At 39.3% G+C, this 72,089-nt stretch overlaps 1 long non-coding RNA gene across 1 annotated transcript; it reads left to right on the forward strand.

The window, feature by feature from the left end:
- The first annotated feature begins 7,303 nt into the window (after positions 1-7,303).
- On the forward strand, positions 7,304-14,066 carry LOC145063257 (uncharacterized). The gene is made up of 4 exons (XR_013687891.1): positions 7,304-7,641; positions 13,315-13,403; positions 13,581-13,670; positions 13,759-14,066. It is a non-coding gene; the product is annotated as an uncharacterized LOC145063257 (long non-coding RNA).
- Positions 14,067-72,089: the final 58,023 nt, after the last annotated feature.

The raw sequence follows: 72,089 nt of genomic DNA on the forward strand, positions 1-72,089 counted from the left end.
GCAGAAATATTGACGAAGTGACGGTGAATATATTCCAAAGATTGCATACAGCAGAAATGCTAAACAGCTCACGGAAAGTATGTAAAACTTGGCTGAAAATTTGCAAGTATCCAGCGATGTGGAAGGTCATTAATATGATCCAGCCACCTGTTTATGTTTGGGATTTGGATTTCAATACTCTAGAGGTGTTGACTAAGGAGGCTGTCGATCTCAGCTGTTGGGAGCTGATCGATATCAGTATAAGGGAATTTTGCACCGATGATCATCTTTATCACATTGTCCTATGGTAGCTTTCTTCCCACTTTTCCATTGCTATTCTAGTTACGCATATCAGTTATGAAAAATAAGGTTTTCTTTTTCATTTCTAAGCGAACATGCAGGTTGAGGAGTACACATTTGGGGATGATTTATCATCTACATAATTTGGCTTGTGTTATTTGTTGTATAGAACTGAACAAGTGGTCATTTACTTTTCATAGCATTGATCTGCTGTTTATGTTTGTTGATAAATAGTTTATTTGGTGTTGGTAGTTTTAAATTACTGAATCTTTTCATAGCCACTGCTATTTATTTTTTGAGCTTTTTTATGTTGTTATGTTTGGCAAGCCAAAAACTAGCTTATAAACTAGCTTTTTTTAAAAGCTAATTAGACTAGCTTTTCAGAAGCTTTTTTAAAACTTTCCAAATATATCACTTAATTAATTATAGAAACACATTCTTTTAAGTATTTATGTCAGTTTATATCTTTCAGCTAGCTTTTCAGCTAGTTTACCAAACGATATTTTTCATCAGTTAGTTTTTCAACTATCAGCTAGCTTTTTATTTAATAGCTAGCTTTTCAGCTAATACGCAAACCATAGCCTAAAACTCTTTGAATGATGATTTGTGAACATGAGAACATCTCAAGTAAGCTGAAACGTATTTGTCTTGTGAACTACATTTGTATCATGGGCAGTGCATTAAGTCTAGCAGTCAGAACTTCACCTTCTGAAACCAATATTGAAGCACAAGATCTTGAAATTATTGGACAGACTTACCCTTAGCGCAAGTCCTTCAAGATTAGCAATGTGTTCAGCTAGAGATTTGACAATAATGCCCTTGCCATCGCGAATAACATGCCTGAGTTATGCCATTTGGATGTGTCTGATATTGAGATTACAAATAATGGAATCGAGGCCATTCTTAACGGCTGCCCCCACCTTCAATCCCTAAATGAATGAAGGTGTTACGACTATTCTTAATGGGAATTTATGAAAACTACGCATGAAACGGATCAAAGATTTTAAGAACGACTTATAACAAAACTGTGGGTTGTATTTTCATATTTATAATGTGGAAGATTTTTCTGTAGGTGACATGTATGATGTCTTTTCTGAAAGCGCCTTCTAGGAAAACTGAATCTTATGAAGGTGGCTTTTGTGAAGACTCTAGAATCGTACACAATTTACTTTACCGATGCGTTCGATCGTTGTTTCAGTTTTTTGGTATCATTTTGTAGATATTATCTCTTTCCTTTTACATTTTGTTTAATGTGGGTATGTTTTTTGTTTCTACCTGTAACACATACTAGCTAGTTTTCCAGACCCGTATTGACAAATCTAGAATGATTTATGACTTTATTAGCATCATTTTATTTTCCAAAATGGGTCACCTTCATCTACATTTTGTCAAAACCCCAAGAGTGTATTTGGTTTGCAGATTCTGGTAGAATTTGATTGCATAGAAATTCGACATTCCATTTCCTGGTGTGTTTGTGATACAGTCTAGGTCCGATCTAGCATACAATGGAAAGGAATCAATGAAATTAGGAACTTGTAACTAAATGATTACACATGATTCTACCTTTCGAGAGGGTAGTCTCTCCCAAAACTGAGTTCTAACTCAACAAAACAATAGCTAATGACTAATTACACATGACCTCTTATTTATATTGAGCTAATAGTTGACCTAACTGAGAAATGACCAGAATACTCCCAGCTAATTAAGACATTTATTACAAAACACTTAGGAAGGTTAACTAAGAAGTCAAACACATGTATGGTCAATAGTCAACTCCTTCTCAACTACTAAGAAGACGAAATTTGATTTGGCTAAAATCATTTAAATTCTATATTTGATGGATTTTACTTTTCTTAAGTGTAGGTGAAAGGAATTAAATTTAGTTATTTCTATTACTTGTCAAAAGACCAATATTCCTTTAGGGAAAATGACACATTAGCCCTACGATGTTTTGCACATTTGTCCATTCACTCACTTAAGTATTTTTCGTGCTTTATGAGAGAAAAAATAGTTATTGACATGTTCATTTGATCACCTAACCTAATACAACCTGTTGAATATGACACATAACCATTTGTTTCGTTGACCTGCCTAGTCAACACTTGATGCAATGAATTTTTTAATAAAAAAATTAAAAAAAATCAAAATAAACCCATTCCACTGCTTCTTCTCCAACCTGCTCGTGCTTTTCTCCACCCAGCTTCTTCTTTTCTATATCTATGCCAACTTCTAATCGAGACTTCTGGAGGAAGCATGTATGCTTTGTTTGTTGATTTTAGTGTCACCATGTCAGTTTATGTAACTGGAATTAGCATGTGAGCTAAGGGGCTTCTTAATTTGTTTTCTAATATGTGTATGAGTTAGTGTGGAGTGCACGCATGTACAAGATCAAATTAGTAGTCGGGGGGTTCGGGGGCAACACCCCTGGGTCCGGGGTTTCCAAAGAGGCAGTGCCCCTTTGGCGGGGTCAAGGGGCAGTGCCCCTAGCGGGGTCCAAGGGGCAGAGCCCCTAGATGGGGTCCCGTCATAGTGGGTTATTCCAATTCTTGAGGGTGATTATGGTAAAACTAACGAAAGTCGTTAGTTTTGGTAACCCTAAATTCTCATTAAGATCCAGATTACCCTGACTTGTTTCCAAAGGGGTTTCCAAAGGGGCAATGCCCCAAACTAATGAAACCCTAATATCATTTATTATATAAATGACTCTTCTTTTCAGAAGAGAGGCACGATCTTAAGCTGTCGTTTTTCATCACAGTTTCACAGAAACCTCTAGCATATTGGCTTACGATTTATGTGCCTAGAATCATAAGTGTCCATTTGGATTATCCTAGGCTGAATATCTTGTAACCCAGGCATAAGGTAGAAATATCAGTTCGGAAAGTGATATCACGATCCAAGTTGGTATCCAGATCTCCACCACAAACCCTAAATATCCCTACATGCTTGATTCCCAACTAATTTTAGGTTAGGGTTTAAGGATTAAAAAATAGGGATGAAAGTGGGTCCAATCCCGGACCGGATGGACCCGGACCCGGAAAACCCGGAGCCGGATAACAAGATTTTATAGAACCGGAAACCGGACCGGTATATAGGAACCGGTTCCGGTTCGGTTCCGGGTAAAGTGAGTCTAGAACCGAAAAATCTGGAAACATCAAAGTGGGTAGGTTGGAACCGGATAAAGTGGGTTTAGAACCGGAAAAACCAGATTTTTTTGGTAATTACTTACTACTTAGTGGGTTAAACTTTGAGAAATTTCAAATTAATATACCGACTTTGGGAGACTGTAACTCATTGAATATGAATCCAAAATTAAGAAAATTATAGTCTAAAATCATTTACAAACTCTAAAATACACTCTAAAAAAACCACATGTTAATCCGGCTTTAAACGAATGAGATATGCATGTGTTAAACTTTTCACATAATACAAATTACAAAAAACAAGTAGGTGAAAAATTGAAAATTTTCAGTTTTGATATCCCGAATTAAGAGGACTGTAAATCATTGAATGTTAATCCAAAAATGACAAAATTATAGTGTAAACTCATGTACAAACTGTAAACTACAAGTTGGAAAAAACCACATGTCAATCCGATTTCAAACGAATTAGATATGCATGTTTTAAAACTTTCACCGAATACAAAAAAATTGAAAAACTAAAAACTTTCAACTTTGATATCTCGATTTTGGAGGACTTTAAGTCAATGAATATAAAACTAAAAATGTCAAATTTATAGTCTAAAATCATGTACAAACTCTAAACTACATGTTGGAAAAAACCGCATGTCAATCGGAGTTGAAACGAATGGTATATGCATCTTTTAAACGTGTCACAAAAACCGGTTCCAGTCCTAAAAGTGGTTCCGGTTCCAAACATTGGTTCCGGTTTACCTGGACCTGATGGACCCAAACCCAGATTACCCGGAACCCGGATAAAGTCAATTTTTAAACCCTGAACCAGAATCGGTTCTATATATTTCGGTTCTAACGGTTCCGGTTCCGGTCCGATTTTCCGGTTCTAAATCTCATCCCTATTAAAAAACCAAAGGGGGGAATAGAAACAAAAACACCATGCCTAACAAGTGGAAATAGAAACATCACCACACAACTGATCAACACAGCCCTGGAAGCACAAAATTCTGGATCGAACCGTCGCCTCCTCACAACAAACACCGTAAGGTACGTATTGTTTACTACCTCACTCGTAATGGCCACCTTGAACATCCTTATTTCATTGAGCTTCCTATCTCCTCCTTTGAAGGTGTTTATCTTCGAGGTAAACTTTAATTTTTCAACACATTGAACAATATGTATTCTATTTATTGAATTTTGTTTTGAAATTTTAGATGAAATCGATTTGTTCTCTTCATGGAAAAGAATGGATGTGTTGTACTCATAGTCTTCTAAAAGGTTAGTAATAGTTTTGATTTCAAATTGTAATCACTATCAAGATACATGAACCTCATATTGAATTGATTTAATTGTTGTGGTGTAGGAGTTAAAAAAACGGATTCGTCTGGCACGATTTGCTAGAGAATGATTTTATTTACCCGACAGTGATGCTCAACTCCAAATCCGATGAAAATGTTTCATCCATCTTGAAAAGATCATCGTCTTCCGGGACATTAAAATCCATCGACGAGTTTCTTTTCCGAGTCGGTAATTGGTTTTGACGGTCAAAGAAAGAAAAGTCAAATTGATTTGCATATTTTGGTAGTCAGTAAATATTTAGGGAAGAAGACAATAGTGTGAGAAAGAAATGAGAGAGGAGGAGGAGATTTTTGACTTTTTTCAAACTCAATGTAATGGGTCAATGTCTATGTGGCAAAGGGGTAACCGGGTTACCCCTTCATTTTGCCAAAAGTGACCAAATTGACCCGACAAAAACAACTTTAATGATCTAGAAAGCACGGAAAATACTTAAGTGACTGAATGGGCAAATGTGCAAAACGTCGTAGGGCTAATGTATCATTTTCCCTATACCTTTATTATATGTATGTTTATGTGTGCCTATGTGCACTTAAATTACAGAAACCCATACATATGCACAATTTATGTTATAAATTATCATAATTAAGTGATAGAACTCCAACGTTAAATTCGGAAGGGCCTGATATATCGAGAGCATAGTTTGTGACCCCTAGAATTTATATTGACACCATAATGAAACAAAATGACAGATCTAAATAATCTGATTTTGAGATGATAATGAGCCATGTATTGATGGGGAGTCTATGTTTATCTTATGGTGTATATGCATAATGCTTTGGAAATAATTGAGTTCTTGACAAAAGATGGAATACTATAATTTCTTTTGATGCTTTGTTCATCATATAGGCATTTATATGGACACTATGGTAAACATAACAACTTGTGAAATATTATCAATCATTTCACACAACTACAATGCATTCTTTTGATGCTTTGTTATTTTTTTTATATCAAAAACACTATAAAACCATAGTCCATATCAAACATTTCACACAACTACAATGCATTCTATCGCATAAACTACAACCCTTTCCACTCCAAACAATGAATCCAAACAACTCTCCTACTAATCTTACACCAATATCCGGATGAAGCAAATCATATGTTAATGGTTCAAGAAGACATATTACAATATTTTGTCCTTTGGATCAATTAGTATACCAACCACAACTTGATCCCTCTAAGATTTCCTCCAGGCCCCAAGAAGTACCACAACCCCAACAATTTCACTGACAACAAATATGTCTTTTTAAATACTAAAATAATTATTAAATTATATTTAAGTAAAGAAAAAAGAAAGTGTGGTGGCTGTGGTACCCTTTCCTATTAGTTTTGTAGGATAATGAGTAAATGAAGTAGCACTAACATGACAGACTAAAATTGTGATAGGTTGTAGTATCACACACACACACATATCTAAGAAGAAAGATAAGTTGAACATTATAGAGAACAATGCAAAGTTCTCGATTTTATGAGTTTTTCAAGATGTGTTTTCTGTAAATTGGGGGTAAGTTGTTTATTAAATTATTAGTAAAGATATATAATTAATTTGAAGACACTTACTTGAAAGGTTTTTTTTGAGGTCTTGTACAGGTAGGTAACAACCTGTCGAAAAAACCTGAAACCCGTTCTACCCACCCAACTCGTTCCGAATTCGGGTAGAATGGGTCGAGTAGAACAGGTAACGGGTATGAACATTCGGGTAATAGGTTAACCCGATAATAATATAGGTCGGGTTTTAGGTATGAATATTTATTTTCGGGTATACCCGAATTCGTTTTTTAAATAATATCAAATATACAATGCAGTCACGTACGCACACTTCAAATAAAACAAAACACTTCATTTTCTTCTTATGAACGACAGCTCGACAGTCGACGCAAACTTGCAAAGGGAATACAACGTTGAAGCTGAAGTCCTGAATCGTCATCACAATTGAACCATCATTACAATTCTCAGTTTCTCACTATCGCACGGAATGAAATTAAAAAAGTACATAACATATTATAATGATTTGTATTGTTATTATATATGTAGTTGTTAATTGTATGGAATATTTCCTACCCGATTCTTTATTAAACCAACCAACATGTAAAAATAAAAAAATAAAGAAAAAAAATTATCAATAAGTGTCATTTAAGAAATTTTCGGGTATACCCGATAATTAACCGACCCGACCTCAAACCCGAATACCCGAAACCCAAAAACCCGAATACCTGAAACCCAAAAACCCGAATTACAATATATGTCGGGTATCGGATATTATTTTTTTAAGGAAATACCCGTTCTACCCGACTCGTTCTACCCGAAACCCGAAAATTTTACCTGTTCGACACCCGTATCAGTATTCTAACTATTTATTGTGTGGATGTAATGATGATTTTGGACCAATCATTTCAAAAATCTGATAATGGGCATAACAGTAATCTTGACTACATTTAGTTATGGTAAATATTTAAAACATTTAATATGGGAATTGGTTTCTCAACCCTACAAAACCATCGATTCCTCATCACTATAAACATACGCCGGAATACTGCAAACCCACATCGACTGGAAGCAAATCATCATAGAGTCATTGTCGATGGAAAATTCACCAACAAATCCTCCCTATCCTCTGACTCCTCTCTCTATCTCTGTCTCCTTTCTCTCATCTTTCTCTCCCACACAACACACACAAACATACATCAATTTCAATATCTATTCCTTCTGAATCAAAATTGTTTTCCATTATGTTGCCGACATCCATTTATTTTGATAACAATGGAAGCATGAAATTGGATCTCCAACGATATCAGCTTCCATCATTTAAAATGTTGACCGTGAATTCCAGGATGAACAACTCACTCATTGCTTGGAGGATGCAAAAAAGGTAAACTTCAGTTTTTGTTCTTTTATCTGATTCTTCCTGAATCTATTAAATTCATTTATGAATTTCATAAATCGGTATCAGATTCTATGTTTTTTTTTTCAAGTCTATTTTGCTTATGTGATTTGCGGGTTAGTGTTTCTTGGTTGTTATAATGGTTGATTTTTTTTTTTTTTTTTTTTTATTATCGAAATGAATTGAAGTCGATTAAGTTGAATTATGTATGTATGTGGTGTTTAGTGTTGGCTATTCACAAGCCTGCAATCTGTGATTAGCAACAGAACAGTAACAGGGGCAAAGAAGGAAAGAAAAATACTGCACAATGCTTCTGGGATGGAAGGCTTTTATTCACTGAATTGAAAGTGAAAGAGATACAAAATAACGTTACAATGCCTGAGGTTATAAAGGAAAACAAAGCGTGAAAACAGGAAACTAATTCCACTACTCTTGAGACTCGGACTAACAATGACCAAGTCTCACTTATTCAAATGCAGAAAATTAAACGTGCTAATAATTCTAAATTACTACTACATTCTCCCCTGTAATTTAGAATTTTCATACCTTCTCCACGCCAATTGAACTTCTCATCTCTTCAAACATCAGTCTTCCTAATGCTTTTGTCAAAATGTCAGCTTTCTGTGCCCTGCTGCATACATGTTTGACTGTGATCTCACCATTTTCAATGCACTCACGAATGAAATGAAAACGGATGTCTATATGTTTGCTTCTCCCATGAAAAACAGGGTTCTTCATCAATTCGAGTGAAGACCTGTTATCAACCTTCATCTCTACTGGGGGTACTTGTTGTCCTGTGATTTCACTCACCAATCTTCTTAGCCAAATCCCTTGGCAAGCTGCCATGGTAGCTGCCATAAACTCTGCTTCACAGGAAGAGAGTGCAACACATCTTTGCTTTTGAGATGCCCAAGTTATCAAATTTCCATTGATGTAGTATGCCATGCCACCTGTACTCTTCCTATCATTAACATCTTTTGCCAAATCACTATCTGTGTAACCAGTTAAGCTGACCCTTTTATCTCCTCTTGAATACTTCAGACCATGGCTCAGAGTACCCTTCACATACCTCAGTATACCCTTTACAGCTTGGAGATGTTTGACATTTGGCTTTTCCATGAATCTACTTACAATACCCACAACAAATGTAATGTCAGGACGGGTATGGGTCAAGTACCTTAGGCCACCAACAAGACTTCTGTACTCTGTGGGATTTACCAGCTCACATCCATCTTCTTCTTTGAGCAATTTTAGCTTGTGCTCCATTGGTGTTTTTGCAGGATTGCAGTCTTGCATACCCGTTTTGGCTAACAGAGTCTTGGCATAAGACTCTTGCTTCAATGTGATCCCTTCACCTTTCTGGTTCACCTCTATTCCCAGATAGTAGGTCAAAAACCCCAAATCGCTCATCTCAAATTGGTCACTCATATCCTTTTTGAATCTCTGAATATCTTCATGATTGCTCCCCGTTACTAGCAGATCGTCTACATACACTCCTATAATCAGAGTGTCTCCCTTCATCTTCTTTGTGTAGACAGAGTATTCATGGGCACACCTGGTAAAACCTAGTTTCTTCAAGTGATGATCCAGACACGAGTTCCATGCCCTCGGGGCTTGTTTGAGTCCGTAAAGGGCTTTGGAGAGTTTGTAAACCTTTTGAGGTTCACCCTTCTTCTGATAGCCCTCTGGTTGAGAGACGTATACTTCCTCTTTTAACTCTCCATTCAAAAATGCCGATTTTACGTCTAGATGGTGTACCTTCCACCCATTTGAGCCGGCAAGTGCTAGAATTAACCGAATTATATCGATTCTTGCCACTGGTGCGTATACTTCGCTGTAATCGATTCCATGTTGTTGAACATATCCTTTCGCGACAATTCTAGCTTTGTGTTTGACTATATTGCCTTCTGGATCCCGTTTGAGCTTGAACACCCACTTTAAGCCAATCGCCTTTCGATTTTTCGGTAAATCAACTAACTTCCACGTATTGTTTTTCTCAATCGAGCTTAACTCAGTGTTCATAGCCTCTCGCCACTCCAATTTCTTGCTAGCTTCGTTGTAAGAGGTGGGTTCCTCATTACTTTGCATCATGAGAAGTTCTTCGACTGGGATGTGTACTTCTTCTGTGTTCTCGTATAAATCAGACAGCAATCTATATCTTTTAGGAGCGCCACCACCGATAGAAGATGAGGTTGTACTCCCGATCGATGAATTTGGTGAAGTGTTTGTCGAATTTGGGGAATTTGGGATAACTGGTGAGTTTATAGGGGTATTCATCGGGCTTAAATTTGGGTGACCCGACGAACTTGTCTCTTCACTGCTAGACCCGTTTTGTGGTGACCCGTATTCAAATTCACCCAAATTCGGATCCCAATTTTCTTCATCCTCTTGAAATTCTTCGGTGAGATCAAATCCATCAACTGTGAAGCTGATACCGGAATGTGCTCTTTCTCTTCCTCCTTCGTTCCAATTCCATCCACGATCCTCTTCGAACACCACATCACGACTTATATAGATTTTCCCGGTTTCCGGATTCAATAATCTGTACGCCTTTGATCCTTTTTCAACTCCAAGATGGACAAGTCGCATGCTTCTGTCTTCCAACTTTTTTAAATGGTTCTTTGCAATCTTCATATGAGCCAAGCAACCAAACACTCTGAGATGATCAATGTTTGGTTTTCTTCCTGTCCACATTTCGAATGGAGTTGAATCCTTTAACGCCTTGGTGTGTGCTCTGTTTAATACATAAACAGAGTGTGAAACTGCTTCACCCCATAACTCGTCTGGCATCTTCAATGTCTTCAAGTTGCATCTCACCATTTCAAGAACATTTCGATTTCTTCTTTCTACCACCCCGTTTTGCTGGGGTGAGTACGGAGTCGTGTAGTGCCTTGTTAAACCAGTTTCTTTGCAATACCTAGTGAATTCGTTTGACAAGAACTCACCACCCCGATCCGTTCTGAAAACTTTGATTTTCTCCCCTGTTTCAGTTTCCACCATGTTTCTAAACACCTTGAACATCTCTAGGGCCTCGTCCTTCGTCTTCATGAGATAGACCCACATCACCCTGCTGAAGTCATCTACAATCAGCATAAAGTATCTATTTCCTGATGGTGTGGGTGGAGACACTGGCCCACATAGATCTCCATGAATGAGTTCAAGTCTTTTCTTTGCTCTAAATGACGCATTAGTGGAAACGGGTTCCTTGTCTGTTTTCCCAGTAAGCAACCTTCGCATGGTTGGGAGGGAATGTTGATTTTTGGGAGCCCAACGATCAGATTTTTCTCTTCCATTTGCTTCATTGAATTGAAGTTGATGTGGCCCAACCGTTTGTGCCATAGCCATAACAGGTCATCAACTTCTACAGAGAGACACACACCAGCAAACTCTTCAAGCTCGATCTTATAGAGTCTATTTGCTGATCGTTGAACCTTCATTAACAGTTTCTCAAATGAATCATAGACCCATAGAAACGAGCCCTTCATTTTGATTTCATCTCCACCTTCTGCTAATTGCCCTAAACTGATGATGTTACTACATAAATCTGGAATGTAGTAGACCTCATCAAGTTTACGTTGACTGCCATCCTTACATTTGAACACAATTGAGCCTTTACCCTCAATTCTGACTCGTGATTCATTACCAAACTTCACATAACCACGAATTGATTCATCTAAATTCCTAAATTTTGACTTATCGCCTGTCATGTGATTGCTAGCACCTGTATCTAAATACCAAATACGAGAGGGTCTTCGAGTATTACCATTTGATTGCAGTTGTGGGCTCAGATTTTCTTCATTCAGAAATACTCTTTTTTCTTCTCCGAACTCCATTAGTAATAGGGCTGGCTCATCATCGTGTTGTTCTTGAATCAGGTTGATTTCATGATTCTGTTCCTTTCGAGGATTCTTACACTCTGCTGCGTAGTGACCGTACTCCTGACAATTGTAACATTGTATGTCACTCTTGTCGCGACTGCTTGAGGCATTTGAATTACCTTCCTTCTGTTGATTTGAGCCGCCTTTGCCTCGACCACCCCGGCCACCGCCGTTTCTTCCTCTACCTCTACCGCGACCCCCACGCGACCCATTCGAGCCACCTCGATTCCACTTTTGTTGTTTCGAGTCTCCCTCGGCCTTTTTCTTGTATTTCTCAGTCCACTCTTTGTGGGTTAACAACAACTTTCGATCGTCACCATCCCCGCGACCTTTCATTCTTTCTTCATATGCCTTAAGCCTACCAACTACTTCCTCGACGGACATAGATTCCAAATCTCCAAATTGCTCAAGTGTTGAGGCAATCTGGACGAATTTGGATGATACAGCTCTAAGTAATTTCTTCACTACCTGAGCTTCTTCAATCTTATCTCCCAGGGTGCGTAGAGTACTCACAGTGTTGATCACTTTCCCAGTGAAATCATCAACGCATTCCGTCTCTTTCATGCTTAGCGCTTCAAGTTCAGCCTTCAACGTCTGAATTCTGGCCACCTTCACTCTATCGGCCCCTACAAACATAACTTTGAGAGCATCCCAAGCTTCCTTGGCAGTCTTCTTCTCCGCCAATGTCATGAGCAGGTCCTCCGGTATTCCCTGATAAATGGCAGCCAATGCCATGTTATCCTTCTTTGTTTCAACGAGGGTGTTGGCTGTTCTGGGTTCTACAGCATCCCAAACACCTTGGGCCAACATGAAGACCCTCATCTTAATTGCCCATGCACTGTAATTGCTTCTAGTCAACATCGGATAGTGTAGGTTGATTTGCCCATCTTTGTCACCACTCCCATTGCTGCCAATGCCTGCCATTTCTTCTGTTCTAGGCTGATATTTGGGCATGTACCAGGTTAGCTCTGATACCAAATGTTGGCTATTCACAAGCCTGCAATCTGTGATTAGCAACAAAACAGTAACAGGGGCAAAGAAGGAAAGAAAAATACTGCATAATGCTTCTGGGATGGAAGGCTTTTATTCACTGAATTGAAAGTGAAAGAGATACAAAATAACGTTACAATGCCTGAGGTTATAAAGGAAAACAAAGCGTGAAAACAGGAAACTAATTCCACTACTCTTGAGACTCGGACTAACAATGACCAAGTCTCACTTATTCAAATGCAGAAAATTAAACGTGCTAATAATTCTAAATTACTACTACATTTAGTACTTTTTGTTAAATTTATTTGTTTAATCATAAAAGTGGAATAAGTCAAATTTATCACTTCAATTTTCATCATAGATGGAACTTTGATGATAAAGATATTAGTTTCATTTGGGAGGTTTTAGGCGACTGCTAAGAGATAAAGAAATCAATAAACTAGCATTTGATTACTTATAGATTTTATTATTCTTTTTATATAATTAATTAGCAGAATAAACAAAAAGCTTTTTCGTCATGTAATTAATCTATAAATAGAACTTAAATCCATTAGCTCACCACGACATGACAAAATGTTTTCTAATGGTGTTATAGAATGTGAATTACAAACCCATGGATTAAGGAAAAAAGAACATATTCCTTCAAGAATCAATTTATTGTGCCCTTTTATTTTTGTATATTTAATTATTGAATTGTCTATTACTTACTTTTGTGTGCTTGTTTTGTGATGTATTATGCTATCGAATGTGCTATGGTTGGTTATGCTTTCTAATGGTCATTTGCAACTTGCAGGCGTGTTCCTTGTTGATACATTTCATCTATGAGGAAAAATTATATATGTGGAAGGCCTAGTCGGACATTTGTTATGAGATTTTTTGTTGGTATGGATATTGTAATTCCTTTTTTTATAGTGAGTTTTTTTAAAAGCTAATTTAGTATTTTGACCATTTTGTCATTTCATAATGAGTTTCATTCTTTGGTTTGTTTCATTTTAGAGTAATGGAATTTATTTGATTTACCTCATGAATGTTATTTGAAACCTTCAAATATTCTTGCAGAATGACGAAGACTTTAGAACGTGGAAGACCAATATTCTTTCAGAATAAGGAAAATGGCAATATTCTTTGCTTCTCATACAAAATTCTTTGGTAATGACCATGTGTTATACATTATGTCTCACTAAAGTTTAAGGATATTTATTATAGGATTTTGATAACGTATATTTTTTTTTGGCAGAAACATGAGCATTGCATATATTAGATGTTGGAGATAAATATGGTCTAACAGAATGATATTCTTACAGAATATAGTTCTTGCCCGATGTTAGTCTCACAAAATGTCATTCTCGTAAGGATAATTAAAATCAAGTTGAATGTGGACCATTAAAGAAGATCAAGCACATTTCTTAAAGAACTATTTATTTAAGAAGGCTATGATTTTTAAGAATTTATTTCATTTTTATGACAATCTGTTAGAATATGTATAATTTTATTAAAATGTATAAAACTATTATTCTGTAAGAATATATATGAATCTATATTCAAATATCCATGAATATACAGAGATCTTGATAATTTTCTACTAATGATTCAACTTGTTGTATTTCTTCAAAAAATTCATTTAATCAAAATGTGTATTCCTTTAAAAATATGTATCCTGACATTCTTATAGAATATCATTCTAAAAAAATGTCATTCTAACAAATTAAAATCTGGTGTAATTAAAAATTACGTTAGAATTAAACCTGAATTAATTAAAAAAATCAGAATTTTTAAATCAAGAGAATTAATCATCCCAAAAAATCTCGATTTTTTTTCCTTTTTTAAATTTATTTCAATTGACAAAAATACCCTTATAGTGAAATTAGATGGTGTTTTTTCTATTCTCTTTAATTTAATAATAATACTAATTAATGACTTTATTAAAATAACTAAAATAAGTTGTCTGCAATTAATTTAACATCTACATAGCATCCACGTTATAACCTAGCATAGGTCTTATAAGTTTAAATTGGATGGTGGAGTAGAGACTGTCAATAAGAAACATTTGTAAAAATATGAAGTTGAGGGATTAGTTTTGTTCAACTGAGGAAGCTGTAGAAACCAGCGAATAAGTTCAAGGTCTAGATAGCAACTCTTTTACATCTCCATCCCCGTAAACCTCTGCTAAACCCTAGCACACCGATGAGATCTAGAAAGACTGAAGGAGAATAAAAATATGCGCCGTGTAAATGTCACCTCTCAAGCTAACTACAAATCGGAGAATTATCACTGCCAATTTGTATAAAAAACAGTTCTCAATCTATGTGTATTTAGGTAATGTGCGAATCTTCTGAATTATATCTGACTTTTGAACGTGAAATGTGATTTTCTGAACTCAGATTCTTAAAATCTATTTTCCTTTTCCAATAAAATTAGTAACTGTGTTACACTATTTCATTAAGAGATAAAGTTTGAAGATAAATTACCAATTGAGTTTATGTAGGTTTGAATTTCTATATCAACTTCTGCTCTTAATTCTGGGTGAAGAGAGCGTTCCCTTTAACCTGTTCGTGTGAATATTGCTTGCAAATAGTTAGTACCGATCAAAAGCACTAACAAACTCAAACTATTATAGAAAAATATATGGGTGTTTTCACATCATCTCTCTTGTGTAATTTTACTCTTTTTGAAACGAGAGACGTTGAAGAGTTTAGATGTTATGTGTAACATCCCATAATCGAGACCCACAAAATTTTGTTTTAAAGTATATTACTTGTAAAAAAATAGTTAACGGAAATCAACATTGAAATTTTTTCAAACATAAAGTCACAACTCACCAGTATCGAAACCATATTAGCAAATAGTATTGTATATCATAGTATAATCCCAGGTTCCTCAATGAGGAACATCATGTGTGAATGTATGAACGTGTGAGGCGCTGCTACCCCGTCGGCTCTTTCCCCTTAGCTGAACAGGTAACTGAAACTAAAACTAAAAATTGTAAGCACAAAGCTTAGTGAGTTCCCCCATCATACCCATACCAAATAATGCATAATCTTCGGTATCTTTCAAAGGGTAACTGTCAGCCATAACCAGGAGCTGGGCTCCTCCTCGGTATCTTTCAACCGGTAACCGCGAACTAACCTCCCTTTCGGTATCTTTCAACCGGTAACTGGGAGCTATCCCCCCCTTCGGTATCTTTCAACCGGTAATCAGGGACTATTTCACCCCGTACTACTACTGTTACCACATACCAAGCATAGTAAACATATCTAGCTCAATAATCATATCAGGCACAATAATCATATCTCATATCAACACTAGATAATTATCACAAAGACAATCATCTATCCAACAACCATACTCATGGGCCGACATTGTGGCTGTAGACCCACTTCTACTAGGAGAAAACTCACCTCAAAGTCGTGTAGTGTCTGTACTGTCCTCGGTGTGAAAATCGGCTCTCCACAACTCCTCAATCCCTACACAACAACTTTTCCAAGTTATCAATTCATACTCCTTACCCTTACAAGATTCACTCAAATCCAAGTCAAAGTCAAAGTCAAATCCTTTGTCAAAGTCAACATCTGGTTGACTCAACTCGCTGAGTTGGCCCGCCAACTCGTTGAGTCCCCATATCCACAAAATGCCATAATTCCGTCCATACCCATCGAGTCTAGCAAGAGCTCGACGAGTTCGCCTTCAACAATACATTAGACTATCTTCAATCGATTCGTTGAGTTCATCTTCATCCATAAGAAGATGTTTAGTCTATGACTCGCCGAGTTCCCTTTGAACTCGCCGAGTCCGTCTTCATGTGGCTGGGACACTGCCTTGAACTCGCCGAGTCTGTTCATCCACTCGCCGAGTCCTATGATTCCCAGGTCCCTAGTGAACCTAAACAACTGGAGAACCTTCGATCTTAACATCTGGTCCATAAACAGAAAGGATTTGGTGGAAAATACACCCCAACTTGTCACACCCCCGAACCAGACGGCGGAAACGTCCGGGGGCTGTCGTGACTCCATTGAATACCATCACATTGAATATATATGAAACATAACAACATTCGTCACCATTCATCAACATAGTACAACCGGTAGTGTTTACATATCATACATTGTTTAAACATTACATTTCCCAAAAATTACTTTGTTCAATCCATACAAAAATAAACTGCAACCGTCACTGAATATGATTTCCCTTGATTCACTGGTTCCCTGAGAATACAAGTATTTTGAAAAACGTCAACATATGAAATGTTGGTGAGTTCATAAGTAGTGTTTGAAATCGAATGTTTGTATTGTTTGAAAGACCACCAGAAAATTCGATATTTTCTGAAAAGATAAGCTTTTGAAAACATTTGTGAAGATCCATAGGTATGCTTGTTTGTTTCTATACTTGTAAAAAAAATGTTCATTGAAAATGTATGCATTTCAAATCTGTTCGTATTGAAAACCCTAGGAAAACCCGATGTTCTCCTAGTTCCTTGAATTACGTGATGTTACATTGAAACCATTGCATAGCGTATAGTGTCAGTCCCAGGCGACGTTGGAAGGTTCTCGAGCAGGATTATTTACTACAAACCCGCGTTACACAAACGCCCAGTTTATAGTTATACTAACGACTCCGAAGGCGTCGTCAGTACTAATCGCGTTATCCAATCGCCCTGACTAGGTGTAGTCCCACATCCGAAGAGAAAGAGGTCACGAAGACCCCGGTAACTCCATTAGCCGGTTGGGAATAAAATGTACGAGGGGTCCCCGACCCGCCTCGCATGAAATGTAGACTTTACTAGCAATACCAAAGGACCCTTGGGGACCAGTAGTATACAAGCCATTGAAAGTCCATTTACGTTGTGTCGGATCGGTAAAACCCAACACTCCGTAAAAAAAATGTCTTCGGGCCTTAAGATCAGGTCATTGGGCTAGCTAGGCTCAACGAACAAGATTTTACACTTGTGGGGCCCAAAGATGGTGCGTAGACGTCTGTGCACACTCGCATGTATATGTATTACCAAACGTTACTTGTATGAATCGTAGTGTCGTAGTGTTAGTAGTTGTAGATTTCTATTGGCTCGAGACCGAGCCAATTCGTTTAACAACGACTTTTGGGTATTGTAATGTATTGTATTTCGTCGATAGTCGCGGTGCCATTATTTGATCAAATTGTGTATATTGAACTAGCCTTGAAATATTCCTGTTTTCAGCCCCTCATTATTTGTAAAATTTACATTTTCAACCCTTTTTATTAAATACTTCCCGGTTTGGCCCTTAAACTATTTTTCTTGACATTTTAACACCAAAAATTATTGAAATTAATATTTTTCAACATATTTTTCATAAAAACAGTTTAAGTCCTTGAAAATGCAGTTTTCTCGGTTTTAATCCCTTCTTTTCGCAACTTTGACAATTTTGGCCCAAATTGGAAAATTTTTGCAACTTTGGTCCTTTTTAAATTTAAAAAGCATTTTAAACCTTTGAAAAGGATTTGGAACACTTATAGTCCACTGTTTTACAGAAAGTTACAGTTTTGGCCCTCCAAAACAGAAAAATTCGCATAATGGGCCTTATTGGGCCGAAATTTTCATTTTTAGCCCATTAAGCTTGGAATTTATGTTTTTAATCCCCTAAATGAGTATATTTCCAGAAATTTATTTATGGAAACTGTTTTGGCACACTTCATCCATCAGAATCTGTGAAATGTCAATTTGGGCCCTTATTTTTGCATTTTTCACATTTTAGGCCCAAAATTTGTGTTTTTAACCCAAAGAAAATTATTACTAAACCACTTAGCCATTTTTCTTGAAGCACTTTGTGTTTAGAAATATATTTGAAGCTAAAATCATTTAACACAAGATATATCTCGGTTTTGATGGGTTTTAAGGCTAGATCCAACATAAAAACACATAAAAGCATACATATAAGCATGGAAATCATACAAGGCATACAAAACACATATAGATCTACACTTTCACTTGTATTCCCCCCCCCCCCCCACAAAACTCATAAAAACAGAAAATAGGGGGTATGAAGCTCACCTTGGGTGGGTAGTTTCGGTTCTTGAAGAAAAGATGGAAGAAACTTGGTGATTTTCGGCCCTAGCACCCCTTAATGAAGATCTCGAGTTTTATGGAGTTTTCTAGGAGTATGATCACCAAAGAAACTTGTTTAGAATAAGAGATCTCATGTGAGAGGGGAATTTTGAAGTTTAGGCATGGAAAAACTTACCAAAGGATGATGATAATCTTGAAGAATCCTCTTGAAATCCAAGAAAATTTCGTGACTTTGAATGGAGAGGAAGAGAGAAGTCTTGAGTGAATTTTAGAGAGAGTTTGTGAGTGTTTTGTGTGTGTGTGGTGTTGCTCTCGGCCAAAACAAGAAAGAAGAGGGAGGGAGAGAAGAAAAGACCTTGAGGTGATGTTTGCATGGAAGAATGAGAATGCATGGATGTCCTATGGGTAAAGATGAGGTGTCACTTGAAAGTCAACTCTTTCTTGTGTTTGGGCCTTGGGCCGAGATTTTAGAGAGGGAAAAGAAAATTTTGGGCTTTTTCCCTTAAGCCCAAAATTAGAGTTAGTTTTGGGTGCTTATTAGCCTTATAAAATAAAATTGTGATTTTTATGCTTTAATAAGCTAGGTTAGGTTAAATTATGGATCAAAGCTTGTGATTTATTTCATTCTAGGCCCAATATGACCCAAGATATTGAAATAAATAAGTGTGGGTCCAATTAGAGCCCAATTAGGGTTCTAAGCCCATGATAGTCCAATTGGAAGCTTATTGGTCCATTGGGATCCAATAAGGAAGTTCTAGTCTAAAATAGACTTAACAAGAACTTCTAGGGTCTTCAATTGTTTGATGACTATTTGTGGTACTTGCATGATGTATTTGATTGAAGTTTTTGATTCACATTAACTTGAATATATAGATTACATGGCTCAAAATTTACAGTTGTGACATCATCCCCCCGTTAGAGGGAATTTCGTCCCGAAATTCTGTTTGAAAGCTAGATTTGAGAATGCTAGAATAGGTGAGGGTACTTTTGCTTCATTTGATCTTCGCGTTCCCACGTGAATTCTGGCCCACGCTTTGCGTTCCACCGTACCTTCACGATCGGGATGCGACTCTGCTTAGTACGCTTCACCTCCCTGTCCATGATTTCGATTGGCTCTTCGACGAACAGGAGATTCTCATTGATTTCGATTTCGTCAAGAGGAATGACAAGGGTTTCATCTGATAGGCACTTTTTCAGATTAGAAACATGAAACACGGGGTGTACACCGTTTAGCTCTGCGGGTAGTTGTAGTCTGTATGCTACTGGACCTATTCGGGCGACGATTTCGAAAGGTCCAATGTATCGCGGGTTCAGCTTTCCCTGTTTTCCGAAACGTATAACCCCTTTCCAGGGTGAGACCTTTAACAATACTCGATCACCGACTTGGAATTCTAAGGGCTTTCGCCGTTTATCAGCATAGCTCTTTTGCCGGTCACGCGATGCCTGTAATCGAGCTTTGATCTGGACAATCTTTTCTGTGGTCTCGCGAATGATTTCCGGTCCCGTTAATGCCCTGTTTGACGTATGTGTTCTTGCTAGCTGGGTGTCACCTACTTCAGCCCAACATAACGGTGATCTACATTTACGCCCGCACAGTGCTTCGAAAGGGGCCACCTTAATGCTCGAATGATAACTATTGTTATATGAAAACTCGATCAACGGTAGGTGGGTATCCCAAGACTTTCCGAAGTCTATCACACATGCACGAAGCATGTCTTCAAGCGTCTGAATGGTTCGTTCGCTTTGACCGTCCGTTTGTGGGTGATACGCGGTGCTCATATCAAGATGAGTTCCCATGGCCTTGTGGAGCGACTGCCAGAAGCGTGACGTGAACCTACTGTCCCTATCCGAGATGATAGATTTTGGCACTCCATGAAGTCTTACAATCTCTCGTAGGTACAAACGCGTCAGTCTCTCCATCTTGTAGGACTCTTTGATCGGCAGAAAATGGGCAGATTTCGTCAGTCGGTCGATTATTACCCATATGGTGTCCAGCCCGTCCGACGTCTTGGGCAGCTTGGTCACGAAGTCCATAGAAATCCCCTCCCATTTCCACTCAGGGATTGCCGGTTGCTGTAACAATCCGGAAGGTTTCTGGTATTCCACTTTTACTTTGGCACACGTAAGGCACTTACTAACATAAGTTGCGATTTCCGCCTTCATGTTAGGCCACCAATAGTGCTGCTTAATGTCCAAATACATCTTGTCCGAACCAGGGTGAATGGAGTATCGTGTCTTGTGGGCTTCCTTCATAACGATCTCCCTGAATCCTCCGATTTTTGGAACCCAAATACGGTTCATGAAGTAGTATACCCCATTCTCTTTGACTTCCAGGTTCTTCTCCATTCCGCGTAATGCCTCGCTAGTTCTATTTTCCGCTTTCATAGCCTCTGCCTGGACTGATGCAATTTGAGCGGTCAGATGAGACTGAATGGTTATCGAGTGCGTTTTCGTACGGCGATTTGTGTACTCCTTCCGACTTAATGCGTCAGCTACCACGTTGGCCTTGCCTGGATGGTACTTGATCTCGCATTCGTAGTCGTTTAACAACTCCACCCATCTTCGTTGTCTCATGTTCAGCTCCTTCTGATTCAAGATGTGCTGGAGGCTTTTGTGGTCTGTGAAGATGGTGCACTTTGTACCGTACAGGTAGTGCCTCCAAATTTTTAGGGCGAAGACCACAGCTCCCAGTTCTAGGTCATGGGTTGTGTAATTTACTTCGTGCGTCTTTAGTTGACGGGACGCATATGCTATCACTCTTCCACGTTGCATGAGAACGCAACCGAAGCCTTGATTTGACGCGTCACAGTAAACTACAAAATCTTCCGTTCCTTCGGGTAGAGATAGTACAGGAGCGCTACAAAGAGCTTGCTTCAAGGCTCGAAACGCAAACTCTTGTCGGTCTGTCCACTTGAATGGCACACTCTTTTGCGTAAGCAAGGTAAGTGGCTTGGCGATTTTAGAGAAGTTTTGGATGAATCTCCTATAGTAGCCTGCTAGGCCTAAGAACTGACGAATTTCTGTGGGCGTAGTCGGAGTTGCCCATCCTTCCACAGCTTTGACCTTAGAGGGATCCACATGAATTCCATCTTGGCTAACTACGTGACCTAGAAAATTCACGCTCCGTAGCCAAAACTCACACTTAGAGAGTTTGGCGTAAAGTCTTTCCGATCGCAGCGTTTCTAGGACTTGTCGGAGATGTTGGCCATGCTCCTCTTTGCTTCGAGAATAGACGAGGATGTCATCGATAAACACAATGACGAAGTTGTCCAAGAACGGTCGACAGATTCGGTTCATTAGGTCCATAAATGCGGCGGGTGCATTTGTTAGACCGAAGGGCATTACGACGAATTCATAATGTCCATAGCGGGTTCGGAAAGCGGTTTTAGGAATATCTTCTTCTCGGACCTTGAGTTGATGGTATCCGGACCGTAGATCTATTTTAGAAAAATAGCTAGCTCCTTGGAGCTGGTCGAATAGATCATCGATTCGTGGGAGTGGGTAGCGGTTTTTAACAGTGAGTTTATTCAACTCTCTGTAATCGATGCACATTCTGAAAGATCCGTCCTTCTTTTTGACAAAGAGCACCGGAGCTCCCCATGGCGAGTAGCTAGGTCGGATAAATCCCTTGTCCAGAAGTTCACTAAGTTGGCTGGACAATTCCTGCATTTCAGCAGGTGCCAATCTATATGGTGATTTAGCGAGAGGAGTTGCTCCTGGAACGAGGTCGATTCGGAACTCAACCTGTCTCTCTGGGGGTACTCCCGGAAGATCTTCAGGAAACACGTCCGGGAATTCACACGCTACCGGAATGTCTTGGATGTTAATTTCTTCTTTGGCCTTGTCCACTATGTGGGCCAAGAACGCTAAGTTGTTCTTTCGCAGATGTTTTTGTGCTTTGATGCACGAGATAAGACGAAGATTCGTGCTAGGTTTGTCTCCGTAAATTACTAGGGTTTCGTGATTCGGGAGACGAAGGCGAACGGCCTTCTCGTGGCACAAAATCTCAGCATGGTGGGGGCTTAACCAATCCATGCTGATAATCACATCGAAACTCCTAATTGACACTGGCATCAGATCTATTCGTAAGACGTGTTGGTTAAGGGTTAGGGTACATCCAGTGTAGATTTCCCTAGTGGATTCGGTCTTCCCATTGGCCATTTCCACCGTATAGGTTTCATTTAGCTTTTGGGGTTGTTGTTTTAATAAGTGTTTAAACTTCTCGCTTACGAAACTTCGCTCCGCTCCGGTATCAAATAAGATGCATGCATAAGTGTGGTTTAGGAGGAACGTACCGGTCACAACTGCGGGGTCCTGAACTGCATCACTCTGACCCATAGTCAGCATTCTTCCTGCTCCTCTGTTTCCTGAGTTGTTGTTGTTATTAGGGCAGTCTCGACGGAAATGTCCCGTCCTTCCACACCCGAAACAGGTGTGGCTTGGCCCTGCGTTGTTGCCGCCGGCATTGGTGTTGTTGGTATTGCGGTGGTTGTTATTGTTGTTCTGGTTGTTTCCCTGACTCTGGTTCTGAGAAGGATAAGTCCTGCAGAACCTTGCAGTGTGTCCCCTTCGGTTGCAACTGGTGCAATGGAACTCCCTACATTCTCCTTGGTGATGGAAACCGCACTTGTTGCATTTGGGATGATTACCGGAATAGGGTCTTGAAGTATTTGAAGCAGCTGAGGCTGGAGCATGTGATGTGACTGGTACCGGCGCAGTGACAGCGTGAACTGCCGCCGTTTGCTGCTTTTTAGAGGTCTCGGGACCCTGGCGCCCCTTCCTCTTGTTGTTCCATCCTTTCTTACCATCACTCTCCTTCTTCTTCTCAGTCTCTACCGGTCTCTCGCCCTTTTTGTGGTTATGATCATATAGCCTCTTTGCCAATCTCTTCGCACTGTCAAAAGTTTCAGGGTTCGCAGCTATCACATTCCCTTGAATGGGGGATGTCAGTCCCCAAATGAATCGTTCAATCTTCTTTCCCTCTGATGTGATCATACCCGGGCACAACAGAGATAGTTCGCTGAATCTCGATATGTAAGCATCGATGTTCCCATTCTGCACCGTGAGATTCCATAGTTCCTGCTCCATCTTCTGTATTTCGCCTCGGGGGCAGTACTCAGCCGTCAACATCTCTTTCATCTCTGCCCAGGGAATAGAGTTGGCGACAGGGAGTGTCATAGCTTCCACATGACCATTCCACCAAGTGAGTGCTTGGTCCACAAAAGTGCAGGCCGCGAACTTCACTTTCATCTGCTCGGGGCACTCGCATATCTCGAATACCGACTCTACCTTCTCGATCCATCGCTTTAGGGCGATCACTCCTCCGGTACCGTTGAAAGTTCGGGGTTTAGCGTTCGCAAAATCCTTGTAGGTGCACGTTTTAGTGAGTCCTTGGTTCGTCCCGTTGTTCGAACTTCCGGATCCTTGCCCGTTACCTCCTCCGTTGTTCCCTCGGTGAAGTTGTGCCATAGCCGCTGTGACTGCAGCAGACACGGCTGCCTGGAAAGCAGTGGAGTCAACTTCCGGCGGGGTTGGTTCGGGATTTCCGCGAGTAGCTGGGCGAGGCATCTTTCTGTCATGAAACGGAAAGATGTTGAGTGTACGTGGTTTCCGTGAGGTGGCGACTCTACTAACTAGGTGTATGGTGCGAACCTAAACATTTCTATCATCAAGCATGCAATCATAATGTCTCAACACATAGCAACTGAGAATAATTTAGCAAAACACACAAAAGTTTATTAATATTATCCGCATTTAGTACAAGAAAATTTGCTCGTAGGAGCATACATAAGTAACACTAATCCGACAGCATAACGGCTCCATGAGTAGTGTAGTCACTTAAACATAGAGCCGGAGTACATAACATAGTTCCTAATAACCTACTATGATAAGTCTATCCCTATCCGCGTCGAGCTGCGTCAGGAGGTGGTGCCGAAGATGTGGATGCTCCCTGAAGACGAGCCACTAGGCGTTCTGCATCCTGAAGTCGAGATTCCCACCTTACCTGCCTCATGTGAAACTCCCGGAGGACGTCACGCGTCTCCTGCTCCGCACGCTCGACTCTAGTCCACAACTGGCGTACTTGATCAGCAGTGCCCTGAGCAAGGTCGCCGGTGTCCCGTAGTCGTCTCACCATGACTGGTAGAGCTCGGTCGGCTGGTCCTCCGTCCCTCAAGTCAAAGAACTCGCGTGACATGCCAAACGGGGGTCGCTGTCCCTGATGTCTGCTCCATCTCCAAAGATCAATGCCCCAAGGAGGGGTAGGTCCAGTGGGTCCCACACGATATGCAGGCACCCTGATCGGGTAAGGGGGGTCGATGACCTCGGACTCTGCATCCGAATCACCCCCTTCGCTGTCATCGAGCTCCTCTTCGAAAGGTTCTTCGTCTTCTTCGGGTTCGACAGGCTCGCCCTCGACTTCCGCCTCCGGTTCCCCGTCAGATTCCTCTTCGGGGTCCTCCTCAGGTTCTTCTTCAGGCTCTTCCTCAGGCTCCTCCTCCTCCTCTAGCCACCCGTTGTTTCCCTGATTAGGGAAGTAGGGGTCTCCCGGGTGATGAAAGCCGGCCATGTTGTCTGCGCAAGTACGTAAATATGCTACATTATCCTAGGTTGCTATGTCTATCATACATACTAAGCAAACATTCTCTTTTTGGGTGATAAAAGGTATAGTGTTAGGTTCCCTGGCTATCCCGATCTCATCAAGACGTGTGTTAATTTTACCTTGGAGAGAATGTAGTTGATCAGGCTACATTCACTCGGTATCACTAAGAACAGTCCCGAATTAACCGAGATACCAGTGTTATTGTGTTTGATTCAGCGTTGGATCTTTATTCCTAATGCAAGCAAGTGTGTTTTATTTACTTGTTCTGTTCAGAGTTATGTTAGTCCCTCTTTTTGGTTTATAGTTGCATATCAATGTATGGCTCGACATGCTAGTTCACTATAAATAAAGCTCTGATACCAACCTGTCACACCCCCGAACCAGACGGCGGAAACGTCCGGGGGCTGTCGTGACTCCATTGAATACCATCACATTGAATATATATGAAACATAACAACATTCGTCACCATTCATCAACATAGTACAACCGGTAGTGTTTACATATCATACATTGTTTAAACATTACATTTCCCAAAAATTACTTTGTTCAATCCATACAAAAATAAACTGCAACCGTCACTGAATATGATTTTCCTTGATTCACTGGTTCCCTGAGAATACAAGTATTTTGAAAAACGTCAACATATGAAATGTTGGTGAGTTCATAAGTAGTGTTTGAAATCGAATGTTTGTATTGTTTGAAAGACCACCAGAAAATTCGATATTTTCTGAAAAGATAAGCTTTTGAAAACATTTGTGAAGATCCATAGGTATGCTTGTTTGTTTCTATACTTGTAAAAAAAATGTTCATTGAAAATGTATGCATTTCAAATCTGTTCGTATTGAAAACCCTAGGAAAACCCGATGTTCTCCCAGTTCCTTGAATTACGTGATGTTACATTGAAACCATTGCATAGCGTATAGTGTCAGTCCCAGGCGACGTTGGAAGGTTCTCGAGCAGGATTATTTACTACAAACCCGCGTTACACAAACGCCCAGTTTATAGTTATACTAACGACTCCGAAGGCGTCGTCAGTACTAATCGCGTTATCTAATCGCCCTGACTAGGTGTAGTCCCACATCCGAAGAGAAAGAGGTCACGAAGACCCCGGTAACTCCATTAGCCGGTTGGGAATAAAATGTACGAGGGGTCCCCGACCCGCCTCGCATGAAATGTAGACTTTACTAGCAATACCAAAGGACCCTTGGGGACCAGTAGTATACAAGCCATTGAAAGTCCATTTACGTTGTGTCGGATCGGTAAAACCCAACACTCCGTAAAAAAAATGTCTTCGGGCCTTAAGATCAGGTCATTGGGCTAGCTAGGCTCAACGAACAAGATTTTACACTTGTGGGGCCCAAAGATGGTGCGTAGACGTCTGTGCACACTCGCATGTATATGTATTACCAAACGTTACTTGTATGAATCGTAGTGTCGTAGTGTTAGTAGTTGTAGATTTCTATTGGCTCGAGACCGAGCCAATTCGTTTAACAACGACTTTTGGGTATTGTAATGTATTGTATTTCGTCGATAGTCGCGGTGCCATTATTTGATCAAATTGTGTATATTGAACTAGCCTTGAAATATTCCTGTTTTCAGCCCCTCATTATTTGTAAAATTTACATTTTCAACCCTTTTTATTAAATACTTCCCGGTTTGGCCCTTAAACTATTTTTCTTGACATTTTAACACCAAAAATTATTGAAATTAATATTTTTCAACATATTTTTCATAAAAACAGTTTAAGTCCTTGAAAATGCAGTTTTCTCGGTTTTAATCCCTTCTTTTCGCAACTTTGACAATTTTGGCCCAAATTGGAAAATTTTTGCAACTTTGGTCCTTTTTAAATTTAAAAAGCATTTTAAACCTTTGAAAAGGATTTGGAACACTTATAGTCCACTGTTTTACAGAAAGTTACAGTTTTGGCCCTCCAAAACAGAAAAATTCGCATAATGGGCCTTATTGGGCCGAAATTTTCATTTTTAGCCCATTAAGCTTGGAATTTATGTTTTTAATCCCCTAAATGAGTATATTTCCAGAAATTTATTTATGGAAACTGTTTTGGCACACTTCATCCATCAGAATCTGTGAAATGTCAATTTGGGCCCTTATTTTTGCATTTTTCACATTTTAGGCCCAAAATTTGTGTTTTTAACCCAAAGAAAATTATTACTAAACCACTTAGCCATTTTTCTTGAAGCACTTTGTGTTTAGAAATATATTTGAAGCTAAAATCATTTAACACAAGATATATCTCGGTTTTGATGGGTTTTAAGGCTAGATCCAACATAAAAACACATAAAAGCATACATATAAGCATGGAAATCATACAAGGCATACAAAACACATATAGATCTACACTTTCACTTGTATTCCCCCCCCCCCCCCCCCACAAAACTCATAAAAACAGAAAATAGGGGGTATGAAGCTCACCTTGGGTGGGTAGTTTCGGTTCTTGAAGAAAAGATGGAAGAAACTTGGTGATTTTCGGCCCTAGCACCCCTTAATGAAGATCTCGAGTTTTATGGAGTTTTCTAGGAGTATGATCACCAAAGAAACTTGTTTAGAATAAGAGATCTCATGTGAGAGGGGAATTTTGAAGTTTAGGCATGGAAAAACTTACCAAAGGATGATGATAATCTTGAAGAATCCTCTTGAAATCCAAGAAAATTTCGTGACTTTGAATGGAGAGGAAGAGAGAAGTCTTGAGTGAATTTTAGAGAGAGTTTGTGAGTGTTTTGTGTGTGTGTGGTGTTGCTCTCGGCCAAAACAAGAAAGAAGAGGGAGGGAGAGAAGAAAAGACCTTGAGGTGATGTTTGCATGGAAGAATGAGAATGCATGGATGTCCTATGGGTAAAGATGAGGTGTCACTTGAAAGTCAACTCTTTCTTGTGTTTGGGCCTTGGGCCGAGATTTTAGAGAGGGAAAAGAAAATTTTTGGCTTTTTCCCTTAAGCCCAAAATTAGAGTTAGTTTTGGGTGCTTATTAGCCTTATAAAATAAAATTGTGATTTTTATGCTTTAATAAGCTAGGTTAGGTTAAATTATGGATCAAAGCTTGTGATTTATTTCATTCTAGGCCCAATATGACCCAAGATATTGAAATAAATAAGTGTGGGTCCAATTAGAGCCCAATTAGGGTTCTAAGCCCATGATAGTCCAATTGGAAGCTTATTGGTCCATTGGGATCCAATAAGGAAGTTCTAGTCTAAAATAGACTTAACAAGAACTTCTAGGGTCTTCAATTGTTTGATGACTATTTGTGGTACTTGCATGATGTATTTGATTGAAGTTTTTGATTCACATTAACTTGAATATATAGATTACATGGCTCAAAATTTACAGTTGTGACACAACTCGTCGAGTCCCATGAACGAGTCGTCAAGTCCATCTTTGTCCAAAACTATACGGTCGATTAGAATGGGTCTTAACACATCAAAACCATAGATCTGGCCTCCTAGGGTCCATTTTATACGTAAAGCCACAAACTTGATGTACATGCATGGGGCCTCTGGCTCAAAAAGCCATAAAAGAAGATCTACAAGATGCATGGGGTGTTTATGGCAACAAAGTTGGCACCTTTATGCCATAAAGACCCCTAATAGTTCTAGATCCGAAGTGCAACTTCAAGCATACCCACAAAATCAGATTTTAGCTTCTCTATACTCATAAAAAGTATAGAAATAGCCCCAAATCAAAATCTAAGAGTTAGATGGTCAAGGTTCCAGCTTTTTACCTTGAATGAGCTAAGAATGGAGTAAAACATCTGGATCTCCTTGCTTCTACTTGAACTTCCAAGGTTCCTTCTTCTTCTCCGACTTCAAACACACACAAAAAGGCACCAAAAGGCTCAAGAACACTCAATAAGGGTTTAGGGTTTCAATCTAGGGCTTCTCTGAGTTGGGAGGGTGATGGAGGCTGGTTTAGGATGAGATAAAGTGTTTAAATAGGGTGCAAACCCTAAACATTAGGGTTTTGTCCAGACAACTCCTACTTGCCGAGTCGCTCTCCTGACTCATCGAGTAGATCACTAAAACCCCTCGGCATAATGTCGAGTCTACTCGACGAGTTGGGCCTCCAACTCGCCGAGTCCCAGAGTAAATTATAACATTACTTGAATTTAAATACGTACCAGGAACCGGGTGTTACAAATCTCCCCCACTTATTTTAGATTTCATCCTCGAAGTCTGTTGCTGAATCTGGAAAAAGCTCGGGGTAGTGCTCCCTCATCTCGTCCTCCGGCTCCCAGGTCCATTCCGAGCCCTTGCGGTGCTGCCATTGCACCTTCACTAGTTCCACCCTCTTGTTCCTTAGATCCTTCGACTTCCTGTCGAGGATCACAACAGGCCGCTCAATGTAGTTCAGGCTGTCATCCACTTGCATATCCTCCAAAGGCACCACTGCCAAAATGTCCACCAGACATTTCCGTAACTGGGAGACGTGAAAAGTGCTATGAATCTGACAGAGTTCGGCTGGCAGGTCCAACCTATACGCCACCTTGCCCACTCGGGTTGCCACCCTGAAAGGTCCAATGTACCTGGGGCCTAGCTTTCCCCGCTTCCTGAACCAAATGACGCCCTTCTAAGGCGACACCTTCAGGAGCACCATATCCCTGACCTAGAACTCCAGGTCCGAACGACACCTGTCAACATAACTCTTCTGTCAAATCTGAGCGGTTTGAGCCCTGCTCCGCACCTACTGGATCCTCTCTGCAGTCTTGAGTACCACTTTGGTACTCCCCATGACCCTCTGGCCAACCTCACCCCAACATATCAGGGTCTTGCACTTCCTCCCGTACAATATCTCGAAGGGAGGACGATCAATACTCACATGATAGCTATTATTATAGGAAAACTCAGCCACAGGAAGATAAGTATCCCAGCTACCGCTGAAGTCCAATACGCACGCCCGCATCATATCCTACAATGTCTGGATGGTCCGCTCGCTCTGACCATCCGTTTGCGGGTGGAAGGCAGTGCTAAAGTGCATACGAGTATCCAGCTCGTCGTGAAACTTCTTCCAGAACCTGGAAGTAAACCGCACGTCCCTATCAGAAATCACGGAGAATGACACTCTATCTCGGTCCATAACCTCCCGAATATAGATGTCGGCCAACTTCTCGGCCAAAATGATTTCCTGGATTGGTATAAAATGGGCACTCTTGGTTAACCAATCCATGATGACCCATATCGAATCCACTCCTCGTGTGGTCCTGGGAAGCTTGGTGATGAATTCCATAGTAATATCTTCCTATTTCCACATAGGAATGTCCAATGGCTGCGTCTTGCCTTGAGGCCTCTGGTGCTTAGTCTTGACCTTTCTGCTGGTCAAGCACCTCTCAACATACCAGGCGACGTCCAGCTTCATGCAAGGCCACCAGTAGTCGGGTCGAAGATCTCTATACATCTTCGTCGCCCCTGGATGGATGGAGAACCTGGACTTATAGGCCTCGTACATCAAGATTTTCCGTACTCCGTCACTGTACGGTACCTAGACCCTCCCATGCAGGGTCAACAATCCACGACAATCATAGTCAAATGAGGCCACCTGGCCTACGATCCGTTCACACTTCCGGTACTCCTCCTTCAGGCCCTCGACTTGCGCCTCGCGGATATGCTCCAACAGTGGAGTTACTACCATCATCCTTAGACAAACATCTTTGATCAGGGTTACCTTGCGGCTAAGCGCGTCGGCCACAACATTGGCCTTCTTCGGGTGGTAAAGGATCTCACAATCGTAATCCTGCACCACATCTAGCCATTGACGCTGTCTCATATTCAGATTTGGTTGATCCATGAGGTACCTCAAACTCTTATCTTCCGTTTAAATGGTACAACGAACCCCATAAAGATAATGACGCCAAACCTTGAGGGCGAAAACAACTGCCCCCAACTCCAAATCATGCGTCAGATAGTTCGCCTCATGAGGCTTCAGCTGCCTCGAAGCGTAGGCGATAACATACCCAAACCTGAGATAGACACATAGCAGTACACAAGAAAGTCCTCTACGCCCTCTAGCAGGGCTAAGATTGGTGCCTCGCACAACCTTTGTCTCATTAACTCGAATGTGGTATGCTGCTCAGCCCCCCAACAAAAGACCATGGCTTTCCTTGTCAACCGGGTCAAAGGCACGACTATCTTTGAGAAGTCCTGAATGAATCTCTGATAGTAACCTGCAAATCCCAGGAAGCTCCGAATCTCAGATGGAGACCTTGGGACCTCCTACCCCATCACGGCCTCCACTTTGGCCGGATCGACTAAAATCCCATCCTGGTTGACAAGGTGCCCAAGAAACTGCACCTCGCGCAACTAGAACTCACACTTGGAGAACTTGGCATACAAGCTCTCCCTCCCAAGAGTATCCAATACCTCCCGCAAGTGCTCCTCATGTTACTCCCAAGTCTAGGAATAGACCAAGATGTCATCAATGAAAACTATCACATACCGATCCAACATCGGTCTACACACGCGGTTCATGAGATCCATGAACGCGACATGAGCATTGGTGAGCCCAAAAGGCATCACCACGACACATAGTGACCATATTGCGTCCGAAAGGCAGTCTTCTGCACATCCTCCTCTCTGACCCTCATCTGATGATATCCTGAGTGCAAATCAATCTTGGAGAACCAAGATGATCCCTGAAGCTAGTCAAAGAGATCATCAATCCTCGAGAGTGGGTAACGGTTCTTCACTGTTACCTTATTCAGCTCCCGATAATCTATACAAATTCAATGCGACCTTTCCTTCTTCTTCACAAATAGAATCGGGGCTCCCCAAGGTGAACTACTCGGTCTGATGAATCCTTTGTCTAACAACTCCTCCAGCTGTGTAGACAACTCCTACATCTCAGGAGGAGCCAACCGATATGGTGCCTTGGCTATCGGAACCACACCATAGACTCTACCTGCCTCTCTGGAGGTATCCCAGACAGCTCTTCTAGAAATACATCCGCATACTCACGTACTACTGGCACATCACTCACCGTCGCCTGACCCGCCTCTCGGGTATCCATAACATAGGCGACATACGCCATGCAACCTTGATGGAGGTAGCTCCTAGCCCTCGCCGCTGAACATAAAGTCGGTCCGTGTTGTGCCCTCTCGCCCTGAATCACCAGCTCTCCCCCGCATGGGGTTCTAATCTGAACCAACTGCTGCGCAGAGTCGATCACTGCCCCATTGGGGCTCAACCAATCCATCCCTATAATAACCATGTTCCCCCGCAATGGTATGGGAACAAAATCTAACAAGTAGAACTCATCGTACAACCTCAAAACACAATCTCTGAAAACCTCTAATGCCCGTACTGACCGTTCGTCCGCAATCTCAACCTCCAGAGGGCAATCTAACATGCCCGAAGACTTAGGAAACCTCTTGCTAAGCGCAAGAGAGACAAATGATCGGGTAGCACCCGAATCAAACAAAACCTAAACTGGGATACCGTTCACATGGAACGATCCTAAACAAAACATATAACATAATACATCAATATCACAAGCGACATATAACAATAGTTAGAGAGAAGAAACCATAATCGTCACCACATCGGGTACGGCGCGTGCCTCCTTGTCTGTTAACTAGAAAGCTTGGCTCCGCACCACTGGAGCCTCTGACTTGACCTTCCGGCCATCCGTAACTCGTATAGACGCCGGAGTTTGTGCCACGACTGGCGCTGCTTGTAACGACCCAAATTTCAAGGCCAAAAATTTCGTTTTTGGAATTAGCGTGTTTAGCAAACATTTGTACCAAGTCATTGTCAATAAACATTCATTACAAAATCATAATATTGTATTTCAAACCATAACATCATAAACATTGAAAATCAGAGTACGGTCCCAAAACATCATGCAGAACATGTGAGTGTGTGTGATGCGCTGCTACGCCGCCGACTCTTTCCCCTTCGACGAAGAGGTACCTGAAACCAAAACCAAAACTGTAAGCACGAAGCTTAGCGAGTTCCCCCATAATACCACATACCACATAATATCATCGGTATCTTTCAACCGGTAACACTCATCGGTATCTTTCAACCGGTAACCTTCATCGGTATCTTTCAACCGGTAACTATCATCGGTATCTTTCAACCGGTAACCATCATCGGCATCTTTCAACCGGTAATCAGCATCGGTAACTTTCAACCGGTAATTGGGGACTATTTCACCCCCTACTACTAACATGCAATCAACATATATAAGCATACAGTCAGGCATATCCGGGTACTGACCTACCCTTGGGTCTTATGGACCACTGTTAGGGAAACTAATCCCTACTAAACACATAACATATAATCCAGATAAATCACATAACCAGTCCAAGATAATTATCACAAAGACCATTATCTTATAAACACCCCTTTTTGGTAGGCCGACATCGTGGCCTTAGACCCACCCCTACTAGAAGGTAACTCACCTCAATGTCGTGCAGCGTCTAAAATATCCCCGACACACAAGTCGACTCCCTACGACTCCTCGATCCCTACACCACAACCTTCAAGTCAACACATATCACATACAACCCTAAATAGGGTTGGTCCAAACTCAGTCAAAGTCAACATTCAGTTGACCTGACTCGCCGAGTTGGCCTACCAACTCGTCGAGTCCATGCTCCTCTAATCCCACACAAACCTAGTCACCACTCGTCGAGCCTAGCATAACTCGATGGGTTCTCCTTCAATCATAACATCGGGACCATCTTCATCCGACTCGCCGAGTTCCTCCTTGAACTCGTTGAGTTCATTTCCAACATAAGAACTTGTCCAGTCTATGACTCGCCGAGTTGTATGAACAACTCGTTGAGTCCATCTTCAAAGTTTGGGAGATTGCTATGGACTCACCGAGTTGCTCATACCACTCGCCGAGTCCAATGACTTCCAGGTCCCCTTTTCGCATCTAAACCCACAAGGAACTTCCCTCCTAACATTTACCCATTCACAGGAAGGGTTTGGTGCACAATGGTCACCGACTCGTCGAGTGCCAAGAACAACTCGGCAAGTCCAGTCTTGACCAACTTTATACAATCAGTTTAAATGAGGTCCAACACATCGAAACCATAGATCTGGGCTCCTAATGTCCATTTTATACGTAAAGTTCCAAACTTGATGCACATGCATGGGGTTTTTAGCTCAAAACTCCATACAAAGTGGCTTACAATGTGCATGGGGCTCTCATGGCCCTAAAGTTGGCACCTTTATGCCATGAGACCCCTCTTAAGGCCCAAATCTGAAGCTAAAGTCCACATAACACCCCTTAAGTCCGAAAATGGCTTGAAAAGCCCCAAATGCACCCAAGATCCATATTCTAATGATGAACAATCAAATCAAAGACCAAAGCAGGGACATTTTACCTTGATTAAGTTGAAGATGGAATGAGATTTTTGGATCTACAAGCCCCAAGTCGAATACTCAACTCCTCTTCTTCTTTCCAAGCTTCACAAGTTCAACAAAAACACCAAAATGGCCTTAGCACACACACAAACGGCTAGGGTTTCGTTATGCTGCTCTGGGAGAGTGTTAGGGACAAGGGAGGTTGAGATAAATGTGTTTATAAAGGGTGCAAACCCTCATATTAGGGGTTTTTGTCCAAACAACACGGACTCGTCGAGTCCGGTCCCTGACTCGTCGAGTCATCCACTTAACTCCCGTGTCCAATGCGCTTCTACTCGATGAGTTGAGCCATCAACTCGCCGAGTCCCATGCCAAAATACAAAATACTTTAATTACAAATACGTACCAAGAACCAGGTGTTACAAATCTCCCCCACTTTTTTTAGACTTCGTCCTCGAAGTCTGCGGATCGATCCTGAAACAGCTCAGGGTAATGCTCCATCATCTCGTCCACCGGCTCCCAGGTCCACTTCGAGCCCCTTCGGTGCTGCCACTGCACCTTCACCAACTCCAGTCTCTTGTTCCTTAGATCCTTTGACTTCTTGTCAAGGATCACCACTGGCCGCTCAATGTAGTTTAGGATGTCATCAACCTAAATGTTTTCTAAAGGCACTACTGCCGAATCGTCCACCAAACATTTCCGCAACTGGGAAACGTGAAAGGTGCTATGAATCTGACCGAGTTCGGCTGGCAGATCCAGCCTATATGCCACCTTGCCCACCCGGGCTACAACCCTGAAAGGTCCAATATACCTAGGGCCCAACTTGCCCCGCTTCCTGAATCAAATGACACCCTTCCAAGGTCACATCTTCAGAAGGACCATATCCCCGACCTGGAATTCCAAGTCGGATCGGCGTTTGTCGGCATAACTTTTTTGCCGACTCGGAGAAGTCTGAAGCCTGCTCCGGACCTACTGGATTCTCTCCGTAGTCTGGAGTACTACTTCGGTACTCCCCATAACCCTCTGACCAACCTCACCCCAACATATCGGGGTCCTGCACTTCCTCCCGTACAACATCTCGAAGGGAGGACGGTCAATACTCGCGTGATAGTTGTTGTTGTATGAGAACTCAGCCAAAGGAAGGTAAGTATCCCAACTACCTCCAAAGTCTAAGACACATGCCCACAACATATCTTCCAAGATCCGGATGGTCCGCTCATTCTGTCCATCTGTCTGCGGGTGAAAAGCGGTGCTAAAATGCAGACGAGTTCCCAGCTTGTCATGGAACTTCTTCCGGAATCTGGAAATAAACCGAACGTCTCTGTCTGAAATCACCAATACTGGCACCCCGTGCCGTGCCACTATCTCTCGGATATAAATGTCGGCCAACTTTTCGGCCGAAATACTTTCCTGAATCGGGATAAAATGGGCGATCTTGGTCAATCGATCGACGATGGCCCAGATCGAATCCACTCCCCGCGCGGCCTTGGGAAGCTTAGTGATAAAATCCATCGTGATGTCTTCCCATTTCCACAGCGGGATATCCAACGGATGCATCTTGCCGTGAGGTCTTTGATGCTCGGCCTTGACCTTCCTGCAGGTCAAGCACTGCTCTACGTACCATGCCATGTCCCGCTTCATGCAAGGCCACCAATAGTCCATAAGAAGATCCCTATACATCTTCGTCGTCCCGGGGTGAATGGAGAATCGAGATTTGTGCGCCTCCTCCATCAATACCTGACGCACACCCCCATGATACGGGACCCACACCCTATGGTGTAGAGTCAACAACCCCCGGCTGTCATAGTCAAAGGAGGAAACCTGACCCACAATCCACTCGCTCTTCCGATTGTCCTCCTTCATGGCGTCCTGCTGGGTCTCCCGGATCCGTTCCAACAGCGGAGTCACCACTGTCATCCTCATACATATATCCCTAATCGGCACTGCCTTGCGGCTAAGAGCTTCGGCCACCATATTGGCCCTTCCCGGATGGTAAAGGATCTCGCAATCGTAATCCTTTACTACATCAAGCCACCGACGCTGCCTCACATTCAGATTCGGCTGGTCCATGAGATACCTCAGGCTCTTGCGGTCCGTGTACATCGTACATCGAACCCCATAGAGGTAATGACGCCAAATCTTGAGGGTGAACACGACAACCCCCAGCTCCAAATCATGCATCGGGTAATTCGCCTCGTGAGGCTTCAGCTGCCTTGAGGCGTAGGCGATGACATGGCTTCTCTTCATCAGAACTGCACCCAAACCTGAGGTGGACACATCGCAATATACCACAGAATCCTCCATGCCCTCTGGCAGGGCTAAGATTGGCTCCTCGCACAATCTCTGTCTCAGAGTCTCGAATGTGGCCTGCTGCTCAGGCCCCCAACGAAAGACAACGACCTTCCTCGTTAGCCTGGTCAGGGGCACGACTATCTTGGAGAAATCCTGGATGAATCTCTGATAGTAGCCGGCTAATCCTAAGACTCCGAATCTCGGATGGAGACTTCAGAACCTCCCACCTTATCACGGCCTCCACCTTGGCCGGGTCCACTGAAATCCCGTCCTAGTTGACGAGATGCCCAAGGAACTGCACCTCGCGCAACCAGAACTCACACTTGGAGAACTGAGCATACAAGTTCTCCTTCCTCAAAGTCTCCAGAACCTCCCACAGATGCTCCCCGTGCTCCTCCTGCGTCATGGAGTAAACCAAGATGTCATCAATAAATACTATCACAGACCGGTCTAACATCGGTCTACACACGTGGTTCATGAGGTCCATGAACGCGACATGAGCATTGGTGAGCCCGAAAGGGATCACCACGAACTCATAATGGCCATAGCGCGTCCGAAACGCCGTTTTCTGCACATCCTCCTCTCTGACCCTCATCTGATGGTATCCGGAACGCAAATCAATCTTGGAAAACCAAGATGCTCCCTGTAGCTGGTCAAAGAGGTCAAAAATCCTCAGAAGTGGATAACGGTTCTTCACTGTTACCTTATTCAGCTCCTGATAATCTATACACATCCGATGCGACCCGTCCTTCTTTTTCACAAACAAGATCGGGGCTCCCCAGGGAGAACTACTCGGTCTAATGAATCCTTTGTCTAACAGCTCCTGCAGCTGTACAGAAAACTCTTGCATCTCAAGAGGAGCCAGCCGATACGGTGCCTTGGCTATCGGAGCCGCACCGGGGACTAGGTCGATCCTGAATTCCACCTGCCTCTCTGGAGGTATCCCAGGCAACTCCTTGGGGAATACGTCCGCAAACTCACGCACCACGGGAACCTCGCCCACCGTCGCCTTACCCGCCTCCCGGGTGTCCATAACATAGGCGACATATCCTGTGCAACCCTGCTGAAGGTAACGCCTAGCTCTCGCTGCTGAACATACCGCTGGTCCTTGTTGTAGCCTCTCGCACTGAACTATCAACTCTCCCCCACTTGGGGTCCTGATCCGAACCAGCTGCTGAGCGCAATCTATCACTGCCCCCATTGGGGCTCAACCAATCCATGCCTATAATCACCTTGTTCCCCCTCAACGGGATAGGAACCAGGTCCACCAGGTAACGTTCCTCGAATAGCCTCAAAACACAGTCTCGATAGACCTCGGATGCTCGCACCGAACGATCATCTGCAATCTCGACCTCTAGTGGGAAATCCAACATGCCTGAAGACTCCGAAAACTTCTTGCTAAGCGCAAGAGAGACAAATGATCGGGTGGCACCCGAAACAAACAACACCTAAACTAGGATTCCATTCGCATGGAACGATCCTAAACGAGGCACATGATATATCAAAAATCACAGCGACATAATATAAAAGCATAAGGATAAGAAATCATACCCGTCACCACATCGGGTGTAGCACGTGCCTCTTCGGCTGTCAGCTGAAATGCTCGGCTCCGAACCACTGGAGCCTCCACCTTGGCCTTCCGGCCATCTACCACCCGTGTTGTTGCTGGAGTCGGCGTCACAGCCGGCGCCACTGCCGTTGCTGCTGTCAATCTAGGGCAATTGGCCTTTTTATGGCCCTTCTGATTGCAATGAAAGCAAATCAGGTCAAATATCTAATTTGCAGGAGTAGGGGCAGTACAATCCCTGCCAAAATGCCCAATCTTGCCGCACTTATAGCATCCTAAACCGGCCCAGTGCGGCAAGCTCCATCGTCTGACCGACCGCATTTTCCACAGTGGTCCCGCCCAAACTGGCCTTTCGGTCTACCATCGGATCCCTTGGGCTTCTTCCCCGAAGCCCCCGCCGTCTGCCCTGCCACTGCCTTCCTTTTTCGGATGTGTCCCAGATCAATCTCCCTCTCCCTAGCCCTGGCAATCATGGAGTCCAGGGTAGGGCAAGCTGAAAACTGACATGCTCCTAGATGTCAGCCCGTAACATGTCATGATAGCGGGTTCTCTTCATGTCCTCATCGCTCGCATACTGGGGCACCAACAAAGCCCTCTCTCGAAACTTGGCAGTGATCTCCACCACAGTCTCCATCGTCTGTCTCATATCCAAGAACTCCCTGGCCAGCTACTGAAGCTCTACAGCTGGTGCAAACTATGCTATGAACTGAGTCACAAAATCCGACCATGTCATAGCCTCAACAGTTGAGGCTCCCAAAGAGTCACCAACCGACTCCTACCAGTCCCTAGCACGGTCTCTCAAACACCCTGCTGCAAATCGTACCTTCGACCCCTTGGGGCAGAAGCTGGTCAGCTGTGCAGACTCAATGTCCGCAATCCATCATCTGGCAGCAATGGGGTCCTTCGCCCCATGGAAATCTGGCGCACCACTCCCTCTGAAGTCCTTAAAGGACAGTGTGCGTGGTCCTGACTGGCTAGCCGCCATGTCACTCCGGAATGCCTTGAGGCGATCCTCCATCAGTTCAATGATCCCTTCCTTGATCGACTCGAAGATAACCGGCGCCGCATCAAGGATACCCCTCGTGATCTCGGACGCAATGAACTCGTGTAACCCATCATCCACATGCTCGGATCCCGCCCCCGAGCCCGATACTGATCCGGATCTTGAACCTCCTGCTCTATGTCACGTGACCACCATTCTGAAACAATAACATACAAATGTCAGGGTGACATATACTTTCTTGGAGATCCCACACACTTACCAAGTTTCCCGGTTCCATCTCGGCCCTCCTAGATTCGAGTACGGATCCTCTGCTTTCAGTAGTACGGGCCCATACTACCTTCCACATCTGTCCGTACTTTCCTCAAGAATTGCTTCGACTTCACCAAGTCCCTTTTACCGATACCCTTTCCACTGACCTCATCCTAGGCTTCGTTAGGTCACTCTCCGATCCACTCTCCGCCACCAGCTGCACTGGGAGTCCCCACCAGCTCCCCCCTAACTAGCTTGTGGATATCGTTACATATCCACTCCCTAGTTAGTTGAAGCTGGTCAGAACCCCCATAGCACAAAGCAAGCAGCATTCGGGCTTTGAGTAATCAAACCAGGCATAACCTATACATGCCAACCTACTACTGACTAAACAGTCCAAGCATACAGCTCATATAACAGGCACATAAGGCATCCTTCCTAGATCCTTAGCCCTAACTAGCATGCAGTTCTCAGAATCATATATCAGGCACACAAGGCATCCTCCTAGATCCTTAGTCCTATTCTAGCAGGCAGTTTTCTGAATCAAAACCATATAACATAACATAACAAGTATGGGTATCTTGGGGAAAACTTACTTGAGCCCGGCCGGTGACACGCATCACACACTTCGCTTTTCTTAAAATTTCTCAGGTTAGCCTTTAGAAAACCATTTTCATTGAAAAAAGTTTTAGTCCCTCGGTTTGAGTCCAGACACCCCCGAGGGTGTGTCCGAATCCCTCAAACCAGGGCTTTGATACCAACTTGTAACGACCCAAATTTCAAGGCCAAAAATTTTGTTTTTGGAATTAGCGTGTTTAGCAAACATTTGTACTAAGTCATTGTCAATAAACATTCATTACAAAATCATAATATTGTATTTCAAACCATAACATCATAAACATTAAAAATCAGAGTACGATCCCAAAACATCTTGCGGAACATGTGAGTGTGTGTGATGCGCTGCTACGCCGCCGACTCTTTCCCCTTCGACGAAGAGGTACCTGATACCAAAACAAAAACTGTAAGCACGAAGCTTAGTGAGTTCCCCGATAATACCACATACCACATAATATCATCGGTATCTTTCAACTGGTAACACTCATCGGTATCTTTCAACCGGTAACCTTCATCGGTATTTTTCAATCGGTAACTATCGTCGATATCTTTCAACCAGTAACCATCATCGGTATCTTTCAACCGGTAATCAGCATCGGTATCTTTCAACTGGTAACTGGGGACTATTTCACCCCTACTACTAACATGCAATCAACAGATATAAGTATACAGTCAGGCATATCTGGGTACTGACCTACCCTTGGGTCCTATGGACCACTGTTAGGGAAACTAATCCCTACTAAACACATAACATATAATGCAGATAAATCACATAACCAGTCCAAGATAATTATCACAAAGACCATTATCTTATAAACACCCCTTTTTGGTCGGCCGACATTGTGGCCTTAGACCTACCCCTACTAGAAGGTAACTCACCTCAATGTCGTGCAGCGTCTGAAATATCCTCGACGCACAAGTCGACTCCCTACGACTTCTCGATCCTTACACGACAACCTTCAAGTCAACACATATCACATACAACCCTAAACAGGGTCCGTTCAAACTCAGTCAAAGTTAGCATTGGTCAAAGTCAACTTTCAGTTGACCTGACTCGCCGAGTTGGCCTATCAACTCGTCCAGTCCATGCTCCTCTAATCCCACACAAACCCCGTCTCCACTCGTCGAGCCTAGCATAACTCGACGGGTTCTCCTTTAATCATAACATCGGGACCATCTTCATCCGACTCGCCGAGTTCCTCCTTGAACTCGTCGAGCTCATTTCCAACATAAGAACTTGTCTAGTCTATGACTCGCCGAGTTGTATGAACAACTCGTCAAGTCCATCTTCAAAGATTGGTAGATTGCTATGGACTCGCCCAGGTATATTATTTTATTCATTTATTTTTGGAGTTTGTGGAGGGAATCGGCGAGTTGGTGCATATACTCGCCGAGTAGGGTCGCGAATTCTTATCCGGGTTCATGACCGGACTCGGCGGGTTCATGAGTGGACTCGGCGAGTCCGCGCTGTTTAATGAAACCCTAATTTCTCGGGTTTGGGACGTATTTAAAGGCCCTTAGGGCCGTCATTTGCGGCTACCAAACCCCAGAGAGAAACCCTAAAAGAGCTAGAGCATTTGTGAAAGGAAAGGAGCCATTTCTTGATCTTTGTGGTTGGTTCTTGCAAGAAGGTGGTGATTCCAGCTTAGAGGAGACCAAGGAGGTTGTGCATCTGGGGATTTCAAGCAAAGGACTTCATCCTTGAGGTATTGTATCGATCCTTTGTCTGTTTTGTTGAAGGAATCCATAGATGTAGAGTTTTTATGTCCTTTATTGGAATGATTTGTGAGAGTATGGCCCCTCTTCATATTGAGACTTCAGATCTGGACCCATAGTGGTCTAAAGAGCTTATTCCAGCTTTCTTTATGTTGAGCTATGGAGGTAATGAACTTAGGATGTTGTTTTTGGGGCTAAATCACCAAGTAAAACCACCCAGACGTCACATGAGTGTCAACATCCGAGCTTTACGTGATTATCATACTTGGGAAGGTCAGATCTATGGATTAAAGGAACAGATCTGACCTCAAGAGGTCATTTGAATTTGTGCATGGCATGAACTCGCCGAGTCCAAGGGCAGACTCGACGAGTAGGGTTAGGGTTTCCTGTAAATCACTCAGTGAGTAACTTGCTGAGTTGGGGGAATGACTCGGTGAGTCAGAGGGGGGGGATAGAGGACTGGAGTTCAAGGCGGAACTCGCCGAGTTGATCTTGAGACTCGGCGAGTTGAGTCGGGGTGGCCCCACGATTCATGCCAGGTGTAACTCCTCGAGCAAGGGGAAAGACTCGATGTGCCAAGTGAGACTAGAGAGTTAGTGGACACGTGTAGACTCGTCGAGTCGGCCAAGTGCACTCGACGAGTCGGGTCAAAGTTTGACCGTTGACTTTGGTTGACTTTTAGGGTTTGGTCAACAATGGGGCCTTTGAGCCAAGAGCAGGGTAAAATGGTCTTTTACCCTTCTGAGGGTGCCAAGGGAGGGTTGAGTCTAGCATCGAGAGTTATACTTATGAGAGTATTTACTTTATGTGATTAGGCGGAGGCTATATCGTATTTCTACTGAGTCATAGATTTACCGAGACATCTGAGGTGAGTTTTCTCACTATAATGTACCTGGAAGGGTACTTATGTGTGACCGGAAGGTCTTGTATGATATGATATATGTGTTATATGTTGTTATATGATATTTATGTGATATGTATGATATGTATGGTAAGGACCGGAAGGTCAAGAGGATACGGACCGTAAGGTCGATACGGGTAGGACTGGAAGGTCTACCGGAACCCAGGACGGAAGTCCCCTGAGACACCTGGATTGGAAGATCCCATAGAGTATGGCCTGGAAAGGCATATGTGTGGTATGTGGTATTTTGGGGAACTCACTAAGTTTTATGCTTACAGTGTTTATGTGTAATGTGTTTCAGGTACCAGTGATGATCGCGGGAAGGCGCCGGCTTGACTCGTGCACACACAGATGAATTTGGATATGTTTTTATCTTGGGTGTTGACATGTTTTTATAATGATAATGTTACATTAGATTTTATGGTTTTGTCTTGAATGAAGTTACATTTTAAAATGAAAAATTGTTTTGAAAAATTACGTCGTTACACTTGCCCTGGTAATCATGGAATTCAGATTCGGGCAAGCATAATAGCTGACATGCTCCTGAATGTCAGCCCTTAACATATCATGTTAGAGGGTCTTCCACATCTCCTCATCCCCTACATACTGAGGTACCAACAAGGCCCTCTCCCAAAACTTGGCAGTGATCTCCTCCATAGTCTTAGTAGTTTGCCTTATATCAAGAAACTCCCTGACCAACTGCTGGAGCTCCACAACAGGTGCAAACTCAGCCCTGAACCTGGTCACAAAATATGACCAAGTGATAGCCTCAATGGCTGGGGCTCCCAGCGAATCACCCACTAATTCCCACCAATCTCTGGCTCGATCCCTCAAACAAGCCGCAACAAAGCGGAACTTCGACCCCTCTGGGCAGAAGCTCGCCAGCTGGGCAGACTTAATGTCTGCAATCCATCTCCTGGTCACAATGGGGTCCTTCACCCCATGAAAGTCTGGCGCACCACTTCCCCTGAAGTCTTTGAAGGAAAGTACGCGCGAACCCGATTGGCTGGACGCCAAGTCACTCCTGAATGTCTGGAGGCGATCCTCCATCAGCTCAATAATCTCCTCTTTGATCGAACTGAAAATGACCGGGGTCGCCTCAAGGATACCTCTCATGATCTCCGACGCGATGAACTCGCGAAGCCCGTCATCAACCTGCTCGGATCCCACACTCGAGCCTGATCCTGATCCGGATCCAGTCCCTGAACCTCCTGCTCCATGACGCATAATCGCCATACTGCCATAAACACATAAACATCAGGGTCATACATACTCTCGAGAGGTCTAGCACACTCTTCAAGTTTCTTGGTTCTATCTTAGCCGTCCTCGATACGAGTATGGATCCTCTGCTTCCAATAGTACAGGCCCATACTACCTTCTACATTTATCCATACTTTCCTCAAGGATTGCCTTAACTTCACCTAGTCCCTTTTTACTAATACAACTTTCCAACTAAACTTATCCTAGGCTTGTCCTAGGGAACTCTCTGACCTACTCTCTGCCATCAGCTGCACAAGGAGTCCCTGCCATCTTTCCCTAACTATCTTGTGAATATTGTTACATATTCGCTTACTAGTCAGTTAGAGCCAGCTGGAACCCCTATAAGCACAAAGAAAGAAGCATTCATGTATTAGGTAACCATTACCAAGCATAACCTAATCAGGCTATCATACTGCTGACTAACCAACCCTAGCATATAGCTCAATAAACTCATACAACAGGCATATAAGGCATCCTCCCTAGATCCTTAGCCCTAATCTAGCATGTAGTTCTCATAATCACATAACAGACATACAAGGAATCCTCCTTAGACCCTTAGCCCTAATCTAGCATGTAGTTCTCATAATCACATCATATGACATAATATAACATGTATAGATATCTTGGGGAAAACTTACTTGAGCACGGCCATTCGTAGGCATCACACACCTTGTTCTTTCTCAAAATTCCTTATTTTAAATTTTAGAAAACTGTTTTTCTTGTAAAAACCCTTCAAGCCCTCTGTTTGAGTCTAGACACCCCCGATGGTGCGCCCGAATCCCTCAAACAAAGCCTCTGATACCAACTTGTAACATCCCAAAATCGAGACCCAAATTTTTTTGTTTTAAAGTATATTACTTGTAAAAAAATAGTTAACGGAAATCATGCCCCGTCGGCTCTTTCCTCTTAGCTGAAGAGGTACCTGAAACAAAAACTAAAAATCGTAAGCACAAAGCTTAGTGAGTTCCCCCATCATGCCCATACCAAATAATGCATAATATTTGGTATCTTTCAACCGGTAACTGTCAGGAATAACCAGGAGTTGGGCTCCTCCTTGGTATCTTTCAACAGGTAACCAGGAACTAACCTCCGTTTCGGTATCTTTCAACCGGTAACTGGGAGCTACCCTCCCCTTCGATATCTTTCAACTGGTAATCGGGGACTATTTCAGCCCTACTACTTTTAACACATACACAGGAACAGTAAACATATCTAGCACAATAATCATATCAGGCACAATAATCATATCTCATATCAACACTATATATTTATTACAAAGACAATCATCTATCCAACACCCTTACTCGTGGGTTGATATTGTGGCCGTAGACCCACTCCTACTAGTAGAAAACTCACCTCAAAGCCGTGTAGTGTCTGCACTGTCCTCGGTTAGAAAATCGACTCTCCCCGACTCCTCAATCCCTATATGAAAACTTTTCCAAGTTATCAATTCATACTCATAACCCTAACAAGAGTCACTCAAATCCAAGTCAAATTTAACGTCAAATCCTTGGTCAAAGTCAACATATGGTTGACTCGACTCGCCGAGGTGGCCCACCAACTCGTCGAGTCCCTATATCTATAAAATGCCATAATTTCGTCCCTACCCGCCGAGTCTAGCAAGAGCTCGATGAGTTCGCTTTCAACAATACATCAGACTATCTTCAACCGACTCGCCGAGTTCGTCCTTGAACTCGTTGAGTTCATCTTCATCCATAAGAATGTTTTAAATATATTACTCACCGAGTTCCCCTTGAACTCGCCGAGTTCGTCTTCATGTGGCTGGGACATTGCCTTGAACTCACCGAGTCTGTTCATCCACTCATCGAGTCCTATGCTTCCTAGGTCCCTAGTGAACCTAAACAACTGGAGAACCTTCGATCTTAACATCTGGTCCATAAACAGAAAGGATTCTGGTGGAAAATACACCCGGACTCTCCGATTCTAATGAACGACTCGCCGAGTCCATCTTTGTCCACAACTATACAGTCGATTACAATGGTCTTAATGCATCCAAACCATAGATCTGGCCTCCTAGGGTCCATTTTATACGTAAAGCCACAAACTTGATGTACATGCATGGGGCCTTTGGCTCAAAAAGCCATAAAAAAGGTCTACAAGATGCATGGGGTGTTTATGGCAACAAAGTTGGAACCTTTGTGCCATAAAGACCCCCAATAGTTCGAGATCCGAAGTGCAACTTCAAGCATACCCACAAAATCAGATTTTAGCTTCTCTATACTCATAAAAAGTGTAGAAATAGCCCCAAATCAAAATCTAAGAGATAGATGGTCAAGGTTCCAGCTTTTTACCTTGAATGAGCTAAGAATGGAGTAAAACATCTGGATCTCCTTGATTCTACTTGAACTTCCAAGGTTCCTTCTTCTTCTTCGACTTCAAACACACACAAAAAGGCACCAAAAGGCTCAAGAACACTCAATAAGGGTTTAGGGTTTCAATCTATGGCTTCTCTGAGTTGGGAGGGTGATGGAGGCTAGTTTAGGACGAGATAAAGTGTTTAAATAGGGTGCAAACCCTAAACAATACGGTTTTGTCCAGACAGCTCCTGCTTGTCGATTCGCTCTCCCAAGTCGTCGAGTAGATCACTAAAACCCCTGCATAATGTCAAGTCTACTCGAAGAGTTGCGCCTTCAACTCCCAGAGTCCCAGAGTAAATTATAACATTACTTGAATTTAAATACATACCAGGAACCGAATGTTACATTATGATGCATTGTTATAAGGTTATATATATCGTTGAAGGAGGTAAATGTTGTTTAATATAATATACATTAAAATGGCGCACTTGAAGTTGTTAAAAAAATAATCGAGGGCAAATTTATAAAATTTGGGTCTTCAACTTAACTTTTATATTTAAGTAATGTCCTATTAAAAAAAAGATTTCTTTTTATTTAGTTTGTCTGATTCATGTTTTCATATTCACTATATCAAAACCTCAAGAGTTGATCCTTTCTGGTGAGGCTTAAATCAGTGATATAAGATCTTGAACAACATGGGTTTAAAAGCATGCATTACATATTTGATCCCATAAAAATGTAGATTGCATGAAAGTTTATAGATTTTGTAGTATCAAGTCTCATTATGCAAAATATTTCTTGACCACTCATTTCCAAGTTATCTATATGGTTATTGCACCTGAAGCTTGATCACCTTTTGGTAAAGGTAACCAGTTTACTTTATTTACATAAAATAACTTGCTTGTAGGGAGGAGTTAAAAAACTTGTACTGGTTTCTTCTGGGTTAGGTAACCAACTAAATAGGTTGCTAAGCAGAAATATGTTGCTATTTTCAATAACTGGTTGCCTAAATTGGATGAAATCAGAAGTTGGTTGTTATTTATAGTAAAAAGTTTACATTCCTTGGACAAAAAGTATAGATTGTTATTTGAAACTATTTTCTTTACTAAAATAATTAGGAATAAATAAACTAATCATGCAATTTGATTTTTCTTGAAGAATTGTATCAGTAGAACACACAAAAGTCTAAGAGGCGTTCTGGCAACAGAATTGCTTGAATGATTAAAGCAGATCGTTAAAATCATCGGATTACAGAGTTGAAATGGCATCGACCTCTGCAGCAAAGCGATCTATGCAAATTATGATCTGGAGATGCTGACTCAGAAGCAATCGATCTCAGATGTGGGGATTTGATTGGTATCAGTATCTCAGGGTTTGGCACCAATGACCTCCTTATTACATTTTTCTTTGGTAGCATCCATATTCAATTTCATACTCATGCTGCAGATACATTATAATAGCTATTTTTGAAATATTGAAAATATGTTTCTTTATCATGGCTCCAGCGCAAGTAAGCCGAAGCATCTTTGTATTTGTTGCTGCGATGGTATCACGGGCAGTGGGTTGAGTCGGGCAGTTAAAAGAGTACCCGAGTTCGAGGATCTTTGTTTATATTCAATGTCAATCAAAGTAGAAGACATTGAAGTTATTGGACAGAATTGCCCTCAACTCAGGTCCTTTAAAATATTCCACGTTAACATGATGTACATCGGGCCATTTAATGATCTTGTTGTCGCCATTGGAAACAACATGCCTGAGTTACGGTCTTTGCATATTTATAGTTACAAGTGTTGGATTAGTGTCTAAGTCCATAACTATTTTTGTATGTACTTGACTCGATGGTGCATGGTCCTTTTGGGTTGCCTTCACCAAAGCAACTTGATAGGATGAATTATGGAGAGAAAGGATTAATTATGATTTATTAATATATTATGAGAATAATATATTAAAGGAGAAATCATATTGTTTAATTAATATTAGTCAAGAATTAATTGATAATTAATTTTGTGGCTAAAAGAGATTAATTAAACTTAAGAGACTAGAACTGTAATTATAAGATAATTGCATTTGGGCTATGGATTACCTTGGAATAATAGGTTGGACAAATTCTATGGGGAAACCCATTAGAAATCGTCCAAGGGATATTCTAAAAGGGTCCATGGGCTGCATATGGCTTAAGCAGTTAGATTAGGGTTTCCTAGTTGAAAACCCTAATAGCCTACATGTATATATAGTACCCTTAAGCCTAAAAAATGTGGATGAGAGTTCCTCTAGGGTTTTGGATGTTCTTGGGCAGCCTCCTCTCTCCTCATTCTTCATCCTCTTGCTTTTGGTGTTTGTGAACCATTAGAGGAGTGACACTTGTGACTCTAAGCTTTCTAAAGTCATTACAAGGAGGATTTGAGATTGTTATTACTACATAACAATCAAGGTAAGATCTAAAAACCCTTTTACATGTTAATATGATTAATTGTATGCTAGAACTAGGGTTTAAAGTCTTGGATGAATTGCATGTACAATAGAGAAACCTAGATCCAAGCATTAGGGTTTGCATGAGCACATAGGATGTTCTTATGGCTAAAACCCATCAGTGGTATCAGAGCCTTGATTGGTTTCTATTGTATTGATGTCTAGTACATTCATTTATGTTGCAAGATCGAGTTTTTGGCCATCTGCCTGACAAACTCGTTGAGTTCCAATGTGGACTCGTCGAGTAGGGTGAACTCGGCGAGTCCATAAGGGGACTCGGCGAGTTTAGCTCTCAGACATGTGGATTTTCGGGATTTTTACCTATTTTGACTTAGGATAATTGCCATAATTGTTTAAAAATAATAAAATTCGAATTTTGTTGATCCCTTATGATTATCTTTGTCAAAATAAAAGATATTGGTTATCTAATTAGATAATTGTTACCTTATTTGATAAATGTTAAATTATATGAATTATTTGATCATTATCTTGCAAGAATTTGAACTAGATCTAATTAGATAACCACCAATTAATAGTTAATTGCCTTATTTGAATAATGTGATCTAGAATATACTTGACAAAGTTTGGAAAAGTTTCAAATTAATCCCTTTAGGTTTTATAGTTTAAATTAGAACTTAAAAGTTTTGGTTTTGAAATTTAAATAAGTTAAACCCTAATGTTTTGAAATGTTTCAAAACTTGTCCTCAAGTTTTGGAATTTAAAAGTTGATTAAAAGTTTAATTTAGAAATGTTAAATTCTAAAACCCTAGTATTGTTTTGAAAAAGTTCAAATCACACCCTTATGGTTTTATTAATTAATTAAGGTGTATAATTAAAAGAGATTTAATTAACCCATAAAATTTTTGGTTTACATTTAACTAAATTAAAAGTATAATTTATTAAATTAGAACACCTAGTATTTTAATAGTGTAAAATACACCCTATACTATATATAACATTAAAAGTCTAGTATTATATATGTATGATTAAACAATCAGTCTTACCGTTAGTAGGCCTCATTCACGAAGCTAGTCTATAAGGGGTGTTTAAGGAAATTGCCTATAAAATGGCGATTGAATGGGTATCCACTCTCACCCATCGCACTCTTGACTAGTGGAGGGTCGTTAGCCGAACGGGTAGGATAGGATAGAAACCTTCCATTATAAGTATAATGAAGTACAAAAGTAACTAAATGCTTTTACAATTCCCAGTCTTAGTTACTTTAGGCAAAAGTGAATTGATGCAATTCCATGAAATTACACTTTGTGCCCTTGCGAAGACGTTAATGGAGCGTGTGTGGTTAACCGGCACACTAAATGGTTCTAAGCAAAGGTAGCAAAGGGTAACTCAATGTTTGTCATAATTCGATGGAGCGTGTGTGGTTAACCGACACATCGAATAGGTGACTGTAACATATGGGGGCACCATGTAAGTCTGCATGGTTATTCACACCAGCTTTGTGATCCTCGGTATCCCAGTCACAAACTAGAGGGGCATATCGAGATTTAAACATTCCAAAAGTTCAATGAATCTCAAAAGATCTAGGAATTTTCATAGATTTAAAACTTAAATTTCTTTTTCATTTTTTTATGGTGGAAAATTAGTGAATCTTCATTCACTTACCTTCAAATATTCTACAACTAGATTACGGCATCCCTTTTCTAGGTTGTAGAGTATTGTGTTGGGTCCTAGCCTTAATATCTCATTTGGGTGATTTATTAAGGACTCAATTAATCAACTAACTTGAATTTAATTTTTCTCCCGTTTTGTAGATGTCAAAGTATGACAACTATAGTCTTCCCAAATCCCGTGGAACAAGCCTTTCACATGAAGATGATATTCCATGATTCGATCGAGGAACACGAGATCATGCTTCACTTCCTCCACCTCCTCCTATTATTCTCTCTAACCCACAAGTTCAAAAGATTGAAAATTTCAAACTCACTCAATCCCTTTTGGCAAGTAAACATGAAGAAGGAAAGTCAGTGTGTGCACACATCCTAGAGATGATGTCACATATTGATAGATTAAGAATGTTGGGATCTGTTGTCTGTGAGGAGCTGGCTGTTAACTGGGTTCTTCAGTGACTTCCTAACTCATATAGTGAGTTCGTAAGAGAGTACTATATGATGAACCATGATGTAACCCTCATTGATCTCACATATATGCTTGTTGCTGCTAAATCAACAATGATTTGGCGCACTGGAAAAGCAAAGTTGATTGGTGGATCGGCCTTCCAGACCTCTATGGATATAGGCAGTGGCAACGAAAGGCATGCCATGATCGAAATGTTTGATCATAAGAGAAAGGCAAAGTCAGAAGTAGTTCCGTGTGCTGTTCCAAAATAGTCAATTTGCTTTTATTGCCAAGAGAAGGGGCATTGGAGACGAAGCTGCCCTATTTACCTAAGAGATCTAAGAGATAGGAGAGTCAAAAAGTATGGCTCTACTTTAGGTAAATTCCATTAACTAACTCTTTTAAGTTCCTATTCTAGATTCTTAATACATGATGTGATAAGATTGCATTTCGATGTTTTGTAGGATCAAAGAAAAGAAAAGAAGCTTAAGGGAAGAAGTGAGCGGAATCTAATCATGAAGAAATGGATTTCGATCGCATTACTTGAAGATTAGAATCTTGAGCTACTACTTGGAGTTAGAATAAGATTGCTAAGAAATATGTATTAACATAGTTTTTCAATTGAGTTGCATTGTAAGGACAAATTTTTTCCGCAATAAAATAAATTTTGATTTTTTTATATTATTTATTTATCCTTGCAATGGCGTGTATGAAAAATTGATGTTTGAAAATTTCTATTATTAGCAATAATGGATTTGATTCTTAGTTATGTTAATTGTGGAAAGGTCAAGAATTTACCAAATAGGGAAAGTTTCTCATCTCCCAAGTTTCAATTGGATAGAAACTTGGAATCATACAACAAGTATTGCATGATGGATGAAAAGTTTCATGTTTGGAAATTAGACTAATTCGTTGACAAAGTGTCAAGTGAAGGACTAGGAGATCAAGTACACAAGGTTGTGTGTTGATCAAGTCCACCACAAGAGTGACAAAGATATTCGTCATGATTTACTAAAGGTTTAGTGGATATGCTTATACTTATAAGATTAAGTGTAATTCCGAGTTGATTTGAAAGAGTTTAAATCAATAGCAGAACGAATAAGAAGAATCAAGTAGGCAGAAAGATAAAAGTTTCTCTATTCTAAGAAGAAGGGAGAGTACCTTTATTATGTTTTATGATAGGTCTTAATGATTAAGAACCATATCTCAATTGATCCTCTAAGTGAGTCTTAGTGCAATTGTATGTCTGAGAAGAGGAATCAAGAATTGAAGAAATGGTTAAATCAAGAAGTCAATCATACTTCGTTCCAAAACAAGTCTTAGAGTTAAGATTGTGACATTGAGTGAAAAGTCTAAAGAAGGTTTATAACATTCATCAAATGTGGAATTTGGAAAAGTTTTGCACATTTGGAATTGGAAAGTTGTGATGTCTTGGACAAAGACCAACTATGACCAATTTTGTGAAGTGTCTTGATAAAAAAACTACACTAACTCTTGAATATTTGTTTGTCGAAAAATGTTTGTTGACAAGAGAATCTTATATGTCAAGGAGTCAGTGGGAGTCTTAATGGTCTTGAAAAGTTTCAAGAACTAATCAAGAATAAACCATATCAATCATCACTAGCAGACGACTTGAGGTTTACAACCTATCGTGCTGACACTATCTTGTTTCTGTGCGATTCCAATTGAGTTAATTATGCATGTGAGTTCTATGAGTTCTCATTTGAACGCATAAAAGGCAAGCACCTTGATCAATGAAAAGTACATTGATAAGAAAGGGTGAGCTGCTTAACTACTTGGAATACATGGTGGGCACCCGTGTTACCATAAGGCAAGAAATCAAGATTAAGAAAGTTCGGTCCATAAGAGTTTGGATTTGTCGCAAACTTTGGTTTTGGACAAATTCGCATGGATAGGAACACATACACCATTAAAATCTAAGTGTCATAAGATTCCCTCCTTAATGAAGATGACTGTGAGGAAATGCTTTCACCAAGAGAGATTTTAAGAAGATAGTGATTGTGAAAATTGTATTCTCAAATTTGATTATGGTTACGGTATCCCTTTCCATAATTCGAATTGTGAGATTTGGCAATTAGTCTGAATTGTTTAATACATACATATGAGCTATCTTAGGCAAAGGTGTATGAGATTAAGAAGCTTAGATAAAAGATTATCAAAGCATTAAGTATTAGAAATATGAACTTAAGAAATTCAATAGGTATTGTTTTTCTAGAAGTTAAGCTGTTTTCTGAATACATGTCAAAGCTAGTGGGAGCATAAGTGTTATGCTTATATGATAATAATCATCATGATAGTGGGAGCATAAATGTTGTGCTTGTATGATTATTAAGACAAGTATTGCAAGTTAGCAATATTAATTATAGAAAACAAGAGTTATACTTTGCAAAGTCGCAAGGGTTGAATAGTTGTTTTGCTATAATTAAGGGAGAGAATATTATGCTTCATTTCAAATCTAAAGGCTTAGGTTGTGGAATGTTAATAAATTTAGTCAAGGATACATAGTGTGTTCTCAAATTTTGGAATTGTAAGAACGTGACACATAAAATATTATGGCAGAAGATTGATAAAGTATCAAATCTTTATGTAAGACATTATGCATTGAGTCCCATACGCTTCGGGTAAAGGATCAATTGCAAGTGCTATAATATTTGACCATTCTAAAATTTTCCAAATGTCTAGCACATTAAGAGGGGAAAATGACAAGAATCAGTTTTGACTAAGATAATTAAACAACTATCAAAGGACAATCCAAAGCTCGCTGAGGATTGGTCGCTTGTGAGTAGCTGGAAGTATGGTATTGGATGGACCATATCGACATTATTATGAATAGATAAGATTATATTAAGAATGAATTGTCATATGGCAAATATGAAAATGTTTCCATATTGGGAGTTAGATATTGAGAATCTATATCTAGATTAGAAACTATTATGCAAGAAGGATGTTCAAAGGAATGTACTTTGAGTGAGATACATCATATCTATAGAATTGTTTCTGATAGAGATTAGCCAAGTCTTGATGATTTTGAGCTATGACTTTACGAAAGAATCATTGCATAAAATGTTAGAATCTAGCATATTCTATGAGTGGCAAGAATTTCATATTCTTATACTTATGATAAGGATTGGGAGTTGTGAAATGAGTATGATTGGAAATGTGTTCATTTGATCTATTTCACAAAGTAAGGATCGTAGGTAAGCATTGTGTGCATGCTAAGAGCATGGGACAATTGTTGTTATAATTCAAGTAAGAAGTTGATTACCCAAAACAACAAATAATGAGTAATCAATATGGTGATTAAATAAAATGTTTTATTTATACCCAGAGTTTGGGGCCATATGGGATTAGTATTATTCTTGTGTTTCACTTTGCATGTTTTGACTTCCTGAATAATTAAATTGATTCAAAACAATCAAATTATTCAAACGGACCATGGTCGTTCATATGTTGGAAGTAGGTATGAATGAAGAATGTCGTGAATTGGTGTGTGGATTGTCTAAAGTGTATTAGACATAAGCAAATGTTTGCTGCAACGTTCATGAGTGCTTATGAATATGATCTGAGCATTTCATTAATCCCACGCTCACTTGGATCACTTCATGGATTTTCTCACGAGTGATTGGTGAGACGATAACATGTTATATTCTTGAAACCGAGATGTGCGAGTTGTATCTTGCGAGTCAGTTACATATTGATAATATGTAAGCGCACCAGTAACTTGGTGTCATAAAACATATTGTTGTGTGTGATTCGGTGAGTGAGTGCAAACAAGCATTGAATCAAAGTTTATCTGTTCCTTTTATCCAGAGTAGGATGAAAGCGATATCTGTGGGCTCCTCGATGATTTAGTGATGACACCTAAGCGCTTGGCCAAGCCGGGACTAATTTGATGTGTTCAATTGTAGTCTGTTGTCAGTCATCGTAAATCGGAAATCGAGAAACAAGACATAGACAGAAAGAATGATTTAAATCCATGTATCAGGCTATATGATATCTAGAATGGAGGAATATGTGATCTTTTATCTAAAGGACACGTATCTGATTAGATCAGAGTTGACAGCGGCTTTTGAAAGCTACGATTGTGGATCAGGATCTGAAGTCATATGCATAATAGTTATTAGACTTATCCAATTGGGAGACTATTGGATTAGTGTTTAAGTCCATAACTATTTTGGTATGTACTTGACCCGATGGTGCATGGTCCTTTTGGGTTGCTTCACCAAAGCAACTTGATAGGATGAATTATGAAGCGAAAGGATTAATTATGATTTATTAATATATTATGAGAATAATATATTAAAGGAGAAATCATATTGTTTAATTAATATTAGTCAAGAATTAATTGATAATTAATTTTGTGGCTAAAAGAGATTAATTAAACTTAAGGGACTGGAACTCTAATTATAAGATAATTGCATTTGGGCTATGGATTACCTTGGAATAATAGGTTGGACGAATTCTATGGGGAAACCCATTAGAAATCGTCCAAGGGATATTCTAAAAGGGTCCATAGGTTGCTTAGGCCTTAAGCAGTCAGATTAGGGTTTCCTAGTTGAAAACCCTAATAGCCTACATGTATATATAGTACCCTTAAGCCTAAAAAACGTGGATGAGAGTTCCTCTAGGGTTTTGGACGTTCTTGGGCAGACTCTTCTCTCCTCATTCTTCATCCTCTTGCTCTTGGTGTTTGTGAACCGTTAGAGGAGTGACACTTGTGACTCTAAGCTTTCTAAAGTCATTACAAGGAGGATTTGAGATTGTTATTACTACATAACAATCAAGGTAAGATCTAAAAACCCTTTCACATGTTAATATGATTATTTGTATGCTAGAACTACGGTTTAAAGTCTTGGATGAATTGCATGTACAATAGAGAAACCTAGATCCTAGCATTAGGGTTTGCATGAGCACATAGGATGTTCTTATGGCTAAAACCCATCAACAAGATGAAAAATGATGGGTTTCAGGCCATTCTTAACGGTTGTCCACACCTTCAATCCCTAGGCATTCATATGCGGTGTAGCTTTAATCTTGACGCAAATTTAGTAAAAGAGTGCATGAAACAGATCAAATATTTTACTCACAACTCAACATAAAATGATGATGAATTTGATGAATCTTCTGAAGAGGACGATTAGGATGATTGGGTTCAGATGGTTTAGACCATTGGTTGGAGAGTTTATCAATTTGTTTATATATATATATATATATATATATATATATATATATATATATATATATATATATATATATATATATATAGAGAGAGAGAGAGAGAGAGTCAGGTTTAAATATTTCTAACAATTATTGTGTGCCTAAATGCACCAATGAGAATTCAAAAAATAATAAATAATTAAATAAATCATTAAAGGGTATTTTGGACCTTTTGTACTTTTAATTAAGAAAATCATTTAATTGAAATCATTCAATTAAGGAAATAAAGTGAATATATTTGACCTAGTTTTGTGTGTAGCCGAACATGTTCATCATCAGCATAAACACCATCACCATCACCGCTTCCATTTTCACTCCAAAAACCCACTGCGATCAAGACTCCTCAACAGGTCTAAAACCTAAATCGGTTCCATTAAATCTGATCAAGACTCGTCAACAGGTCTGAAACCCAAAATCGGCAAGACCAGGCCTTTAAGAATATTCAAAACGAATTCGTTATATATGGAATTCCTGAAGTTAATTTGCCCTAGTTCTCCTTATGTAAGAATATTCAAAACGAAGTCGCTATATATCGAATCAACTTGAAGAGGTCATGATTCGTCAAAGTATTTTCTTTTTTTCTGTTATCGATTGAAATCTCAAGGTCAGTATTTATCTCTAGCGTATTCTTTCTTGTATGGTAGTTGTCTGCTAATTTTAAATATTGATTGTTGGTGTACGCAGTATTTGGTAATTATGTGCTTTTCGTTGATTAGAGTTCAATAAGCAGCTTATCTAGCTTTTGCTTTTCTAGATTATAATGTAAGAATGAGTTATTTTCCATTTCTATTTTCGATTTTTTTAACTGTAAACCCAGTTTCAAATTTTGTGATTTTAGTGATCATTTTATTTAAACCTAATAAAGAAGAATATTGTATTCTCAAGAATTTTGGAGTAACCCTTTCTTTGTCTAGCAATCGACAAACCTGGCACCTGTGCACAAACTTCTTGGAACCCGGTTAGTGAGTTAGAGCAAAAACCCCATTTATGTGAGAGTGTATAAGTCTGGATGCACAACGTACAACTCTGTCTGAATAGTACGTGCACGATTATTTGGATGGAATTGACAAGTTCACAAATTGGTTCTATAGGAGTAATATCTATCGTTTGTAGATCTATTTACACTTTTTTGACGTTTCTACCCCTAGCTTTGTGTTGCATCAATGGAGTGTTTTCTTGTTTAGTTTCTCTTGTGTTTCTAGATTTTTTGGCTTGAATTATACTTCTATGTTGTATGGTTTATGCTTAGGGTATGATTTTTACCGTAGTCAATGTCTAATTTATCATCAAATTAACTGATCATAATTCATGAATTTCATTTTTTTTTTATTCTACAACCTTAGCTTACTAGATTGACTTTTAAGCAGGATTTTTTTGATGCTACAATCTATATAATTGTCTTTAATCAATTTCTTTGTTTTAACTTTTGTTTTTCTTGTTATTTGTAGTTGTAGTTTTCTAGATGGTTGTTCATGTATTTCATCTAATAAGGTTTTAATGTACAACATCAACATGACTAGAGATATGAAGCAAACCTTAAGACATGCTTAATATATGATCCATATCTTAAGGTATTAATGATGATTTTATCCATTCATGTTGTTGTTATCATGGATTTTTGTTTATATGTATTGATTTGTAACTTACAGATAACCATTGAAGAGCACACACAAAGAAAGTATGGACAATATTCTTTAAGAATTGAATTTTTAGAATATTATTTGATGAAAAAGGTTAAATTCTGACATTCTGTCAGAATTTGCATGAAAATCCTTAAGCTGGGGATTTTTTTTCATATCAGAATGCAAACAAATGTTCATTCTATGAGACTATAAATATTACATAAAACACATGTTGCTAGTAATTCTGACAGAGTACATTTATACATGCTTTTAGAATGTTTATGCATATAGAAGCAAAGACTATAATTCAAGTGTATTTTGTAATGTATTCTGTTAGAATTTATATATATATATATATATATATATATATATATATATATATATATATATATATTCATTTTGTTAGAATGTCTTTTGAGAATGTTTGTTAACAACAAGTATATTTATTTAACTGGTAATACTAACGAGTAATGTGTCTTATTCTTTCAGAATTGCATGGAGAAGGAATTCAATATTGATCACACAAGAGAAATATCTGGAATCGAGTTCAACAACAAGTATATATATGAAGATCAAGTGGATTATATGGATCACTGAAGAAGATCAAGTGTATTTGTTCAATAATTGTATATTCAGAATGCTATTTTTTAAGAATTTTATTCATATTTGATGATATTCTATTAGAATATGTATAAATATATGTATGAATTTATATTTTATTTCGGATGTGTATTAAAATTAAAATCGTAGACTCAACTTGGATATATATGAATAATAATCTAGAGTTCTTAAATCAACTTAATTATCAAAAATATATGCATTGAAAATATATTTTGCAAGAATAAAATCGAAAATATATTTATTACTAGTTTATGGTTGGCAGTCTGTCAGTCTGACAGAATAAATCGGATTTTTAAATTTGAATTAATTTAAAATATTCAGATTTTTAAAATTAAAACAATTAATTATCCCTAAAAATTCGAAAATTTCCTTTTTTAATATAGGTTAATTGACTAAAATGCCCTTATGCTGAAATTTGTGTGATTATATGGTACATGTTATCATATCCTACTATCATAGACCCTCAGATAATGACATTTTATTCTATTCCATCCAATGGTGCAGATCTATGTATTCTGGCACACAATGATTACTAGAAACAAAATAATCTAACCCTATATATATATATATATATATATATATATATATATATATATATATATATATATATATAATTAACAAATCCACAAGAATTGAAAACTTTAGTTGCACCAGTTACACATCTTTTTGGTTTCAAAAAAATGTTGCCTTCATCTCGTTATCACTATGACATTATCAAGTGAAAATTAACCAAAATGTTTGTGCAACACCGTATGGATCAAACAACAGTTCTAATCGTCATTGGGAATATCTGTTTGGTTTGTAATATATTGGTCTTTCAACAAATCCCCACTATCCATTCCCATCATTGTTCACTTTCATAAACATGGTGCAAACAGACGCACCATCCATTATGGAAAATTGACATTTAACCCCTTTTTCATATTCAGGCCAAAAAATAGTTAATAGTGTACGAATATTGATAACAGATTAACAATTTATCATGTATGTTTTTTTGGATTGTGTTATGTGTTGTATGTAAAATTAACTTGGTTAATTACCTATGTGTATTATATAGAACTAGGTGAATGCTTGCGCATTGCGAAAAAAAAAAAACTAAGTTTTAAGCAAAACTAAATATGCGTTCAGGTTCAATCGATTCATAAAAACGGAGAACTTACACGATCTGAGAATGGGGGGCTGCAGGTACACCTTCTGCTGTCGGACTGATGTAAAGATGAGCAAACTTGATCGCTTCTTAGTCTGTAATAACTTCCTTAGGTTATTTCCCAATGCTTCTGCCACTGCATTACCAAGGGAGTTGTCAGATCATTGCCCAATAAGTCTTCACATAGTTGAGGTTGATTTTGGGAAAGCACCATTTCGGTTCTTTAACTCTTGGATGCAACGTAAAGGCTTTGAGAATCTAGTCCGAGATTCGTGGGAGAAATTTAGGGGGTATGGTATCCCAGATGTGTACATGGCTGCAAAGTTAAGGTTTCTAAAAAATGAAATTAAAACCTGGAGAGCTACGGATTATACAAAGGAGATGATGGAACTGAAGGAACTCAAAAATAGAACACAAGATCTCGACAATGCTGCTGAAATCAGATGTCTCTCATCCGCTGAGTTTAATGAAAGATTGTGTGGCTTTCAAAGAATCACTGAATTGGAAAAGTTTGTGCTGATGGATCTAAAACAAAGATCTAGAATAAAGTGGATTATGGATGGTGACGAGAATTCTCGGTTCTTTCATGGCTATGTTAACAACAAAAGGTGCAAGAATCGAATACATGGTTTGATGGTTGATGGGGAATGGACAACAGATCCAACTAAAATTAAAAATGTGGTATATAACTTCTATCAGGAGAAATTTCAGGAACGATGGCCCTCAAGGCCAAAATTTATCAGTGGCAGCTTCAGTAGACTTAGCCCAAGAAGCAGATCTGAAATCGAAGAGCCGTTCACGATTGATGAAATCATGAGAGCTGTATAGGCATGTGGTGGTGATAAGGCACCCAGACCGGATGGATTTACTTTTAGCTTCATTAAAAGATATTGGGAGATATTACAGCATGATATTGTTAAGTTTGTAAAATACTTCGAGAGGTATGGCAAACTGGAACGGGGCTGCAATTCGTCCTTCATTAATATAATCCCAAAGATCAAAGACCCTCTTCATCTTAGAGATTACAGACCAATTAGTTTAATTGGCTGTTAATACAAGATAATATCAAAAATTTTAGCAAATAGAATCAAAGGGGTAATAGACCAGAATATTGGGGAGGCTCAATCAACCTATGTAGAGGGACGAAATATACTAGATGGGCCATTAATAATTAATGAGTTGTGTTCATGGGCAAAGAAATCTAAAAAACAAGTTCTATTGTTCAAGGTGGATTTTGAGAAAGCCTTCGACTCTGTAAACTGGGAATATCTAGACTCGATCATCAGCCAGCTTGGGTATGGTGAGAAGTGGAGAATGTGGATTAGAGGATGCCTTCATTCAGCTAGACTATCGGTTCTCGTAAATGGATCTCCTACAAAAGAATTTGAAATGAAAAAAGGCGTGAGGCAGGGGGATCCATTATCTTCGTTCCTGTTTATAATAGCAATGGAGGGCCTCAATATTGCTATGAAGGAGGCGTGCTAGAAGGAGATATTTCAAGGGATTAAAATACCACATTCGGCAACAAGCATCTCGCATCTGTTTTATGCTGATGATGCCCTCTTTGTGGGTGAGTGGAGTCAAGTCAATATAAAGAATCTAGCAAGAGTGTTGAGATGTTTTCAAGTGGCATCGGGACTGAAAGTCAATTTTAATAAATCAAGGGTTTTTGGCATTGGAGTTGATGAGCAGGAAGTCTTACGAGGAGCAGCGCCATTAGGATGCAAACCGGATTCACTCCCTTTCACGTACCTCGGTGTACCTGTGGGTGCTAACATGAAATTTAAGAAGCATTGGAAACCCGTAATTGATAGATTTTATGCAAAACTTTCCCCATGGAAGGCAAAAACACTTTCTTTTGGGGGTAGATTAACCCTCTCGAAGGCTGTCCTTGGCAGCCTTCCATCTTACTTCATGTCTATATTTGTGTCTCCTACGGGAGTCTTGGAAAGCTTGGAAAAAATTCGAAGGCAATTTCTGTGGGGTGGCGGTGATAATAAGTACAAAATACCATGGGTATCATGGGGAAAAGTTGTCACATCGAAGGAGAAAGGGGGTTTGGGATTGGGTTCTCTTCGGGCTTTCAACCTCGCAATGATTGTTAAATGGTGGTGGGGACTGAAGAATAACAAGTCGACATTATGGAGAAGAGTAATCACGGGTATCCATAATCTACATAATAAACCGGCCAAGACACTAGCAAAGAAAACTATCCTAGGCATTTGGAGTAACATTGCAGGGGTAATACAGGAATTACAAAAGGATGGACTCAGTTTTGATGACATTTTTAAGAAACAGGTCAGAGAAGGCGAAGACACTCTTTCTGGATGGAGTCATGGAATGGTGGTGAACCCTTTAGAGAGAGCTTCCCAGAATTGTATCAACTAGAAAGGCGAAAAGCATGCACAGTCAAGGAGAGGATTCACGAGGCAGGGCTAAATTGGGATTGGAGGTCGCCCCTTACAACAGACGAACAGATACGAAGCTTTCATTCGCTACTAAATGCCATAGGAGGATTCCGTCCAACGCCAGGTATTGATTTTTGGAAGTGTGCATTGACTGATGATGATAACTACCATGTAGGTGCTATCAGAGCCAAATTAGACAGAACCGGCAAATGACGAAGTGATTATTCCCTGGATACATGAAATCCCAATCAAAGTCTCAGCTTTTGTTTGGAGAGCTAATCTAGGTCGCATTCCGTCCAACAATGCATTAATTAGGAGAGGAGTACCAGGGGTTGAAGATAGATGTTCATGGTGTTCGAAGGAAAATGAAGATGCTGCACATATTCTTCTCCATTGCCCTATGGAGGATAGTGTATGGGAGCTGGTGTTCAAATGATGCGAGATCTCTCAACCTCAGATTCAAGTTATTGGTGATCTTATTAGCTTTGTTAAAAAGTGGGGCAGCAATAAAAAAAGGAGGAACAATCTTATCAGCGTATGCTTCGGTACGTTATGGCTGCTATGGAAATCGAGATGCGACCTATTGTTTAAAAATGTGCGCACTTCCCCGCTCAGGATCCTTGATGGAGTGAAATCCACTGTGTATTCTTGGTTAAAGCATAGGAGAGCAAGTTGTAATTATGGGTGGAATGAATGGTGTTCGTGTCCTTTAAGTTGTGTGTGAGAAAGTTAAGTCGGGATGTTGTATAAACTGTATTTTTTGATGTTTCTCCTGCCCTCCGTCTAGTAACTTGCTAGGCGGCGGGGTTAATTAATAAATTCGCCGGTTCAAAAAAAAAAGATAAATATGGATCCAATGCTTTTAATATGTATCCATTTTAGATCTATTGGATGTTCGTATGGATAAATATAGATTCTTTGGATTTCAATATGGATCATTTTTTGGATTCCAAAATTTCAATATGAATCCATTTGTGGGTTCATGACTCGTGCAACATATCATTCCGTCTAGGTGATAATGACTTAATAACGTTATAGTTAAATTGGGGCAAAGTTAACCCTTTCTCTATATTACTTGACCATTGACATAATTTAGTTTTACTTTCTACACCTATTGATGTTTGTTAGGATGTATGTATAGAACTTCGATAAAAGATACAATAGTGACTCAAAAGTACAACCGATCGAAGAACCTTTGAAGTTGTTTCTTTCCTTTGGCGGTGGTGGTGTCAAACTGATCGGCACCAAAAGCAATACGATACAACTTTAAAAGCTTCAAATCCACCAACGTTGTTTGTTTCCGATAGTATTCTCTTATCATCTTGCCTAAAAAGTTAAAATATTTAACCATAAAACATATTTATTAATAACATAAAATCCAATAAGTATTATTAATAAGTTTTTATATTAAAATAAAAAAGTGAGACACATTTAAATAGGTTAAGACCTATATTCAATATAATTTACATGTACGTTTGATGGTTGGGAATCAAGTGACTATAGTGTTACAGTTACCTTTTCAATTTTCTGAATTAAATGAAAATGTCTTAAGTATATAATATTCTCAAAACTATAAAAAAATTGCAATATTCCACCTTTCTCTCAGATTGAACTTTCTGCCGGATATAACATCTATCTTGTGACTTAATCCACAAAAGTTATTCTCGAATGTATTTGTTTTCTTCACTCATGTATACTATATAATAAGTTGTTGATTTTCGCCTTTTTTCTGAAAAGGGAATGGGGTATAGAAAATTATGCATGTTTATGTACTTCATCAATACTCTGTTTATGTACTTCTATGATTAGCTTAAAGTAGAATTCATCTGGATTCTTGAATACTGTCTATTCCTTGAGTTTGTGTTGTATAAAGTCATAGTCATAAGTTTAACCATTTCATGAGGGAAAATCAGATTACTCAAACAATTTGATCACACAATAAATGTATTTTCTTTTACCTGCAAATAGTCCTCTTTATATGAAAGGCCTTTGCAGAGATAAAATAGTCCTTGTGTTTCTCAAGAAGTCCAAACATTTTCCTTTCTTTTCTAATGGAATTATGGAAGTCATTACAAAAGAAAAAGATAGGAAACTAAAGGATGAAATGTGAAGTAGTATATGGCACTCATGGTTGAGTTTATTAGAATCCAATGTAAGATCTAGTGGTTTATATAACATCTTTGATGCTAAAGCCTTTATCAATCATTATTAAAAAGGATTTGGAAAGTCTTTGGAAATACAAAAATACATGTGAGTTTCAAATGGATGTGGTTCTTATAAATATGCCTCTTTTATAAGTATACTAAATTTTATAAGTATACTAAATTTAAAAAGAAATGTTTTTTTAATATAACAATAACATTGTTGTTAAATTTGATATAACAATTCGTATACTAAATTAATATATAATATGTTGATTATTTTGAATTATATGATAATATATACATCTAACTGCACAATCTCAATCGTTTGAATGACTTCAACCCGTGAGTTACACATGAATAAAATTAAATATAATATATGGTTTAATGTTATTTATAGTTCTTGTTATTGTCAATTATTTTTTTTAATTTGTTTTCTTAATGTTTTAATTTCTATCATTATAATTATTTAAAATATCAAACATTGTTTTTTGATTTTAAAGGTAATAATATAATCATTTATATAGATTTATTTTTAACTATTGTTATTGTAAGTTATTTTAAGCTACTTATTTGAAAACTTTTAACGATTATAAAAATATCTTTACGAAATATTTTAGTTAAATTGAGATTATAATTTATTTTTAGTGTTTATCACTACAATTTATCACTTTTAACTATTTACAAAATATTCTATGGTTTTTTAAGTGGAACTGAAATTTATATTTAAGTTGACATTGTAATGTTATATTTAAATTAACAACTTAACTATTTTGTCCAAACCGTTCAAAAGTGTAGCTTTAAACTGATAATGGTTTATATACAACATATTAAATCTAATTAATAATATATAATATGTTATCAATTTGTTTATATATATATATATATATATATATATATATATATATATATATATATATATATAGAGAGAGAGAGAGAGAGAGTCAGGTTTAAATATTTCTATCAATTATTGTGTGCCTAAATGCACCAATGAGAATTCAAAAAATAATAAATAATTAAATAAATCATTAAAGGGTATTTTGGACCTTTTGTACTTTTAATTAAGGAAATCATTTAATTGAAATCATTCAATTAAGGAAATAAAGTGAATATATTTGACCTAGTTTTGTGTGTAGCCGAACATGTTCATCATCAGCATAAACACCATCACCATCACCGCTTCCATTTTCACTCCAAAAACCCACTGCGATCAAGACTCCTCAACAGGTCTAAAACCTAAATCGGTTCCATTAAATCTGATCAAGACTCGTCAACAGGTCTGAAACCCAAAATCGGCAAGACCAGGCCTTTAAGAATATTCAAAACGAATTCGTTATATATGGAATTCCTGAAGTTAATTTGCCCTAGTTCTCCTTATGTAAGAATATTCAAAACGAAGTCGCTATATATCGAATCAACTTGAAGAGGTCATGATTCGTCAAAGTATTTTCTTTTTTTCTGTTATCGATTGAAATCTCAAGGTCAGTATTTATCTCTAGCGTATTCTTTCTTGTATGGTAGTTGTCTGCTAATTTTAAATATTGATTGTTGGTGTACGCAGTATTTGGTAATTATGTGCTTTTCGTTGATTAGAGTTCAATAAGCAGCTTATCTAGCTTTTGCTTTTCTAGATTATAATGTAAGAATGAGTTATTTTCCATTTCTATTTTCGATTTTTTTAACTGTAAACCCAGTTTCAAATTTTGTGATTTTAGTGATCATTTTATTTAAACCTAATAAAGAAGAGTATTGTATTCTCAAGAATTTTGGAGTAACCCTTTCTTTGTCTAGCAATCGACAAACCTGGCACCTGTGCACAAACTTCTTGGAACCTGGTTAGTGAGTTAGAGCAAAAACCCCATTTATGTGAGAGTGTATAAGTCTGGATGCACAACGTACAACTCTGTCTGAATAGTACGTGCATGATTATTTGGATGAAATTGACAAGTTCACAAATTGGTTCTATAGGAGTAATATCTATCGTTTGTAGATCTATTTACACTTTTTTGACGTTTCTACCCCTAGCTTTGTGTTGCATCAATGGAGTGTTTTCTTGTTTAGTTTCTCTTGTGTTTCTAGATTTTTTGGCTTGAATTATACTTCTATGTTGTATGGTTTATGCTTAGGGTATGATTTTTACCGTAGTCAATGTCTAATTTATCATCAAATTAACTGATCATAATTCATGAATTTCATTTTTTTTTATTCTACAACCTTAGCTTACTAGATTGACTTTTAAGCAGGATTTGTTTGATGCTACAATCTGTATAATTGTCTTTAATCAATTTCTTTGTTTTAACTTTTGTTTTTCTTGTTATTTGTAGTTGTAGTTTTCTAGATGGTTGTTCATGTATTTCATCTAATAAGGTTTTAATGTACAACATCAACATGACTAGAGATATGAAGCAAACCTTAAGACATGCTTAATATATGATCCATATCTTAAGGTATTAATGATGATTTTATCCATTCATGTTGTTGTTATCATGGATTTTTGTTTATATGTATTGATTTGTAACTTACAGATAACCATTGAAGAGCACACACAAAGAAAGTATGGACAATATTCTTTAAGAATTGAATTTTTAGAATATTATTTGATGAAAAAGGTTAAATTCTGACATTCTGTCAGAATTTGCATGAAAATCCTTAAGCTGGGGATTTTTTTTCATATCAGAATGCAAACAAATGTTCATTCTATGAGACTATAAATATTACATAAAACACATGTTGCTAGTAATTCTGACAGAGTACATTTATACATGCTTTTAGAATGTTTATGCATATAGAAGCAAAGACTATAATTCAAGTGTATTTTGTAATGTATTCTGTTAGAATTTATATATATATATATATATATATATATATATATATATATATATATATATATATATTCATTTTGTTAGAATGTCTTTTGAGAATGTTTGTTAACAACAAGTATATTTATTTAGCTGGTAATACTAACGAGTAATGTGTCTTATTCTTTCAGAATTGCATGGAGAAGGAATTCAATATTGATCACACAAGAGAAATATCTGGAATCGAGTTCAACAACAAGTATATATATGAAGATCAAGTGGATTATATGGATCACTGAAGAAGATCAAGTGTATTTGTTCAATAATTGTATATTCAGAATGCTATTTTTTAAGAATTTTATTCATATTTGATGATATTCTATTAGAATATGTATAAATATATGTATGAATTTATATTTTATTTCGGATGTGTATTAAAATTAAAATCGTAGACTCAACTTGGATATATATGAATAATAATCTAGAGTTCTTAAATCAACTTAATTATCAAAAATATATGCATTGAAAATATATTCTGCAAGAATAAAATCGAAAATATATTTATTACTAGTTTATGGTTGGCAGTCTGTCAGTCTGACAGAATAAATCGGATTTTTAAATTTGAATTAATTTAAAATATTCAGATTTTTAAAATTAAAACAATTAATTATCCCTAAAAATTCGAAAATTTCCTTTTTTAATATAGGTTAATTGACTAAAATGCCCTTATGCTGAAATTTGTGTGATTATATGGTACATGTTATCATATCCTACTATCATAGACCCTCAGATAATGACATTTTATTCTATTCCATCCAATGGTGCAGATCTATGTATTCTGGCACACAATGATTACTAGAAACAAAATAATCTAACCCTATATATATATATATATATATATATATATATATATATATATATATATATATATATATATATATATAATTAACAAATCCACAAGAATTGAAAACTTTAGTTGCACCAGTTACACATCTTTTTGGTTTCAAAAAAATGTTGCCTTCATCTCGTTATCACTATGACATTATCAAGTGAAAATTAACCAAAATGTTTGTGCAACACCGTATGGATCAAACAACAGTTCTAATCGTCATTGGGAATATCTGTTTGGTTTGTAATATATTGGTCTTTCAACAAATCCCCACTATCCATTCCCATCATTGTTCACTTTCATAAACATGGTGCAAACAGACGCACCATCCATTATGGAAAATTGACATTTAACCCCTTTTTCATATTCAGGCCAAAAAATAGTTAATAGTGTACGAATATTGATAACAGATTAACAATTTATCATGTATGTTTTTTTGGATTGTGTTATGTGTTGTATGTAAAATTAACTTGGTTAATTACCTATGTGTATTATATAGAACTAGGTGAATGCTTGCGCATTGCGAAAAAAAAAACTAAGTTTTAAGCAAAACTAAATATGCGTTCAGGTTCAATCGATTCATAAAAACGGAGAACTTACACGATCTGAGAATGGGGGGCTGCAGGTACACCTTCTGCTGTCGGACTGATGTAAAGATGAGCAAACTTGATCGCTTCTTAGTCTGTAATAACTTCCTTAGGTTATTTCCCAATGCTTCTGCCACTGCATTACCAAGGGAGTTGTCAGATCATTGCCCAATAAGTCTTCACACAGTTGAGGTTGATTTTGGGAAAGCACCATTTCGGTTCTTTAACTCTTGGATGCAACGTAAAGGCTTTGAGAATCTAGTCCGAGATTCGTGGGAGAAATTTAGGGGGTATGGTATCCCAGATGTGTACATGGCTGCAAAGTTAAGGTTTCTAAAAAATGAAATTAAAACCTGGAGAGCTACGGATTATACAAAGGAGATGATGGAACTGAAGGAACTCAAAAATAGAACACAAGATCTCGACAATGCTGCTGAAATCAGATGTCTCTCATCCGCTGAGTTTAATGAAAGATTGTGTGGCTTTCAAAGAATCACTGAATTGGAAAAGTTTGTGCTGATGGATCTAAAACAAAGATCTAGAATAAAGTGGATTATGGATGGTGACGAGAATTCTCGGTTCTTTCATGGCTATGTTAACAACAAAAGGTGCAAGAATCGAATACATGGTTTGATGGTTGATGGGGAATGGACAACAGATCCAACTAAAATTAAAAATGTGGTATATAACTTCTATCAGGAGAAATTTCAGGAACGATGGCCCTCAAGGCCAAAATTTATCAGTGGCAGCTTCAGTAGACTTAGCCCAAGAAGCAGATCTGAAATCGAAGAGCCGTTCACGATTGATGAAATCATGAGAGCTGTATGGGCATGTGGTGGTGATAAGGCACCCAGACCGGATGGATTTACTTTTAGCTTCATTAAAAGATATTGGGAGATATTACAGCATGATATTGTTAAGTTTGTAAAATACTTCGAGAGGTATGGCAAACTGGAACGGGGCTGCAATTCGTCCTTCATTAATATAATCCCAAAGATCAAAGACCCTCTTCATCTTAGAGATTACAGACCAATTAGTTTAATTGGCTGTCAATACAAGATAATATCAAAAATTTTAGCAAATAGAATCAAAGGGGTAATAGACCAGAATATTGGGGAGGCTCAATCAGCCTATGTAGAGGGACGAAATATACTAGATGGGCCATTAATAATTAATGAGTTGTGTTCATGGGCAAAGAAATCTAAAAAACAAGTTCTATTGTTCAAGGTGGATTTTGAGAAAGCCTTCGACTCTGTAAATTGGGAATATCTAGACTCGATCATCAGCCAGCTTGGGTATGGTGAGAAGTGGAGAATGTGGATTAGAGGATGCCTTCATTCAGCTAGACTATCGGTTCTCGTAAATGGATCTCCTACAAAAGAATTTGAAATGAAAAAAGGCGTGAGGCAGGGGGATCCATTATCTTCGTTCCTGTTTATAATAGCAATGGAGGGCCTCAATATTGCTATGAAGGAGGCGTGCTAGAAGGAGATATTTCAAGGGATTAAAATACCACATTCGGCAACAAGCATCTCGCATCTGTTTTATGCTGATGATGCCCTCTTTGTGGGTGAGTGGAGTCAAGACAATATAAAGAATCTAGCAAGAGTGTTGAGATGTTTTCAAGTGGCATCGGGACTGAAAGTCAATTTTAATAAATCAAGGGTTTTTGGCATTGGAGTTGATGAGCAGGAAGTCTTACGAGGAGCAGCGCCATTAGGATGCAAACCGGATTCACTCCCTTTCACGTACCTCGGTGTACCTGTGGGTGCTAACATGAAATTTAAGAAGCATTGGAAACCCGTAATTGATAGATTTTATGCAAAACTTTCCCCATGGAAGGCAAAAACACTTTCTTTTGGGGGTAGATTAACCCTCTCGAAGGCCGTCCTTGGCAGCCTTCCATCTTACTTCATGTCTATATTTGTGTCTCCTACGGGAGTCTTGGAAAGCTTGGAAAAAATTCGAAGGCAATTTCTGTGGGGTGGCGGTGATAATAAGTACAAAATACCATGGGTATCATGGGGAAAAGTTGTCACATCGAAGGAGAAAGGGGGTTTGGGATTGGGTTCTCTTCGGGCTTTCAACCTCGCAATGATTGTTAAATGGTGGTGGGGACTGAAGAATAACAAGTCGACATTATGGAGAAGAGTAATCACGGGTATCCATAATCTACATAATAAACCGGCCAAGACACTAGCAAAGAAAACTATCCCAGGCATTTGGAGTAACATTGCAGGGGTAATACAGGAATTACAAAAGGATGGACTCCGTTTTGATGACATTTTTAAGAAACAGGTCAGAGAAGGCGAAGACACTCTTTCTGGATGGAGTCATGGAATGGTGGTGAACCCTTTAGAGAGAGCTTCCCAGAATTGTATCAACTAGAAAGGCGAAAAGCATGCACAGTCAAGGAGAGGATTCACGAGGCAGGGCTAAATTGGGATTGGAGGTCGCCCCTTACAACAGACGAACAGATACGAAGCTTTCATTCGCTACTAAATGCCATAGGAGGATTCCGTCCAACGCCAGGTATTGATTTTTGGAAGTGTGCATTGACTGATGATGGTAACTACCATGTAGGTGCTATCAGAGCCAAATTAGACAGAACCGGCAAATGACGAAGTGATTATTCCCTGGATACATGAAATCCCAATCAAAGTCTCAGCTTTTGTTTGGAGAGCTAATCTAGGTCGCATTCCGTCCAACAATGCATTAATTAGGAGAGGAGTACCAGGGGTTGAAGATAGATGTTCATGGTGTTCGAAGGAAAATGAAGATGCTGCACATATTCTTCTCCATTGCCCTATGGAGGATAGTGTATGGGAGCTGGTGTTCAAATGATGCGAGATCTCTCAACCTCAGATTCAAGTTATTGGTGATCTTATTAGCTTTGTTAAAAAGTGGGGCAGCAATAAAAAAAGGAGGAACAATCTTATCAGCGTATGCTTCGGTACGTTATGGCTGCTATGGAAATCGAGATGCGACCTATTGTTTAAAAATGTGCGCACTTCCCCGCTCAGGATCCTTGATGGAGTGAAATCCACTGTGTATTCTTGGTTAAAGCATAGGAGAGCAAGTTGTAATTATGGGTGGAATGAATGGTGTTCGTGTCCTTTAAGTTGTGTGTGAGAAAGTTAAGTCGGGATGTTGTATAAACTGTATTTTTTGATGTTTCTCCTGCCCTCCGTCTAGTAACTTGCTAGGCGGCGGGGTTAATTAATAAATTCGCCGGTTCAAAAAAAAAAAGATAAATATGGATCCAATGCTTTTAATATGTATCCATTTTAGATCTATTGGATGTTCGTATGGATAAATATAGATTCTTTGGATTTCAATATGGATCATTTTTTGGATTCCAAAATTTCAATATGAATCCATTTGTGGGTTCATGACTCATGCAACATATCATTCCGTCTAGGTGATAATGACTTAATAACGTTATAGTTAAATTGGGGCAAAGTTAACCCTTTCTCTATATTACTTGACCATTGACATAATTTAGTTTTACTTTCTACACCTATTGATGTTTGTTAGGATGTATGTATAGAACTTCGATAAAAGATACAATAGTGACTCAAAAGTACAACCGATCGAAGAACCTTTGAAGTTGTTTCTTTCCTTTGGCGGTGGTGGTGTCAAACTGATCGGCACCAAAAGCAATACGATACAACTTTAAAAGCTTCAAAT

Source organism: Lactuca serriola, chromosome 7 (assembly GCF_051521515.1).
Source record: "Lactuca serriola cultivar US96UC23 chromosome 7, Lser_US96UC23_V15, whole genome shotgun sequence".
Taxonomy (NCBI): Eukaryota; Viridiplantae; Streptophyta; class Magnoliopsida; order Asterales; family Asteraceae; genus Lactuca; species Lactuca serriola.